We start from the raw sequence: 72,089 nt of genomic DNA, 5'->3' as shown, positions 1-72,089 counted from the left end.
ACAAGCAGCACACAGATGGAGTGGGGACACTGGGGACGATTTCAGCCATGTCACAGAGCCAAATTTACGATGCCCGAAAATATCACCGAGGGACTGTCACCCTGCAGCTTCTCATACCTTTTCCCCAGGACTTTTGCACCGGGCCATGGGATTTAGAGCAATGAGAAATTCAAGTTCTTTCTGAAATTGCTTTGTAATAATGAACATTGTCTCAGAAAGCTGGAATCCTGTCTTGCATATTCTTGAGAAAATGCCTTCATTGAGAAGAGATGCATTTCAGGGAAATACCATTATTGTTTCAGGTTGCCCCTTTGTGTGTTCTGTAAATCTTCAAAGTGGTTGTGACTATAATTCATCTGGGCCGTGGGCAGAAAGAGACATTTCTCCCAAGAGAGGGACAGACTACATGTGTGTGTGGTCCAAGAGAAAGCAGCTTTAATCATGCGCTGAGAGTAATAGGCATTGTACTGTGACTAAATTTACTGTGCTTTCTGGCAGACTCTTTCAGTGGGGAGAAGTGGGGCATTTCAAGCTCTAATCTTTGTTTTGTCTGTAGATTTTCACTCTTTCTATACTAACTTGATACTAGGGGCCTGATCTTCACAAAATAGGGCCCAAAGTCAGCATCCGCTTTTGCAGACTCGAGTACCTAGTGCATGTGTGTTTGAGTGCAAATCAGAAGTGACTCACAAAGAGCTTTGGAGATGTAGCTCTGCAAAGTACCTTCTTGCTTTCCTGTATGTTAAAGATTTTACACAGATACATTTATATTTCTGAGTACAATATGTTGGTTGCAACTGAAATATTCCAGTACAAGCATGGTGCCAACTGTGCAGTTATTTGAAGTTTCTAGCTCGGCTTTTCTGCAGATTTAATTGGCAAGGTTGCAGTCTTTTCAGATCTTTTAGGATTTGGTCATCCTCTTTACACAAAATTAAGAGGAATAAGGCCAAATTACATAAAGTAACACCATAAACCCCTCACTGTCCTCATATGTAATGGACAAATGGGATGTGTTTTCCTTCAGTTTGATTTACCACTTCAGCATTTGGAAGCACAGTCATTGTTTAGCTGAACCTGCCAAATGTTTTCTATTTAATTACACAATGCAACCACAAACTTTCCTAGGAAAAGATTTCTTATTTATTTATTTATCTTAGTTGATAAGTTGATGAGATACTATCAAATAACTAGACATAATTCTCAGAAAAAAAAAACAAACAACGAAACACAAAACAGCATTTATAAGCCATGTAAGAAAAAAGTAGTGTGGTTTGAGTGTTGGTTGTTTTTTTTTTAATTTCTCTGAGAACAAGAAAGAAGGCAGTGCAGAAAATAGGGCTGAGGGATTTTTATTTTAATCATAAAAATCTTCGGAAAAATAGGGACATAACACTGTCATGAAGACTTATGTCATTTTATGCTGGAGAGAGCAAGTAAGGGGTGTCTAACACACTTCTCAGTCTTCCTTCTCTCCATCTGTCCTTCTGCCCTGCTCGCTTGCTGTCACAGATAGCCCATCCTGTTAGTGTGGAGTTTGGCTTTATTTAGCTCTGAAGAGAAGGTGTCTCATTGTCAAAAGATATGACTAAAGTAAGTAGTTCAGATTCTTTCGAAGGTAGATTGTACTTTTATGAATAAAAATATCATCTGAAGTTGTATTATCTCATGTCATAAGTATAATCCTTTAGGGCAGAAACTGATCACCAACAGGCTTGACAAAGGAATGCCTTCAGGCAGTGTATTATTACTAGTGATGAGTGATAAGTTATGTTATTTTCCATACAGAAGAACTGACTTGCAGTCGAAATGGTCTTTTCATTTATTAGAAAAACACGACAAGGAAGGAAAAACTGCAGTGGCTTTCCAAGAAAGACAGACTTTTGTACACAAAGCATCCACTCAGCATGAGAAGGCAGCAGGCACAATGCTGGAGTCACTTTTCAGATGGCAGACAGTTTTCAGATTTAAAAGAATATTATAAAGTAACCTTAAATTTGTCACTAGAGAAAGCAAACCTACTGATTGGAAAAAATTAACTTCCTCCTCCAAAAATATTCCCTTCACACTCTCCAGCTTCTACCGTATGGGGGTTTGGGATCTATCTCCTTTTGTTTTCCATTGCTTTTGTGGTGAGAAAGGCAGTTTCACCATAGTAATTCCTTCTCTTACACTTTGCTTTACAGAAGTCTCTGGGGCTTTGAGGTCAGCAGTTCCATTCCTGACCATCGCATCACCTCTTGTCAAACAAAACATCTTCTCAGGGGACCGGAAAACATTTGTCTCCCCTTGCAGCTCCTGGCAAGAGGAAAATGGACTCACTGGCAGCCAGAGGCTGTCAAGTGCACGTAACTACTCTGTGGCAGTTGGGTATGGAAAGAAAACTTATTTTTGAAGCAAAAATAGTGGACTGCAACACACTGTAGTGTGGCTTCTATCCCAGAAAGATGGGCTGCTGGACATCACCAGGGAGAGGGTAGTTAACAGTGGTGGTGGCCAGCCTTCAGTGATTGGGTTGATGCATTGGTGGAGGTGGTGGTAGAAGAGACAGCCCTTGTGCCCTCAGGCCCTAGGACCTCTCCTAACTCTTAATGATGATGATGGACATAGGTGTGTCAGCCAGAAGCAAAAAAGGGGATGAAGTCCCCAGCTGGAGATGAAGGAATGCCAAAGCATTTTCTGAGGGCACCCCAAGACAGCATCAGGTGTGTGGTGAGCTCAAAACCTTCAGGGACGGAGCTGATCAGGCTCCCAGAAAACAGACTCCAGTGTTCAACCTTCTCCAATTCCTCTCCTCCACATGCAATTTCCTGAAAAAGGGTGTATCATTCAAAGTGTTTTAAAATAGGTTACACATCTGCCATCATTATTTTAATTTTGAAATATTCTGCAGAACTAATTATTTTTAATGTTGCTTAAAAAAATAAGGTGTGGTAAAATAATATTTTTCACTCTAGCAATTTAAATTTAGAACTCTCATAAAATTGCCAACAATCTTTTGAATTGCATCTCAGAAAGAGATATTTCCTTTTATGACATTCACTCCCTTCTTTATATAATATTTGACCCAAGGACCTGTAAAGGTTATATGAGCTGCGTACTTTGGAAGGCTTATTCTTCATCCCTCTGTTACGACACACAAATAAGTGACCAAGTAAGTAAGTGAAGCTAAATAAATGAAGCCAGAGAAGCACAAGTCAAAATGAAGTATTGCTTAGTCTTAATCCTGCCTCATTTGGGGCACTTCTTTGTGAGAATCTCGAAGTAGCTGAAGATCCCTTCAAAGAAAAGCTAGTTATAGAAAACTTATCCCTGGTGCTCATGTGATCAGGTAATGTACTCGATTCACACAAACAGGTAATCCACAAGGCTGCACTCTAGACGGTTAAGTGGCTTTAACGTAAACTCCTATTGCAGAGGGCTAGAAAGCAGATAAAAGCTTCATTTGTCTTCTGAGCCCTTGACGAAAATCTGCCCATTATACAGTGCAGACCTGCATGAAGGCTCCTGGTGCCTTTTTGATGTGGGGGACGGCGTGCTTTTGGCGAAGAGTCAGTGACCCGCACACTCTCAACTCAGCTCACCCACTCCCCACAGCAGGATCAGTCCATGGGCAGGGGCTCTGCTCTATTGCCCGGCATCAGTGAGCTGCAGTGGCCACTCAGCCACCCCAAAGGCACTGCCATGGAACGATGCGTCCCTCGGGTCATAGACACGGAGAACAACAAAGGTTTGCCTATGGCTCCTGTGAAAAATAGTTTTTTTGTGTAATTATATTTATCATCCACTCATGTCATCGTTCTGGGGTTTCTGGTGACAGTTGTGGCATGGACAGTGTACAGAGTCTTTTATCTGTGAATGTTAACATTTCTTTGAAGACTAAGCTTGAAATATATTACAACAAGTTTACTGATAGAAGAGCTGGAATGACTTCATAAGATGAGAGGATCACAGAAACAGACACATAACTGTTTGCAGCCTCTGTTTTGAAAATAGAGCTATGCTCAAAAGCACAAAACTAAACAAATTTTGCATTTGTTTCAGAGGTTTGAGGTTGGGACCCAATCCACCTCTCGGAGAAGCCAGCAGGAGTCTTCCCATTGACTTCAATGAGCTTTTCATCCAGTTCTTTGTGATTAAACTTCTTTCCTTCTTTCCTGATAATGTAGACAGGTTTCAGTGAAGTTGGCATGCAGTACATGTCCATCACACCCTGAGACATGAGCTTCTGAAAGGGATGCAGGTACCCAGAACCACTTATGGTTCAAGAGAAATTGTTTCTTAGAGCTTGATTTTTTGCAAGTCTTGTTGATATTTTCTGTTTTCTTGGAATGCCAGTTGTTCACAGGTTAAGTAAACTAGCCAGCTGACGAAATACACCAGCCTTGAACTCAGAGTTTTGGGTGTATCTTTTAAGTATTGTGCCACTACTTTGTGATTAATGTATGCCCATGCTGAGTAACAAAGCCGAATCTAGCAATGTGATCTTAATGTCTAAAAGCAGATATTGGTAGCTCATGGAGACTGGTAAATGCATGTTCGAAATCCGTGTTCTGGAAATCCTCTTATTTTAAAAATATTTTGTTTCCATTAGGGCTGTTTGTTAAGTTTGGGGCAATTTGTGCTCCTGCTGCTGCCATTGAAATACTGTAAATGCTTTTCTGAATTAACTTAATTAATTACTTTGCAATTCTGAGCTTCTGGAAGCAAAAGCCCACGTGGGCTACATGCCACTGAAATGTGCTGCACCAGTTCTGCAGCCTTCAAACCCTTCATAGCCTTTTGTCTTTGCTGGTAGGGGCAGCCCACCCAGCATAAAAAGGCATGCAAATGATTTTAACAGACAAGAATTGTGTTGACCAAAGTTTCCAATGTTAAACTACCCAGAAAGATTTAGACAAATTTTTCCCTATGGTAAAATGCATAGGTTAGTTTAGAGATGAAGAGAAATGAAATGTGTTATTTATAGCCTGAAATATCCTTAATATTACACACACGCGTGTTTTACTTAATCGTTGTTTTGATAAATGCCCACACTGCTAAACATCTAATGTACAACAGGATGTGGTTCCCACTTAAATTAGCAGATGCTATAGTTTCTGATTGTAAATGACGGACCTGTTTGCCAATCAAAACAACTGATGGATCAGCATGTGTGAGCTACTGAACCTCAGCAAAAGCCCAAACTAATGAGAGAGAGAGAAAAATGCTTCAGGTCACAGTCAGCAGATGGGAACTGGCCAGATGTCTGTCTGGGGCAGGGAAAGTGCAGCATGTATTTAAATATATATCTGTGTTTTCATATAGCAGCAATCACTGGCAAGTTCAAATACTTTGGACTAACCAAAGCAATGTTTTTGAAGTTTACTTGTGCAGTTGGGGGACAGAAATAAATGAAAAGGTTACATCTCTAAATCTGAAACTTCAGCTATCAAATGACACTGTAGTGGTCATTAAATGCAATTTAGAACTCAAGAAATAAACTCAAAATTTTGCAAGTCAGATGAAAACTGCATTAGGTGATTTGGCAACATCTGTGTGCAGCTGAAATTAAAATTAAATTTTAATTTTCTCTGATGTTTTTATTAAGCAAGACATGCTGTAAAATATAACATGTCTAAACAACATTTTTTTGCAAGATTGTGTGACACATGCAAATATTATGCAGAATATTAGCTAAAAAAGATGAAATCATGCCATTTCTAGTAAAGAACCAAGTTATACAGTTACATATTAAAGCTAAATTAGCTAATTTCCTAAACAGGCAGGCAGTAAATGGATGATTGAAAATGTCAGGATTTTTTTAATCACATGCTACTGCAAAATGACACGTCATATGTCTGTGAGTGAAATAAGTAAAACCTGCTTAGTTTTCCCTGAAAAAACTTGCACTTCTGCCCAGATTCAGCAACCTGGTCATACTGTCTCTGAAAGATTTATTCATCAGCTAAAAGATACGCAGGTGCTTAAGTGCCTGACTGGACGGAGGCCTATAAGACAAAATTCATTATAAGTAGAAATGCAATTTGTTCATGGATTGTAGCAATTTGAGCATTTAATTTGTCTCCTCTATAAATGGAATTTCCCCATATGCAGTTCACAGCAAGAATATTTTTCCACAGGGATCTGATCCAGACTTCACTAGAGTCAACAACCATCTTTCCACTCACTGTGGTGGGTTCTGAATTCATCCCCAGCTCTAAGCGGGATACATCTGCCTGTCAGCACCAGCCCTGTGCTTCGCCCTAAGTCAAGGTGTTCTTGGTTGATGGGTGCTTTGCTCTTACATTGAAAGAGCCATAGTACTCAAAAAGGAATTTGCCATGAGGAGAATGTTGTGTCATGCTTTTTGATGTCAACGGTAAGCAGGAAGTACAGGAACTTTCCTTTGGAGAAGCGCCCCTAGCCCCTTAGGACATTTGGGTGAGGAAAGGCCCCAGCAAGGGCAAGATAAAACATGAGACAAAGGTGGGCAATTTTGCCAAAACCTCTCCTCCTGCTGTTGCACCTGGAAAAGTGGCACAAATATATACTGATAGCAAGTAGGGACAGAGTTGGAGGGCAAGGGGAAAGAGGAAAATGGGAAATGCCCAGCTGCCAATGTCTTCCTTGATTGTTGCAAACAGTGTTGGATGCAGTGTGACACAGATACGCTCACACTGGGGGAAGATTGTTGTCAAACACCCATTTTGGTGGCTTTTCTTCTGCCTTCGCACCCTCTATGCCCAGGCAACATGGTTGTTATTCAAGAGCTACAGCTAAGACAGCTGTAGAGCAGGAGCCTGAATATTGTCTTTCAAAAAGTATCAGGAAAAAACCACCCATGAATCCTGTAGCGTCTGTCATGGAGTGTGTGCTTTGTATCACGCATGATACTGTGTCAAGAACATACACCATTTGCTCATTAAAACGTCGGAAAGAAAGGTAGAGGTTATTCAAGCACAAGAGAGCTCCTGTTCGATGGTTTGACTGAACAACAATAGAAATCTGCACCTGCACAAGTTTCTGCCAAAACTGATCTCACACAACTGTTGATCTTGATTAAATTCATTAGACTGGGAGAGATGGATTTCTATACATCTTATTGTGCGTGTTTTATGGGTTATGCTCCTGGGTGGAATATAATGTAGTTTTTGTTCAGGAGACAGTAGGAAAATCATGCTGAGACCCAAGCCTGCTTTAGAATTCAACAGATTCAGCAAAAACTTTGGCCAGGACTTATTTTGGACTTCAGTAAAACTCTATTATAGGAGTTTCCGTAAGTTTAAAGGAACTGTCTGAGAGTTTGTATATATTATAAATCCTGTTCTGTACAGATTTTGCCTGCAGTAGCAAAGCAGCAACATTTTTCAACGATTCTGGCTTAAGTTATAAAGCTCTATCCTGGAGCGATGAAATTAGAAAAATATTTTACAAAACCAGAACACAGGTCACATATTTGCAATATCTTTCTTTAACGTTAGCCCTCTTTGAAAAAAGTTTTATGTCACAGCTGCACAGCACACATTGACTGGTTGCATCCAAAATATGGAAAATAAATCACAGATTTGTCCACACATTTGATAATGTAAAGAAAACCAGCAGGCTTTCCTCACTGATACCTATTTTTCCCTTCTATCTGTGCTGTGGGGATGTGTCTTTGTATATATATGTACAGACATACAGAAACATACATATCTAATTTCTGCCTTCTCACTTTCCTTTGATTTACTGTTGTGCAAACAAAAGGCTTGAGACCTGATTATAATCTTACTAAGTTAATCAGGCTGTTTATGTCAGTAATTAATCAATGTTGCATGTAAAGGCTCACAACCTGCCTCAAGGTACATAATTTACCCTTGCCTTTCACTTTGCATTATCATTTGCATAAGTACAAGGGGAGTGCAGGCACGTGTGCTGCTGTATTCTCTGTTCACTCTTCACTCATTTTGTGCAGAGGTATATGAACACCAAAATCTGTGGTCACTAAAAGCACAAAACTGAAATAATACAGCAACATAAGGAATTTGACATTATCTGTGGACTGGGATGGTGATTTTCTCTGTGTTCTGGTGAAGAGAACCTGCATCCCACAAAGCTCCCTTGCCAGGAGAGCACCAGGCAGTGCTCCTGTTAGTAGATGTGTTAAAAAGAATTAGAATCGATGACTCCAAAGCATGAGTTCCCCTTGTATAGCTCATACAACTGTGTACTGCCAGAGCTAAGGGTTTACAGCAGCCTCTTTTGAGAGGCTCTGTCTTCTTGCAACTAGAGGTGCACCTCTGGTGAAATAAAGCAGCTCGCCAGGGCTGCTATTCTGACACCAAGATTAATGAGCATATTTTGTAAGTGTGTGTGCCTAAATATGCACGTTTGTGTCCAATTGGGTGTAAGCTTATAATGCTAGAACCAACAAGATGTCACAACAGCAGATGAACAGAGTGAACTGAATGTATAGCTTAGAGTTGCCCTGAGCTTACAGCAAACTGTTCATAAACGAATGGGTGTAGAGGAGGGCTACAAAGATGTCAGAGGGCTGGAGCACCTCCCGTATGAGGACAGGCTGAGAGAGTTGGGCTTGTTCAGCTTGGAGGAGAGAAGGGTCTGAAGAGACCTTATAGCAACCTTCCAGTACCTGAAGGAGCTACAAGAAAGCTGGAGAGGAACTGTTCACAAAGGATTGTAGTGATAGGATGAGGGGCAATGGGTATAAACTGGAGAGGGGAAGATTTAGGCTGGACGTAAGGAGGAATTTCTTCACCATGAGAGTGATGAGGCACTGGCACAGGTTGCCCAGGGAAACTGTGGCTGCCTCATCCCAGGAGGTGTTCAAGGCCAGGTTGGATGGAGCCTTGGGCAGCCTGATCTGGTGGGAGGTGTCCCTGTCTATGGCAGGGGTTTGGTACTGGATGATCTTTAAGGTTCCTTCCAACCTTAACTATTCTATGATTCTATGATTCTCCCTGTGTGAGATAAAACATGAGTATTGTTTGAGAAGCAATGACGTTATTGAACACTCCATACCAAGGCAATACCTCCCTGCTATTACACTTTCTTCTAAAGTGGGATTAATATATCAATTCAAACTGAAATTTGGGCAGAGTTGGTTATGTGAAAAGGAGTAAGATCTGTAGTACACATACATTTCTTTAGAATATATGGCATCAGCATTAGTCGAGAGAAAGTTACTAGGTTCTTGGGTTTTTCAAAATTTAAGAAATTTGTGAATATATCTTTTAAAAAGGATTGTTTCCTGCTAATGCTTTTGCGGCAGACTCAGGGAGAGAACACAAAATTAAAACACTGTTTGCAAGAGAAAGTATGAAAATGTATTAGTCCTGACACATTAAGAGTGTCAGCTGACTAGAGGACCCCAAATACCATCGGCTACCCGAAATACAAAATAGGGGAACCTTTAAAAAAAATGGGAAAAGCATTAATATTTTCACATATACTGGCACTGAGGACTTGTGCCTGATTTTAAGAACTTTAAAAAAAAACTTTAAAGGGAAAAACCTACCAGCTTAACCTTTTAATCCTCGTTACATTGTTCATATTTTTTTCCATGTCAGAGCTGTCCTTTCCTTCTATAGCTTCCAGCCACTGAATAGAAACATCTTTCAGGGTCTTAAATTGAGAATTATTATCCAGCTACCCAAACTCTGCTTTGCTATGGCTTTTTCTAAGGTAGGATCTGTGGTAATTTCTGAAACAAATAATTGTGCGTCCAGATGAAAATTTTGTTTGCTACATTCTGTTATTCTTAGCTAAAGATGGGATAAATAACCCTGAAGTGGTGCTTATTTCTCATCACTTAATACAGAGACACTTACACAATTGACATATTCAAGATACTTAACTTTCAGACAGTGAAAGAGAGGTGGGATAAATCCTATACTTTTATGCACCGAATTACGTGGGGGCTGCACCTGATCAGGCATTCCAGAAAATCTTCACCCCAAACCTTAATGTGCTCACTGGGAAACATGAGGAGATTGGGGCAAGAGAAATGACTTGGCATTATTTCGAGATCATTTCAGATAGACGGGAAGGCCTCTCCCTTGGGAACATCTGATCCCAGAAGAGACCACAGGACTGTGCACAACTCCCTTGATCAGAGAAATCAGAGGCAGCCAAGAGCCCTCCAACAGGCAATGGGCAAGAAAGCGTTCTCTCATTTTATTCAGAGACAAAACTTCCACTGACTCCAGTGATGCAGTTTTACCCATTTGCAAGAGACCATTCAGCAGTGACACCCACGCTGTGGTTACAATGGGGGTATGGAAAATCAACATATTCTCAAAGCAATTTCCATGTTCTTAGCATATGGCCCATGCACTGAGCCCTTATTTGGGTCAATGAGAGTTTCTCATGCAGAATGAGCACAGAAAACATGCACAGCCTGTGCCTGAGAGGGGGCATATGCCTGCAATAGCTAAATATTTTAATGGGAGAAACTCACTTTAATAAAGGAGCTAACTGCATAAGCTTAGGCAGGTTTTATTGAGGGCATTAATTTACACAAGCTGTATGATTGTGTTCTCATGAAATCTGCCATGCATAATTACTAAAGATGTTAATAAATACTCAGCAAATCAGAACAGCTGGTTATGATGATATCCAGCTTTTCTAAGAAAAGTCGGACTTTAACCTCACCACCATTAATACTGTGAAACATACTCTGGCCAGTGCATGTGATGTGATACCCTAAATAGATGAATATCCATTGCACTCCTCATCCTGGATAGTACAAAAAGGCCTAAGGTTGGCATTTTCTTTGATGTGGACCTTCCAGCATAATTGCCTTTAGTTGAAAAAAAAATAAAACCCAAAGCAAATCCCTATAAATGATGCAAAGGGAGGAAGGGTTTATGTTTTCCTTTGAAGTCATGTGAGATGTTCAGATACAGAGATTGATGCTGCTTGAGAATGTGGCTAGTATGTAGCTGCAGTCAGTTTTCACCACCTCTTTGATAAGAGTGATCTGTTGAGCTTATATTAAAACCACAGTTGTGGGCACAGAAATTATTCCTTTTTCATACTTTCATGTTTTCATACCATATGCAGCTAAAAGCCACCTCTCTTCCCTCCACCTTTGGCCAGTTCCAGCTCGCAGTTTTGGAAGTCAGTTCAGCAAACTGTCTGTTTTCTGTCCTTATTGCAAAGCCCAGCGGACCCACTCCCTGCGTTTCTTGTTTTATTAATTACTGATGTACTTATTATGAATTTCCTCCCATCCAGTCACATTTCTGCAGAACTCTCTGTGTCCATGCTTAGCCTGTTAATGAAGTGTGGCTACTCAGATGCTGTTCAGGAAGTTCTGCTTGTCAACATATATTATGTGTCAGAAACCTGCTAGTCTGAAGCAAGACCAAAGCTGTGGATAAAGTATTATTGCGAAGTTGGCAGCTTGGCACCTAGAGAGACTTAAATTTCCTCAGCAAATAAGGACTGACATTAACTTCATGGACTAACATTCACATAAGCATCATACAGAACTCTCCCTGGCTGGATATATCATCCAGGCTCTTGTGACAGATTGTCTTTCCCAATAGCTGTTTTCCACATTGGGACATAACACTGCTCTATATTAATTTCCTCTACACATAAAATAGGTCTGATGACTTGTCTGTTAAGTGTTTATTCCTCTCCACTAGCTAGTACAGAAACCTTATGATTGTATCTGGTACTTATGATTCTATCGTATGAGACAAATCCCATCACATTACATCAAGGAATATTTAATTACAGACACAAAGTAAAACACACCCAACAGGACCATTTATTTGGTCCATCAGATATCCAGGTGAGAGACTTTGATCTCATTCAGCCAGCTGGGGACTATCGTCCTGGGTGTCCCAGATGCTAGGAGAAAGCCCTACTGCCCACTCCGGCAAGCTTTCCCTGCTGTCCCGTGTAACCATCCAGTCCCAAAAATGTGTGATCAAGGATACCATAGGGAAGTCCCCAACAACTTCTACCCCCTTATTGACCCATGCCATAATCTTTTTGTGCACTTCTTTCTTGTAATTGTCAAAAGTGAGCTGCTTATTTTTTGGCAGCTGCCTCTCCAAGACTCAGAAAACCCCAATCTCACCAAATGTGCCCACAGTGGTCCTACTGCACCTCTGGCAGGGTCCAGCCTCTGCAAGGCATGACCCACAGGAGGTGGCTGCCAGGCCTATAGCCAGCCTTTCAGGAACACCAAGATCTCCTTGAAATAAACCCCAGTCCCTTAATCTCAGAGATGACAGATTGCAGCAATTAGCTGTGAGAGTATCCAGCCTCCTTTGTAACCGACAATAGCAGCATCAAGTTTGGAGGTAACAGCAGGCTCCTTTGATAAAGGCATCTTCCAAATGCCACCCTGTCATTTCCCTTCTGGAGAAGGACTAAAAGCATTTCAAGGGAAGAAAAGCAACAGTGGGCAAGTTACATATCTCGGGAAGCTTATTATAAAATGCTGCTTTTATAATGTAGCCTCTTATTGTTTGTGTTTTCATATAAATCCTGAATGGTAAACTTCTGCATTGTAGCATTTGATCTTAAAAATGCAATTCTCTCTTTCCCTATAGCAACTCAGCTTCTACCGAACGATTCACTGAAAAAGCCATAGGAATATTTTGTATTTGAAAGAGGACTTCACATTTTTCTCAGGATGACAATCAGAATTATGAGTCTCCTCCACTTAGAGTTAGATAGGTTAAATGACAAATACAAATGTGGACTTGTCTTTTCCTCAGGTTGGTAGGTGTTTTCCATTTTTGTCTCAGTTCCCTATTTTTCGGTACTCAGACTATGAATATTCTGAATCTGCTCTTCAGTGTATTACAGAATATCATGCTGTTCCAGCACTGCAGATGCAATCACGTCTGAACAGCTAATAATAAATGAAATCCCAATTTCACACAAACCTTATCTTTCAACATAAAATATATTTTGTATGTTCTGTTTTGCCTCACTTTTTGTTTTTATTCAAGGATTCAAAAATATTTTCAGACATTAGAATCTGCATTATATTTTTCATTTTAAAATCTGGAGAAAAATTATGATACATACATTTGAGACCATATTCCCACCTGCAATACTGCTTAAAACTTTCAAATGTTGAAAAACAAGACAGGCAGTGTCTTTTTTTCTTCTTAAATCTGTGCTGACTGCTGAGAATTTTATCAAGGATGGATGTGAAGAATGATTAGGCTGAAAATTTTCATGGTTTCCACCCATGGACTGAAAAGAAATAAAGCAGAGAGGCTCATTATTTCTCTTCCCATATCCATCATAGTGATTACTGTACTCTGAAAATTGGACAGCCATGCCAAAGTACAAAGTTTCTTTTTTTTCAACTGCTGTCCATATTATCTGAGATTTTATGTCATCCTAGAATAGGACTAAAAAACCCAATGCAAGTAAATTGCTCGTTATAAGGATTAGAAGAATAAATTTGTGAAATAAGTAATTATTTTTTTATTTTATGAAAAAGTCGGCAGACAGAACATTGAAGGACATAGGAAGTAATGTGGAGGTCCATGTGGAAGCTCGGAAGAAAATATTAAAGGGAAGTCATTTGATTTGAAACCAAAAATCTCAAAATGAAGCACAGGATGAAATAAAACTTCAGAAAAAAATAAAACCCATGATTTGATCTGGATCCACTAGTGAAAATTTTTAGTGGAATTAGAATCAAATTGTCCTTTTCTTTTAATCAGCAAGGCAGAATTAGTAATTTTTAAAATGTCACTGTTTTGTGGCCACTTCTATCACTGAGTCCTTATCTCCAGATATGGAAGCACACCCATGTTCACTGCTATGTGTGAGCTTTCCTACTTCACCTCCTGTGGGGCAAGCTGTCCTGCACTATCAAAACTAATATTATAGTTTATGAGGCTGTTTATTTCATGGTAACTTGTGAATGATTAGTCAGTGAAAAATCGTTGCCTAGAGAAAGCAGATGACTGTTGAATGAGTTGAAAAACTGTGATTCTGAATGACTAATATACCTAGAAGTCAAGAGACTAATGACTGAAACCTGGCGTTTTCCTTAGACTTGTAATTTGCCCCATCTTCTGCCTCCCAGACACCTTGCTCTGCTTTTATATAGGCACAACAGCATGCAGATTTTTCTTGCTAAGGTGTGAATTCAACTATTTTCTGCCTTACATTAGATAAATCTAGAAATCTTAATCTTCCCTGCCTCTTCTGGTAAGCCCATGTAACTTAAAAGACTATCTCCATCCACTGTCTGAATTCTCTCCTAAATCTGGTGCCAGAAAATAGGTGGAGATATGATAAGTTATTTAGAATATATTATATTAAATATGCAGAGTTATTTGTAAAGAATATGAAGCCACAAAATGTAACTGTGCTTCAATTTTCAAATACTTTTTTAATAGTAAAGACTTCCATGCTTGATAAGCTACAATAGTGCCAAGTGAATGTTAAAATCAAGGACAGTCCTGCAGAAACTTATGGAATTAGCAATTTCACAGCTACTGACTGATAATTTGGCAGTTACTGTTGCTGCCATGAGACATTTGCAAATTAAAACTTTAAAAAAGCTGATGAGTGATCTGCAGTTTTTACTTATGGTGGTTATACCACTCTCCATTTCGAGTCCATTTCATAACATGCTTTATGTGCTAATTAATGACTTGTCACAAAATGAATCAGATATAGCCATTCTGTAGGTATAAACACAAAAGAACACAGCAGCTAAGACTAAACTTTACAAATATCTGTGCTGTAGCTGTGTCATTGTGCAGGTTTTTTTGTTTTTTAACTGAGAGGAAAAAAAAAAAAGCCTAGTTCACTCATTTGTCCAGTAGTTTTACTTGAACCAATCAAGATAACTAATCAAGATTCTGAATAGACTCATAGAATAGTTTGGGTTGGAAGGGACCTTAAAGATCATCCGGTTCCAACCCCCCCTGCCATGGGCAGGGACACCTCCCACCAGACCAGGCTGCTCAGTGCCCCATCTAACCTGGCCTTGAACATCTCCAGGGATGGGGCAGCCACAACTTCCCTGGGCAACCTCTTTCAGTGCCTCACCACCCTAATTGTGAAGAAATTTCTCCTTATGTCCAGTCTAAATCTGCACCTCTCCAGTTTACAGCCATTGCCCCTTGTCCTATCACTACAAGCCTTTATAAAATGTTCTTCTCCAGCTTTCCTGTAGGAGGATTAATGCTTTAAAGCTCCTCTATGAACCTCTGCTCTCGTGGTGGCAATAGATATGGGGCTGCGTCTCCCTCTAAGGAGTGTAGAAGCACATTTCCTTCATGATGTGTCTCCTGACTGTCTTGTACTCTTCTTCTCATTCCCAGGTACAACAGGACATTAAAAGTCCAAGATCTGGAGGGCTTATGGAGTAGTGTGTGTGTGTTGGGGGGGGTATGTGGAGGGGTGGGGTGTAACCTTGTAGCATCATGGTTTCATCATCTTCTTCTCTTTCTGTTTCTAGAGGCAGTGAGTGTTCTGGCTTAGTTAAGCGTATTGTGGTGTTGTATGGGAGCTCTGAGCAGATATCAATCTCTACTGCCCTGCACACATGTACAAAATCATAGTTTCCAACCCTGCAAAGAGAGACAGTTTTTCATCTATATAGGATCGACTGCTCTGTGAGGCCATGAGTTATAGTCTTCCGAAGCCCATCTTGACTTTGCACAGGTCTTTGTCACAGTTCTGCTCTCTGGCACCCTTCCGCTGAAGAGGTGCCTGTGGAAAATACTGAGGCAGACTTGAGATTTTTGTTTTAAATTATCCTCCTCCTACTGAGTGAACTGTAAATTACTGCTTTGCCATGTGGTGGAGCTGGTAGACAGCAGTTCCCAAATTTAGGTTTTCTTTTTCCTCTGTGGAGGTTATTGCTATGTTTGGAATCTTTCTTTTTTAACAGTTTTCACAACTATGTTTAGTCTAGTAAACTACCTATAAAACTTAATCTTTGCTTTTGTATTTATATCATAAACCCTCAACACTGAGGAGAACTTCAAAGCTTGATTTCTAGAGTGAGAACTGCCAAGTCTGACGGTAACTTTCCACACCAACGCTTAATCACAACTCATCTATTATTCCATGAAGAGCAGTGCCACTGAAAGGATCTGTAGAAATCATTTTTCAATTTCTAGACAACAGAGGAACTTCTAGACCACCACTGTGGACAGTCATCCAGAGTAATGCACACAGCATAGGTAGAGCTGGAAACACATTCCAGAAATAAAATACTGTACAGTGCTTTGTGTCTTAGCAACATTCCTCATTTTCATCAAGCAAGAAAATTTTGTGGATATTGATTGGATCTAGAGTGCATCAATTGAACGTTGTGTTCTTAAAGTAGCCAGTACCTCTGTGATATGCTGGTGTGAAGGCACATTCTGGGGTTCTGCAGTTCTGCTCCACTTTGCAAAGCTCAGACCCAGGTGCTCACAGTTATTTAAAACCCAAACTTCTCCTGGATATGCACAGTGCTTTGGAAAGTCCTTATAGATTTCTGCCTGCAACTTTTTTTATTGTATAAATCTTTATAAATCTGGTCCTAAATATAAGAAGTTTCTCAGAGAGAAAAAGGTCTTCTGGTTAAAATAGCACAGTATAATTCAGATTTACTAATTATGTTCCCTGCATTCCCATTTACCATCTGTGTTGCCTAAAGCAAATGGTGTACATTTTCTATGCCTCAGTTTACTCTGTAACACCAGCATATTTGCCACAGTTATAGCACTACATGTGTAAAAATTCATTTGAAATTCTCAGATGAAAAGTACTTTGAAAGTATATGGTAGTATGGTCATTATTACTTTCAGTCTTCACCTCATGTTATTTTCTAGACTATTTATTATTTTACACTTCTCTCACCTCTCCATACAGTAGTCAACTGTTTCATTTGTGAGAAACTGCATTTCAGACCATTTCATAGAGGTGTTGGTGGCATATAATCAAATTCCAATATGACCAGTTTGCCAACTGAAATTCTCCCAATATTTAAAGTGGATTAAGTATTTTTCTCTTCCTCTAATGTGTTCGGCAAGGCTATCCACCGTAAAACACCCCTTGCATTTCATTCCTTTGTAGCTCTGCAGTAGTGAACCAAGTTTGCATTTCTGACTGTTTTGACTACGAAGAAGTCTGAATTATTTGGGAAAATGTGAGGCAAAATTAATAATGCTGACACTGTGTATAAAATAGCAGTGTTTGAAACCACATTTACGAATAACTGTTTTATTTCAGATTTCTTATGAGCTATTCCTCTCTAGTTAAAAGAAGACTTGTATCCCATCCAGTCTCATGTATGCAATTCAAATTATGGAATGAAACAGAAATTCACCTATTTCTTTTCTCTTCCTGCAGTCCCATATCTTGGAAATAGTCCCCTTTGTTAAAAAAGATGTGCAGTTTATAATGTCGATTGACTCAAACAATGAGAATCTGCTGGATGCTAGATTTGTTTGGGCTATTACAGAATGCTTTTTCAAAGCTTATTAAGATGAGCACACACAAATATGTTAACTTTTAATGGGTCACTTACATTTTTGTGTCTGGAGAAGAATAGGGTACTTACTTACGTTTAAAAATCTCCAGACAAAACCATACCACAAATCCCAGCAACACTCAGTGTCTAATTGTGGTCAGTTGTAAGATAAATGATGACAGCAAAATACAGATTTAAAACTGAAGTTTGAGTTTGAACTATCAAGGAGTTCATTTGGGTCTGGAAGTACTAGCTGATCTGCTGTTTACATAAACTGCAATGACAAAGTATATCTGTGGATTAAAGAATGAGGGCCAGATTTTCAGCTAGTGCAAATTGCGGTAGGTCCGGTGAACCCAACAGAAATAAACTGATTTATGCCTTTTATAACAAACAAATTATTTGCATTATTTGTTCAGAAAAAGAAAAAACTTTTTAAACTCTTCACACATGTATTTGTATGGATTCAATTGTAACACATTTAAAAACTGTGGATAGTAGCTTCAAGGTCACCTTTAAAAATGTGTTTGTCATATATGAATCAACCATGTGTAAAATGAGGACATATTCTTACTGTATAAGAACACATTGCAGTAAGCTGCACATTTTTCTACCTCTTTGATATATATTTAAATGGCTTCATCCCAACATGACCTTGAAAGGTTAATTTAAAACAAGTCTTATTTTTTTTTCTATTTGCTTTTAAAAAAGGGTTTATGTAGGACATGTTGTTCACTTGATGTTAAATCTCATCTTACAAGGGTGTTCTGGAATGTGTTGGAATAAATCTCAACAGTCATATTCCCTGAATAATAGCTAAATGTTTGTGAGTGCAATAGGAGGTATAGCTCAAAATCTTTCATGACTAGAAAAAGCAGTGTTATTTTAAGACTCAAATACTTAGTGCTTTCCTGTTTTCTCTCAGCATTGTATCAGTAGGTACATTCTTTAAAAGCAATCACATCTTGGTTTCTTTAGTCTGCAGAAACCCCATCTGTGCATACTACTGATAGAAACCAGATTCTGCACGGCAGAATCCACTGGAGCAACATATCTGCAGTTCATTTGTGCATATTATCCACCTCATTTACATATAAATTACATAACTTACAGCATAGGGACCGCTTTGTCCCCTCAGCAGGGAGGTCATTCTGGGAAAAGGGGGTGCAGAGCTGAAAGCTGCCCTTGGCCAATGCTGTCCCTGGGGAGGTACTCATGCCCATCACACGCCACGATGGGCAGGGTCTGCAGAGGCAGCCTTGGCACCAGCTCAGCAGGTAGCGGTGTTCATCTGGGGTTTTCCGTAGGACGTGTGCACTGGTGGGTGATGCAGGACATGGGCAGAGATGCAGCCTGGCTGGGAAGGCAGCAGCCACCACCCACTGTTGTTCAGTCATTAATTCCTTAGCTGGCACGGTTGCCCTAAAGCCCTTTATATCTGTTTGATCCCCATCTCTCTTCTTAGTTTTAAAAGTACTTCCTTGAGTGGTGTAATCATGGGGCAATTTTCCTCTCATGCCAAGTTTAAATATTGTATATACTACTTATATGTTGACTTGGGTGACATTGTTTCCCATTTTCCAGCGAGATAGTGATCAGACCACCTCTGTGCAGCTCAAAGACCAAAGCCTTACACCAGACAGCATGAAATTTCTTCAGAACATTTTGGAAGTGGAAATTGAAGGTGTTTGAGGATTAGCATTTTGTTAGATGGGGAGGTGAACCCCAAAACACAACATCCTGAAACTGCTCAGCTGTTGTTCGTTGGTGAAGGTTTGAAAGCAGAGATTGCAATCTATTCACGCTCTATCTGCTTCCCGTACGGTTTGCAGAGCAACAAGCAAGACAGGTCAGCACTGGCCCCCCTTTTCTCTGTCTGTGTAACCTGGTATTACTGAAAGAAAGCAAAAAGGTTTGAAATCCTACTTGAAGCGGATACTGGTTACTTCAGTCAGCATTACATTCAGTAACAAAAGACACAGCTGTCTTGACCACACACAGACCATTTTAGCAATTGCCAAAGTGCAACGCTCGTTATGCAGCCAAGTCTTAAATTATCGTAAGCAATGAAATAACCGAAGATGTTTTAAAAGAAAGCACATCAGTTCCATTAATATGAAATTTTCCTCTCAGATAATTCTTGACTTGTAACAAATGTACATTTGCCAGTTGTGTGAGCAACAGGACTACAGAAAGTAAAAATTACTTCATAAAAATAAGCCAGCCAGGATTTTATGTGAATGGAACTTAATGACTATGCAATTATGATTTCTAAGTGCATTAAAATCGAAACATACACAGTCTTCCATTTTCTATAGCTTTGCTTAGGTGTGTTTTTTCTTTTTAAATCACAGTTACAATAAAAATACATACTAATCACAAGGCTTGGAGGGTCAAGCCTTTTTATTTGCCCAAGCTGTTTTAGTTGCATGTTATTTTGCTCTGTAGGCTTTTAGGGGGGAAGGGGAAGAAGTTATTTTCCAAGTTCCTTCTACTCAGACTCCTGCTTCAAACTGCAATCACAATTTCTTGTTAGCCTTTAAAATTCAAAGAGTTCTGGGGATAAAATGGAGACTAAAACCTTGCACAAGGCCACATCACTACCAAGGAAACAAATGAAAGAGAGAATTATGATACAGTCATTTCACAGAAGCACGTGAAATCCATGTGCTGTTTAACCTTGTCCAAGCACCTGGAAGCACACAAGACCCTAACAACTTCTCTAAATCTGATTTTTCTTTCCCTGAAGCCCTTACAATTCTCTACTTCAAGGTAGCTCCAGAAGCTATATAGCATCAAAGGAACAGCATCAAATGTCTTTCTGCATATGAAGGATATTGTAACTTCTGCTTCACATCCATACCATCAACAGAAAGTCCATGCCCTGTTCCTACCTGCATGCCTGTACTAGTCTTATCTGTCAATGTTAAGCACAAAGCATGGTCTAACAGCTCACGCAGGAAGGCATTCTTTACCAAGGGGGGCCAAATTTGACTTCCGCCTGTGGACACTGAATGGAATGAAAATGCAGCAAAGGAACAGTTCATAATTTAAGGTCAGTAATTTTCTACCTCTCTTTCTGGATTTCCCATAGGTAACAGCACAGTGCCAGGATGGAGGTGGATGACAGCTGTAGACACACTTCAGCTGCCTCTCAATTGCTGCCTTGGCTTGGGGCTATCTAAGAGTGAAATAGGAGGTGCTTTTGCAGTGGCATGGACTGGGTCATGGATGAACTCCTCCTTTTTGCCCACAGACGTGAGCTGTGGATGCATCCTGCATGGTGGAGAGTACCTTGCCAGAATTGCTAGCAACAGACAAGATCAAAGAGTTTAATGAGCTTCTCTGTAGCCCTGCTCACCTTGAAGAACGATGGTTACTCCTCACAGCCATCTCCCTTTTTCAATGCTTTTAAAGCCTGCATAACTAGTGTCTATTATTCCCCCTGCCCCAAAAATATATTGACTTCTTTTCTAAATAAAACTCTCCTTGATAAAAAGGAGTACTATGAAAAAAACATCATCCCACCAACATTGAAAAAAAAAAAATTAGATCCATTGCATATTGCTTACAACTGTTGAAAAAGTACAAAAGAAAAAATATGTCATCATGATGTTCCTGTACCTGCAGAAAGTGTAGCTTATTTTAAAAAGTGCTCAATATTATGTATTGTGATGGTTGCTATGGTATTATCTTTTCTTCCCCTTATATAGCAAATTATTAGTTATGAAAACCTATGGAAATTGTTAGTAGGTGGAGCCTCGCTGACACTTTTGGGTTCAGGTTTTGTTTTTGCCATGTAACACATATTTGTTTCAGCAAGTGTGGTTAGCCCTGGGCATTCTGACCAGTTCTGCTGAGAGAAAGAAAGAGGAGATGTGGTGAACTCCAGGAAATAGCACATTCAAAAGACAAACAAAGCCTTCTGTTTTCCCATACTTTCCACTGAGCAATGAGCATGGAGCAGATCTAGCCTGACATAGGGCAATGAATCTCAGCAATGGGTTTCCAAATTGGAGATGTCTGGGGAAGGATGTCCAAGGTTCAGTGCACGTGGCCTTCCAGTAGAGTTGTCTCAAGTGCATTCCTACCCTCAGCATTGCAGGCTGTAAAACACAGAACAAAACAGACCCAGAAACAAATGATTTCAGAATATGATTTTACCAGTGCACCGCTGTGGCTTTTCTGTGATAACTGGACCTGAATGCATAAACAGACTTAGAAGCAAACTTTTTAAGGCAGATGGTCTGTACAGTTTCACCTTGGGAGACACCATCCAAGCATGTGTATTTGAGCCCCAGTGTGCTGTGCCTGGTGCTTTGAACTTTCCTTTGTCATGGAATGCTGTGGCGGAATCTGTCCAGAGGCTTCTGAGATGCCTCCTGAGCACAGGCTGTTTACTCTTCCCTGGTGGCACTGAGATCCCGTGATGCAGCTGTCCTGGGCCACTGTGCCAATGTGCCACTGTACCTGAGTCCAATGACTCCCTGGTATCTTCATTAGACTTTCTTCTCATTTCCAGTTATGTGGTGCTATGGTTTTGCATCTTGGTTTTTAAAAAATGTTTGTCAGTGGAAGTAAACCAAGAAAAAGATTGCGATTTGCTTAAGCAATAATTCATGGCTTTATTTACTACAGGAAATTTTCAAGTGTAGACAAAACTGTATGTTTAGGTACATTTCATTGCCTCATGTCTGGCAGTGTTTAGAGGCCCCTGCATTGCCCAAGATCCTTCATCTCTCCCCACCTTTTGTGTGCTGCCTGCCTCTTCAGAACATGGGAACCTAACTGTTTCTCTGTCTCTTTTCTTCAGTTCACTCCCTCAAAGAGCCAATTAAGGACCTCATCAAAAAAATAAACAAATATGTTCTATTCTCATTTGCCAGGCAACCTCCTGTTCTACTTCAACATGCAACGAAATCCAGATGATCTGTCACATAGTACCTTCACTGCTTTGGTTCGAACTTGAAAAATAAGTTTGCCCTGAACTCCAGCCAGCTGTAAGTCCGTTAGTGGCTTCCATGTGAAGTGGCCAGTATCAAACAGAATTCACGAATTACAGGTAGCTTTCCCCTTTATTAGATTTCTTTACTCTTCCTGTTAGGTCTCTGGAAAAACATGAGATTTTTTTTGGTAAAACATAGAGCATTCGTATTAAAAACTGGGAGAATACCTAACTTCCACTGGATTGAGAACTACTGTGAGCCCTGCAGTAACCCAAAAAAAGGGAGACGATGGTAGAGATGCCCACAAAGAACAGGAGAACCACTGTCATGGGCTGGAGGAAGTTGAAGACAACTGATTAGGATGCTAGGAGGGAGACATGGGGGTAAAAGCCCTGTTGCCTAAGGGAGAAAAGAGCCTCCATGATGGAAAAGGATGGAGCCGAGCGCATGGGAAGGTATTGCAGTGACAGAAGGGAGCTACTGGCCGGAGCAGATCAGAGGCAGCCCACAGGCATCAGAGCAGCAGTCTAGGATGAGAGTGAAGCAGTTGGTATGGCTGTGCCTCACCTGCCAGCCACTGAAAGTTAGGGTGTGACTAACTCACCCTTTGAATTGTCTCTTACTTCATGTATTTTCAGCCTGCATGTAGGAATCAACTCCTGTGATTTTAAATTAGAGGTAAATCTGTGAGCATCACAGGCATAATGCAAGGATTTCAGTGACAACACCTCAGCAAACCGAGGTGATTTGAGCCTTTGACATGTACTTCAAGATTACTCCAAGTGCTTGGTAATAAGGCAAGATTTAGTTACTGCATGAGTCAAATGCCCTACTGGAATACATAGACACAGTCCCACTCACTGCAGTAAGGTTTTGTGCATTTATATCAGTGGAAAATTTCCTTCCATTTAGCGAGCCTTTAAAGAAGAGAATAGACCAGAAGAAAATACAGATTTTTCTCTTCTTATCCATCTATTTCTAAACATAAACTGATTTCCTCCTGTGCTGTAGTATTTTAAAACCAGAACAAAGAGCCAGTGAGAGTAAGCACAGCTATGTGCTAATTTATAACTGCTCAGAGTAAAAGGCAGCTCCAGCTGACAGTAGCTTCAAAAAAATGGTGCCTCCTGTAAATTAGGGTAAGGGAACTGATCACTGAAGGTAAACAGGTGATGAAATACTTCATTAGTACCTCATTTGTAATTTATGTCTGCTGAAGTAGTTGACAAAGAATCAAAACGTAAGTGGTAGATTTCTCAGAAGTGCAGTCTTTGAGGTCACTGAAGTGGATTAATTATAACCCAGTGTAAAGCACAGCCTGTCTCTGTGTCAATTACCAGTATTTGATAACTGAAATTATGTCAAGCTCTGTTCTTCTTCAAGATGCAGCCGCACATTTTAAAATCATTATGACTGTAAGCATGAGCTTCACATAGCTAATGAGTTCAGCTCGTTTATTAAAGTTCATTTTGACTTAGCAGATAGTAGTTGGGATTCAGAGGGGAGTGGGTGGCAGGGGATCCAGTGCTGTAAAAATAAACGCCTTTCCTTATCCCCTCTCCCAATCCTGTGCAGGAGAAACAAATTTAGTTCACTTGCCGGAGAATCGTTTTAAATGTATCGTAGGAGAAAGAGTTGAGGGAGTCAACTGCTATTAAATATGACCTGCTTCAAATGGCTATCAGAGCTCCAATTGTTATATGAAAACACTGGGCTTAATGGGCTACCTGCTGTTCATATTCATAATAGCAAAATGACTGATAATGTACCTCCACCACATCTGGGGATTTTCTTTCCCCTCTTTCTCCCTTTTCTCACACTTTTCCCTGGAACTGCATAAGCAGTAAGTAGGGTTTGATATCATCTGTTCATATGTTATCAAAACTTACCACATGCTCTTTGGTAAGTAACTCTATCTTGCCGTGGCTACACAATCTGCTGCGAGCAGGCAGGCAGGCAGCACGTGCTCCCTTCTCCTGAATCTGCGGCAGCACTGCCTGAACGCAGTAAGCAAACTTTGAAAGCAATGGTTTTTGGTTTGGTTTGGTTTTCTGATGCAAAAAACCGCCAATGCACTGGGTTGGCATCAGTAAACTGATCACCAGGACACCAGTTTTGCTGCGTGTTTCATGAGGATTTTATGCTCGGCATAGCTGCTGCACCAGGGCCCACCAGCAGCCGTAGCTGGTGCTGCACGTTCCCACCTCTGGGAGAAATGAGGGCAGATCTCAGCTATGCTGTCAAACAGGATGACTTCAGCTTCTGCTAAGGTCAGGCTTTGACCAGAGGCTAAGGAACACTGTTTGGTCTAGTGAGATATTCTTCCACCATTCCCTGCTTTCACCTGAAATATCTCACTTGTAAATGTTTCTTACTGAAGTAACTAGTAACATATGATCCTGTTGCGTAGGTAGTTCCTTATACTTTTTGCTCTAAGTAAATGATATACAGTCTGGGGTCAGACAGTTCTCGATGGAATCTCACATTTATCATGGCTATAACTTTATACAGAGCCATATTCCCATATTCATCAAGAATCTTTTAAGAAAGCAACAATTCTTTCAGGTGGACATAGTATAGACAGAAGATATGCTTCTAAAGGATAAATTTATTTTTAAGATTAATAACATGTGGTGCTAATGTTTAAAGTACAAATTTTAGTCTGTCAGTGCAACTCATCATTCCTTATTACACATTGTGAAATCATTTTAAGATTCTTTGTGAATCTTTAAGCCAAAATAATATCTGACAACCACCCAAGACATCTACTATGGAGTCCAGAGTAAGTAAACAGATGTGACCTAAACCATAGATGTCTAATATGAAAATAATTGAGGAAAAGATTCATTTGTGTCTCTGGTTTAATAATACTCTCTTCTTCAAAGGAATCAATCAGTCCCATTTGCATCAGATTGCCATTCACATCTCTGGTACCAGGATAGGATGGTTGTTAATTTTAGAAGCTCCTAAATGGATTATGTACGTGGAGAGATAGATTGAGGAGAATATTCACCACAGGGTGGCTTTCTGGCCCTACTGAAATCAGGAGAAGTTATAGCATCTACGTCAATGCATATGGGATTTAAAATCTCATATTTTAACCTCTACTGTTTCAGGGAAAATATTTTATTGGATAAATGGGCAGAATGTTGAAACACTCCCTCCCCAAATATTGTGCAGCAATAATGACACTGATTTCTCCATGGCATCAATCAAACTAGAACACTTAAAAGTACTTATTTCAATATAAGTAAGTAAAAATGTGCTACAGATTGGAAATGAGGGAAGAGAACTGGTATGAACGTTATTATAAGCTATGTCTAGACTTACCTGCTAGGAAAAATGATGGCTCCGTTCCAGCCCACACCTCCAGTTTTCTTTTCTGTGAAAACCAGATTGTGGGAAGGTGGGAGGGAAGAAAGAGGGACAGCTGGTGCATGCCTGTGTTTTGTCCCAGTAGGGAGCTGGGATGTGAGAATATGCAACTGGAAAGTGGAAAATTTTCCCCATATCCCTTATCTAGATACAACTAACTGCCCGCAGTGACCAAGCAAATGGTTTTTTCATAGGAATTCAAAAGTGTTTCCATTTTTTCCACTCATTTGGTTAAACTTTGTAAACTCAGACTTTTCAAAAAGCTGGGCAAGAGGTGGATTTATATCCTCGTGTGCCACCACTTTAATGGTACTCCATTTGAGATTATCTTAATAACTCTGATGATTCAAAGCCAGGCTTTTGCTAACATGCAGGAACAGATTTGTGAACTCCTTGTGTTCTTAAATGAGCTCCTACATGGCACCAGAGTAATGAACACATTGAAAAAAAAAAATCCTACTCTCTCCCAGTTCCAATTCTGCCACCCGAGCTTAGGATTTCAATAAAATGTGACCACAAAACTTTTGAGGACTTGCAAAAAAAAAAAAAAGCAAGCTTCATGCTGAAACCTGAACTAGACACTAATTAAGAAATGCAGACAGAACAAATTGATTTTTCTAGGCTGCTGCTCATGCTTTCTGCCCCTTTTAGCAGATATTTATCCATGGCTGGTAGGAATTTGTGTACCTCTTGAAAAGGTGTGTTGTTGCACCAGCCTGGTGAGGGGCGAGACAGCTGGCCCCGTGGGATGGGTCAGGCTGAAGCAGATGGTCCTGAGCGGCCAGGCTGGCGTGGGGACAGATGGCAACACGGGACAGCTCAGGAAAGGGACATATGGCAACATGGGATTGGCAGGAGCACAAGTCCTTACGCTGGGCCCAATTACAGGCCTGGTGGGTTCAGATTTGCCTGGGAGAAGGTAAAAGAGCTTTTATGTCTTCCTGTCCCTCCTTAGACATGAGCAGGGGTGCCGTGGACTGTGGGATGTGATCGTGGCTGCATCCTGTACTGTCTGGACAGGGATGTCAACCACTGCAGACTGCTGAGTCTTTCTAAAGATTTTTTTTTTTCTGCTGTCATTTCAGTATCTACCAAGTTTCCACCATTCTTAAACACATGTCCATGTTTTGATTTTCATCAGCACACGGTTCGTCAGAGGTAGAAAAGGATAAAAGGCAACATGTGCACCACTGAGTTGTAATGGGCTGATTCAGTGTGCTCTTATGCCCTTTGAGACATGGAAGAAAAATGAATTTGCCTGTTTATCGTCCTAAAGAGCTGACACATAATTAGTGTAAAAAACACTTAACACACAGAAAAACTTAAAAACATATAACATTGTAATACACCCATGGTTTATTGCCTCTCCCATTTTCCTTATTTTTTGGCATGGTAAAGACACTACTGGAGAAATTTGCTTCAGTTCTTTAGAAGATGCTTTTTAGGCATACATACTTTTTCACCGCTAACCACTAACTACCACATTGCACATGTAGAGTGTAATTAAGAAGAATAATAAATTATGAGTTGGATGTCTTCCCATGTCATTTTGAATATGGGAGGCAAAATTAAACAGCTTTACATGCTGAACATTTCGGAATGTGCTTATATACACACATGCCTAATATTTTTTGGTATGTCTCCTGTATTTCTTTGCCTCGATACAATCTGTCCACCCAGAAGTGACATCTTTGGGGCATATTTTAAATAGATGCAGGGGAAGCAATTTAGTTTGGTCACATTAAACTGCTGAAGGACTCCATAGATAGTGCATAGCGCACAGCCTGCTTCCCTGGTGAGAACAGGATGAGATTTTTTATAGACAACATTAAGTGTATCGAGCAAATTGCATTCACTGTCTTACACTGTACCTTTTATAATTATTGTCATTGCATTTTTCACTCTTTCAGCACACTTCATCATCTCTTTCATCACCTCTTTTATTGAATACACTATTAACAGAGCAACATCCATTACAGAGGTACAGGAATTAATTAACTTGCAGCAATTGTGATCTCTGGACACTGAATGTAACAGATTTGGTGGTCATATAACTGAGACCAATTTCCTGCCCATGGACAAGAGTATGCAGTCACAGGATACTGCAGAATTAAGCTCTTGTTAATAGGATTAATTTCCTTTTTGGGGGAGGAGGGGAAAGACGTGGTGATAAAAATCATACTTCAGATTCAGGAAGAGATTTCATTTATCCTAAAACTCACTACCCTAAACTGTGCAATCAAGGTATGGGTGTGAACCTAGGCTGCTCCAAAAATGCAGTAGTGTTCAGAAACAAATTTTTGTGATCCTTTCTTAGCTAGGTAGAAAATCAATGCTGAGACAGAGATTTCCACTCTGAAATCCCTCTGAGCCAGGCTTGCTGATGCCTGCTACTTCCTTCTACTTTTTGTGAAACAGGATTTTCATGGTTACTATAAAGGTACCATTTTAGCCATTCAATAAATACAAAGGGGTTTATAATGCAATTTTGTAAGGACTATACATTTACATGGCGACATCCTTGAAAGGCTAAAAGTTACTCTTGCTGCATGTGCTTTGCATACTGGTATGTTGAATATGGCTGGGTTTCCTGGCAATAAAAATACATGGAGAAACTCCTGTATCTATCCATCAATACCATGATTTTATCTGATACTAAATATTATCTCTGAGACTCTACATGAGTACTTACTGTATTGATTTTTCAGGCTAGTATCCACATACTGAAAAATCAGTCACAACTAGTGTGTTGGGATAGTGGCACTCAAACAGATGGAGCTATGATAACTGATAGTAACTGATGACTGGAATGAAGATTTAAGTTTAACAATTTTTTTGTCTAATACAATTTTGTTAAAAAGTCAGAGTTCTTTAAAAGGTTCCATCCTCATTGGCTACATTCCCCATAAGTTTTAATTAAGGTCTCTCCAAACTTGGAATTGGGTTGTTTTTTTTTCTTTCATTCTTTCATTCAGGTATGTTTTCCTACAGTTTGGGAAGATTGTCCTTGTATTTCATAGCCATGAAACGTCTCTTAGTATCAACATCTTACTTTTTACGAAAGTGTGTATTCTGCTCTTTTTGAGTGACCTTTGGATGATACCAAGAAGTCATAGAGCTTATAATGTAGAAATCCCTCTGCAGAAATATCCTGAATAATTTTCCTGTGGGAAGAGGTCTTCCCCACCTGCAGTTTTGATAGGAAGTTTGTTGCCTCAGGAGAATGGCAGAGGAGATCCACAATTTATTTTGGTAGTTTGAGGCAACATTCTGTCCACTGCATTCAAAAGGCCCCAAATCCACAAAATATAGGAATGAAAATAAGTGTTTTCATAAGCAAAGCACCATGGATAGTCATGATGCTTCCAATTTGCAACATCCCAGAAAGATGAATGCCCTTGCTTAGATTTGTTATTTTAGTTTTTCTGAGGGATGTATGATGAATGAAATTTTCCAAATGTATTCATGAATAATAATGTCATTTTAATGATATTGCATCTTTGCATACAGCAGATGATTATAAAGAATGCCAATGGGGACTGATAACCAGATCCTGTAATTGAAATCATGTCTAGAAGAAATACTGTAGCACAGCTTTGCACATTTTGGGACTACCCAGAAGCCAATATCTCTCCTGGAAATAGTAGACTGCCTACAGCTATCATTCCAGCTATTTCTGAGTAATGATAATAGTTCTGGAATGACATCTGACTTGAAGCAGTCAGGTATTAAAATACCAGACAAGAACGGCTGCCTGTACCTGACTGTACTACAGGAGCAGTCAAGTGTGGCAAACTGCCATAGTAATATGTCCCTTTAAGATGTAACCTCTCCGAAAGGCAAAAGTTCAAGTAGGTTTGGTATTGGTAAGACCTATTGTCTCATATCCAGCTTTAACAGGGGGTTCTATGTTTTGGTTTTTCTTTTAGCAGTTGCACAAGTAATGATGAAATTCTGGCAACAGGAATGAAAAAGAAATACAAATTCTATCTAGAGCATCTGCAAAGTAAATATGAATTCCTTCAAACCTAATGTAATGTATTTCTTACATGAGAAACTGTGTAGATTAAGCTTAAAGCTTGGCTTCTTTGAAGGTAATGTTGAAAATCCCACTGACAGTGTTTCATTCAATTTAGTCTGTCTTCTCAGCCTTGTGTAACTACTGTGCTTCTTTCTGGGTCTACTTTTTGTTCCAAATAATGTAAATAACTTAGTTGAAATTAAAGCCTTATTTTCTTGGGCATAATCCACAAGCCTCGGGAATAGCTGATGAAATATCCTTGCATTTTTAACCAATTGTACTAATTCAGTCAACAGCATAATTGCAGTCAGAATCCCTTAGGCCTAATTTGAGTCTAAGAAAAAGTTACTGTGCTATTGTTAAACTCCTTGGGTTTAATTTTTTACCAGCCAATAATTACAAAACACAGGAAATGACATGGTGAATGATGGAACTATTTTGAAGTGCAAATTTATGAAGCAGCTGCAGCAAATAAAGTGGTAATTTAATTAGGCTTATGTCCTAAAGCTGAGGTGTAGTGAAGAACATTTCTGAGATACGAGCTAATTCAAATCTGGAATAGTAATCCCACATCTAGTAATTTCAGTGCAATAGCTCAGTTAATTACAGCATATTAGCAAAATAATGAGATAATTAATCTTCAAATGCAGTTCTTGTCTACATGCATATTACAGAAGAATTTTACTTATCCTTTCTTTGTATGTTTTTCCAAGAACAAGTTATGACTAATTTAACCTAGAGAAACCCTTCCTCACCAAAATACCTAGATTCTTTTCTTTTCCAAACCTATCAGGTTTCGGACAACTCATTCTTTGTTTAAACAAGAAAATACTTTCATAGTAGAATCTGTGAGAAGAATCTCCAAAGGTATTACATTCATTTTACCTGTCAATTAAAGACCATTGCATCTATTGCTTTTGCTTTTGTAACTAGAATATATGGACTATTGCTGAGTCAGTTAATCTGTCCTACTTCAGTTTCATTTGTAGTACAGTGGTTTCTATCTGCACTTTGAAAATGTGTGCTTTTACGTGAAAATAGCTGATGGCACACTGTGCACAATTTATTCTGTACATCAAGCACAATACCAGAAAATAATACCCTTTCAGAAACATTAATAATCATAACTTTAGCAGATATCTCAGTGAAATAATTATTTTACATTTTAAAAGTATTAATGTAAGTATTACTTTGATAGTTTGAGCTTTCCATTTTGTCCATGGAATGTTCAGCATCACCTTAAATATATTCATATTTTTTGCCCCTGCTTGTATGTATACTCAGCTATAAAAGACAACTGTTATATGACAAGTGTGCTTCAATCTTTTTCATAACACATCCAAAATTCTCTGCATTTTTTGAGGTCCTATCTATTGCAATAGGTGTTTTTCTCATGTGCTTCGTCATCATATTGACTTTCCTTGCAAGTGTGTTACCAGTTTGTTTCAACTGATTTTGTGACTGCCACAGACTATTTTGAGTTTTCAACACTTAATACTTCTTGTTACTTCTTTTCATTGGATATAAATGAATCAGTTTTTCACATCCTGCCCTTACCTCCACAGGCTGTTTCCCTGGGTCCGTAAGCCATGAGACCCCAGGAATAGCTGATAAGATATCCTTGCATTTTTATCCAATTGCATTAATCCAGTCAACACCATAATTGCACTCAGAATCCCTTAGGCCTAATTTGGGTGTAAGGAGATGATGAGTAGGGTTTTGCATGCTGGGCATATAGTCACAAATACCACATTTAAATGCATTACTTTTAGTGTCACAAAGGCAGTATTGAGTAACTGCATAAAACCAGATTTTATCCTCCATGGCAGGTGAGAAAATATGTAATGCTGGCAAAACAAAAGAGGAAGGAAAACATCATCTGGGAAAGAGCAAAACTTTATATCTTTGCTTCTTCCGCATTTGATTGACTCCTCTTTGAGGAACTGATGAGATCTACAGGTCCTGAAAATGGTGGCCCAAATTCAACAGACTTGAAACCATATTCTCCCTCTCTTCTAGTAGGCAGTGGTGTAGGGACCACATGGGTTTAAATCATTTTACCTAAGTGAGAGTTGCCTAGTGTTTGTCTCACATAATTTTTGGCTTTGTAATGTCAACTGGACAACTCCTAACTGTAGAAAAAGACTAATCCTAACAATCTAGATGTTTGTATTTAAATTTTACTTCACCAGAAATCTTGGAGGACAGTAAAAATCCTATATCCCTCTTAAATATTCCTTTCTAACAACTTAGAGAGACTTAAATAAATATATACATACATTTTAAGATGACGAAGTAAATGGTAAAATAAGAATGTTGACTGTTGTTTTTTCACCGAGCCAGCTACACAGATCTAGGCTCTGGACATAGAATCATAGAATCATAGAATAGTTTGGGTTGGAAGGGACCTTAAAGATCATCTAGTTCCAACCCCCGTGCGATGAATATACAGATGCTCTAGCTCTCCAGCGCAATGAAGAGATCAGGAGACTTCATTCCACCACATGCTGTGCTCTCCACTACAGGAAGAAAGATCAAAACAAAACAAAAAACAAAGGTCAGATAAACACATCACTTTCCAGTTATTGACAGTGGGGAGTTTTGTTTGTTTTTAAGTTTTGAGATGCAATAGCATTATTTTACCAAGCTGCACCTTTAAGTTGGAGGGAATTAAATTATGAAGTTCATAATTGACTGTGACTGTGTCTCATAACGGTCAGAAGAATGTACACTATTTTTTTTCTGACAGTAGATGGTGATTTTTGCACTGAAGCAATAATGTCAGTAATGAAAAGATCTTAACCACAGTAACAGCCAGAAGACCAGAGCAAGACAAGAACTTGACATTACCCTCAGGTATGAACAAGCTGTCATATCTCAGGAACAACAGAAGTTGTTAACTTCTCCCTCCAGTCTGTTAACTTAACAAAAAATCAGATCCTCATTTTCTGCCCCATACCAGCTGCTGGGGATGGGCAGAGGGAGCACAATGCTGCCTAACTAAACCTGCTAATCTTGCAGGAGGCTGAATTAGGGACAGCTATAAGGCATGGTTGCCTTCATGTGGTAAGAAGCTTTCTCCATGAAGCCTTTTCATTGAAGCAGGAAATGGGAAACAGTAGCAGGAATTTCAACTTTTCCCCATTCCTGCTGTAAAAAAAAATCTTCTTACTTCCTTCCTATGCTTGCCTTGCCCACACAGAGGTATAGATTGATGGAGAAAGGCAGCAGACTCCTTGCATTAGTTTATAGTTTAGAAATTGCAGTGGGGGTTGTGGGAAGAGCCAGTCAAGATTTCGTGTCGCTGTGGTGGACTGAGGCAGCGTACGAGCACATCTTATTTATCACTTATCAGCTTAGTGGTTGGCCTTCGTAAAGTGAAAGCAGTTAAGTTCCATAGTGTATTACTTAAGCTCAAAGCCTAAAATTAGTTCTCAGGGAAACACAATTATTTGGTTTTCTTTTACTTAAATGTTACGGGGTTTTAAATCATCTTTTTTTTTTTAAGTATTTTGTTTCACCCAGAAACTGGCAACACATACAACTGAGGATTGCCCGTGGGATGGCACTGACACAGGGCATTAGCTGAATGGTTTATAACAACTCTTCCCTCCTCACAGCATCTTTCCTCACAAAGTCAACAGACATCTGATTTTCCTTCACTCTCCCAATAAAACATTCACCACATAGTGGAAACATTTGTTGTATTTGTTCTTCAGAGCTGTGCTAGTTAGATGGGTAACGTTTGATGACTCCCTTAGGCAGAAAGAACTCATAATTTGATTCAGTAACCTCGTAGTCCTCAGGCAGATGTCAGACTGTTATAACAATCACAACTTACACTTATGTAAAATTACTTGATTTCATAATACTACATATCCTGCTAATTCTGGAGCTGCATTTTCTGTATAATCCCACTGTTTTGCAAAGCAGTTTTAGTAACAGGAAATACTTAATGTCATTTTTCTTCAATGCAGTGCACCATCTTCATTATTAACTTTCCCCTAGAGATATTTAATGTAATATTTTAAATATTTGGGGAGAAAGCCAGTCCGTGACTGAGATTTTCAAACCTGCCATCTGGTCTCCATTTCAAAAATGAGGAGGCTCTCTAATCTGGTTTAGACCAACTGTCCAGGACTCTCGCTCTTGGTCACTGCAGCAGCCAACTAGCAACATTAGCAGAGAAAAATGTCTTATTAGAAAAGTGTTTACAAGAACTGTAAGGTTGCATCCCTTAAATACATCCTTTCTCTCCAGAAGGTACTTCTCAAAATGCCATAATCCTTTTTTTTTTTTTTCTGTTTTTCAAGTCTTTATACTCTGAGATTGTTTTCAGTTCTTCAGTTCTTCCATTGCACCACACATCCAGTCTTTTGTCCATTTCTCTTTTTTTTCTTTCTTTATACTTCATAGTTTTTTAGTTGAATTTAGACTACCTTTGTCTTGAAGCTGCCGTTCTACAGGCAAAAGCCATGACTTGAAGAAAAGAAACACGCTTCGGTTTTATCAATAAAAAGTTGTGAAGTTGTGCCATACGCTTGCTTCAACTTTTATGATCACAGTGGAGATTTATTGTGGAGGGACACTTGGAACAGCTTTGCAATTGTTAACATAAAGTGGAAGAGTACTCTCTGTGGGTTTTTGTGTTTTCCCACAGATACATGAACTGAGCACAGCTGCTGAAATCATTTGGCCCCTCATGGTGTCCCCAGCCACTGTGTGCTCTCCAGAATGACTGGCCTTGGATCAGAAGAAGGAATAGACTTAGCACACAAAATCAAGGTGTCGGTGTGATGGCAGAGGTGTTGAGTGTTTATCTCGAGGCAGTGCATTTCTTTGGCAAAATGTATAACCAACTGAAGTTAATGGCATCGTGTAGTGATTTCCAGGAGTTCTAATGAAAGACGGTGTACTTCAAAACTAGACGTGGTCTCGGGAGACCTGCTTTTGTCTCCCTCTTTCATCTGCCAGCCGTGGCTCTTAGTACCTCCATTTCTCCTCTTGAAAACTGTGGGAAATGATTCATCCCCCCCTTTAAGAACAACCTAAAACCTGATGTCGTTGTTACTCTTATTAATTGTAGTAAATGCACACAATAGTACATATTAGAAGAAAAAAAGTTAAAGAATTCCTCCAGTAAACCCTTCAAAAATCACCCAGGAACAGAAACTAAAACACATATCACAAACCAAGGTAAACAGACAGACATAGAGATGTATCGTGGGATTATACTTTGGCTGCCTCATGGCATAGTTGGATTTTATATTCTTAGAAGCATCCTTTCTTCAAAAATTAAAACATTTTTAGTCACGTTTTGATTAGGGATTGACTTTCATGCCATACATTGATTTTTCAGGGAGGCTGGGAACAGTAATCTGATACCAATGAGATTACAGTGAGTTGTTTCTCTCCAGGGTGAGGCAGCAGTGCAGCAAAGTATTTAAGTATGTAGCTAATTTTAAGCATTTAAAAAGTCCCAAATCAATTTCCTGCAGAACTCCTGCTGAACACAAAGCTATGGAGGCCAAACTGTGCCTTCCAACTCCATTTTCCTTTGTTTTTCATTAACATTTAGCAACAGATTTTTACTTCTATCATGGAGAGTTAATTTTAAGCTGTCATACTAGCAGAAAGGTTCAGCAAGAGACTATGATCAGTCTTAAAGGTATTATATTTCATGTAGAACTGGGCATTGCTTAACAGAGACAAAAAGATTCCCCAAAATTTACTTCAAGTGTACTGGCACAAAGAATATGAAATTATACAGGAAACAACATTATGCAGCAGAACTCTATTTTTCCCAGCAGATGACTTTATGTGAGTGTGACCAGGAAAAATCCTGTGCCTGTATTTCCAAACATGTGGTTTGGCAAGAATTTTGTATCCAGGAAATAAAAAGCTTCATCTTTTAACATTTCCCAAAAGAGCCGAGGCCCCAATATGTTCCTCAAGTCCCTCCTTTTTTCCCCTTATGTTACATCAGTTGTTCTTTTCCCCTCCTCAGTGGTATAAATATGGGACACTTACTGTAACTGAGGAAGGGAACATCATGATATGTCTTGCGTTAACTCCTCATGGGCCTATGTGCTCTGGGGGGGATTTTCCAGCGTAGCCGTTACTCTGCTAGCACAAGAGTCTGTGTACCAAACTCTATTGCATGACTTAGAGACAGCTTAAGACAGTTTACACATGAAATAACAAGCACTATAAGCACCAACGAGTCTTGGACAGCAGCTGCCTAATGGGCCTGAAATCCTGATCCAGTCAATAACCACAATATTCTCATTAAAGCTTTGTTTACTCTGCTCATAAAGAAGTTTATTCACTTAAGCAGAGAAGAAAATTCCCATCTAAAAGGGAATTAGAGTGTGAAAACCTACTATGCATGAGATGGAAGAATGTGGTCTCTCTGATCTTTCCCTGAAATAGGGAAGTCAAAGACATTCAATACATGGACTGTTTCTAATCACATTTTCACATGCACCCACTATTGTGTGATGCTGGTACCCTGAGCTGCTTCTCCAAGAGACATTACAATCTGAGAGAGTCCTACAGAGGATAAACAATGACAAAATGTCCCACAAGGGCAAAAAAATCCAAACATATCTCTCAAAACAAGAGTCCAGCCCTGGGACAGGCTCTGTAGCAGAGTTCAAACCTCTATTCCTCAACAATGCAGCAAAAAATGGAGGTAACTCAGTCACAGAAATACCCCATGGCATGCGTAGGAGGCTACTCTCCTCAGTCTGTACCTAACTATAGAGAAGATCTGTCACAGACTGAGGCCATGGCAAGAATGTACACTGAAACAGAAAATTCTGAAGGGCTTGGTTTATTCATCTTCAAATGGGATCTTCTTCACTATACAAAGATTTTCTTTGTTTTGATGTTTAAAGTCTCCAGATGTGGAGCGCTGCAGTCTGGGAGTCACTAGAAAGGTGAACAATAATTCGTCAGCTAAATGAACAGGTCAGTGTATAAAGAAAGCTGATTGGAGTTGAAAAGGTGCCTTTGGATTTCGTTTTGCTTTCAAGGATACAACGAGGTTTGGGCTAGTGCTGAAGTTGGCTGCCTTGCCAAAAGCTATTTTTACAGGGAGTTGCAGTGGAAAGAAGCCAATTAGACATGAAAGAATATTTAAAAGTGACAGAAACGCTTTCAATGAATACAAGGAAAGGGTTCTCTTGAGAAAACAAAGCATATGCCTAATCATTTGAGCCATATTCTTCCCTCAGGTACACAAGTGTAAAAACAGATTCTTTCCAGTGACTTCAAATGAATTACTCTGCTTTTAACTGTGGGCAGAATTGGGGCTATTTTGTTCATTGGATCTATTTAAAAAATATGAAGAACATGAGCTTTACTGCCAAACATGAGTCTGCGCTGGACCACCTTCTGTGTTGGCCTCATGTATGTAGGCAGCAAAAACTATAACCCCTTTTTCTCTGTCCTGGTTTGTTTCTCTTTAATAAAAACATGAAAACCATAGGTATACAAAATCTAGTTGTGAGTCTGTGGTGGCTGCTTTCTGTACGTGAATGTAATTGAAATTTTCTTGTCTTTATATACAGTATGATTGCTGCTGTGACCTGTTAATCATGTTAATTTTTGCTTAATTTCAAGCTGGATTTATTTAATGAAAAGTTTACAGTTAGAAAAGATTTTTATTTTCAGTGCATGGTGGTACACATTTGATGTGGATTACTTGCATGTTTGTATGAGTGTGCATATGTGCATACACACACAACACACATTAACAAGTAATAAAAGATATCTCTCTGGTTCATTTATGCAGCGGAGATCAGATTATGAAAGGTTAAACCATTAAACAAATGCTAATGCACTGTGATGCCTGGACCTTGTCCAATAGTACCTGCAGCAGCTGTCAACCTAATTAAGCCAGATGTGTGTTAAGTGTAAACGGACCTCCCACGAGGAACAATAACAGATTTTAGGTCCTTAGGGAACTCAGGGCACCAATGCATATAGTATTTCTGAAGGAAACATCACCCCTACCGTGTGAGTTTTGTGCTCATTAGGACCATCCTGATTGTACTCCTCTGGGACCGGGCCTGGGGGAGGAGAAGTCTCTCTTTTTTTTTTTTTCCAGCTAAGACCAGCAAGAACACTCATTTACAATTGATTCTGGCAGTCGTGACATTTACTCAACATGCTAATGTCTATTTTTAACCTCAACTTTACTTTGTCTGTAACATATTTTAAAAGTGACATCCTATGCCAGGTTTGCCAACCCTATACGTATATTAGCAGACCATAAGCTGATAGAGAAGATCTTAATAAGCCTTATAATATTAATAATCAAGAGAAATCTATAGAACAGGGAAATATTATGTAATTATGAGCCTGCAGTGTGCAATAATATGTTGCAATAAAAAATAAAATCCTTTACAGTGTGAAAATATTATGGGAAATTAACAAAAGGTGCTTAGCAATATTCTAAACCTGCTGAAACTTGCAGCTGAGCTGTTTCTTGGATATTATTAATTGCAGTATGCCCAGGAGAAAGAGGCAGAAATAGACCTGCAGACCTTCACACCTGGTCAAGGAAAGACAAGCCTCTGACAGTTTCCGTACATTTTGAGCTTAACACCTACTTTCTCACTCACTTCACTGCCAAGCTATGGCTCCTCTTTCTGAAGAAGCAGGACAAACTCATAAAGCAGCATCACAGAATAAAGTGGAATGTGAGTTCACTGGGCAAGATCATCTTTGGGGAACAAGAAGATGTCCACTTTTTTCCTTGGAGGTTTGTCCACCTACACCATCTTTGGAGCTAGCTGTGAGTCTTCTCAAGTCACCTGTGGTGATCTAATAAATATAATACATTACAGAATGCATACGTACCTGAGGTATTACCAGGACGGGCATTAGTATGACTGCATCTGTGTGGCTAAATACACGAGGTAATTCAGCTCAGCTGACATGTCCATACTGCAGAGCCCTGCACCACTTCAACATGACAGCTTGTTCTTATCTTCCTACAATACACCACTGTCATGTAAAATAGGGGGAACAACTATTTGCGGATTTGTCTGAATATTACAGGGCAGATATCGAAATCTGAAAGTTCTTCCTGTACCATAACTGGAGTAATTGCAACACCTCCCATCCTAACGCAGACAATGAAAATAGATCAGAGGGACGGCTCTCTGTAAGTACCTGCTTATCCACATTAGTTGCAGAGGTTACCTAGTTTAAATGTTCAGCCCTTCTCCTGCACGATAGGTTTCTAAAGTTACATGAGAAGAGTTTCACTCGCAGTTTCTGGAATGAAATCATTTAGGTAGGTAGGTGTGAGCTAGATGCAAAGCCATTCAGCCCTGTCAGAAATAGGTCAGTTCCTGTAATGCCCAGAACAACATCTCTAAGCAATTAAAGAGCTACCAGGTCAAATCCTTTGTTGACTTCAGAGTCTGATGAGTACAAGGATCGGTAGTAGCTGAGCATGATAGGTTGGATTGCAGATTTGAACCTGGTTTCCCAAATCCCACAAAAGGAGATAGATCTCTCTTTAGGCACTTAAATTTTTTATTTAATGAGGCTCTGGGTCCTTTAGATACTGCTGGTGAAATGCCTAATAAAGTTGCACATAATTGCAGTGTGCGTATAACAGAGATTGGTCTCTGAGCAGTGTATTTCCAGTTCTAATATGTCAAATAAGTTTTTGGACAATGACATGGAAAAATGTTACACAACACAATGATATAATGAAGATAATAAGCTTTCTCACTTTGAAATGATAAATTGTAGACGGGGAAAAGGAATTGCATTTATTTCAAGCACATTTATTCCAGAAGAAGTAGGCTGGTGTAATATGCTTTCCAGTAACCTCATTTCTCTCCTGTGAAAAGAAGACTAATATCAGTGGAAATGCTGAGTGTATTCGGAAGGCTTTGAAACCAATTAATCACCTGCAGAACTTTTCATAAAATCTGATTTCATTTGGGACAAAGTAGGAGCTGAAGTAATTTAAGGATGTCAGATTAAAAAAGTTTTCACAGGTAAACATGCAATTCCACGCACACCAGAATTAATGACTCCTGCTTTCCAATGGATTTATTTCTTGTGTGTATGAAGTGGCACACTGATTTAATGTTTCCCTGTTTTCAGGACTTGGGCTTTTCACCACAGGGATTTAGGAAGGAATCTGGGCTTGTAGGCTGCATGAGAGGTACAGTAAACTGCAATATTTTAATTACTCTGGACAACTGGAGCTAGGTGGTGAACCATGGAAATGCAGCTTAAATAGTGTGAGTGAACTCTGTGAGCTTATAATAGTTTTAATTCTTTGCAAATATGCAATGTGGTTTAACTGATCCATTTTAATTTATACCAATATAATTTTTCCTAGTTTACTACTGAAAATGGGAAAAAAATGGAAAAAAAAGGGGAAAAAATGGAGTAACAGTGTAACAGTGTAACAGTGTAAAAACTAGCAAAGGACCTTCTGCAACCTTCTGGCTAAGTGGCCTTAATATCAGGTAAGAAATATTTAGTGTCCTTGAAGTTGCAGATTCAGAACTGGTTTAATCTTTCAACCAGCAAAAAGATAAACTGAGATTCGTTCAATTTACTGTCTGGATTTTTTCAGATAAGGCCACAATAACTTAAATACATTCCATAATATAGGGATGTAATTTAGCACATGTGTTCTCTAAGAATGAACTCCAGAGATTTATAACGTAGATGTGTTGTCACTGGACACATATTCTCCTTCTGCTTCTGTCCTGCACCCTACGAAACGGCTGTGGGCAGCAGCACGTTGCTCCAAAATCCATAGCAGCTGTCTGCTGAAAAGTACTACCATAAATACATACGATGTCATTAAAAGTCCTGCATTAGCTGTTCTGAAAAAGAATAGAGCAGCTCATTTCCCTACATGTCTTCCTCAGCAAGGACTTTCTCTTTAGGATTATACATAAGAAATAGTGCCTTTTCAGTGAGACAATATTAGGTTTAGTACACTGAGCAACTGACAGAAGTGGGGAGTGACCATATCTAAAGAACTTCACTGGCTGCTTTGATAACATATTTTCAGATTTCGCATTCCTGTATACAAGTTCTTAAGTTCTAAGCTCCTGAAAAAGCAGTTTAACCATTTAACTTTAGATTAACATTTATCTTCACCTACCACTTCTTTTCATTCCTTAGCTCATCTTTTTTTGTAAAGGTTTTATTTTTCAGTGATACACACATTTGGGGGGAGGGGACGACAAGAAAACCAGGTTAAATCAACTCAGAAAGACAATGCCCAGCCTTTTAAAACCTGTTCTTTCTCTCTGTGACCAAAATATACAAGGGAAAAGTGTGAAGACAAAAGAAGCCATAAACAACTTAGTTTACAAGTTCACTGATTTCATTGGTGTGGTACTACTCATATAACTGGATCGCATGTGCAGGGAATATATTTTTTTCTAAGTGTCAAATGCAAGGATTAGGTTACAACTGTAGCCCAGTTGTTGCTTTACAAAATGCAGCTGTTTTCTGTCATTCGATAGCTAAAGCCAATCATGGAATTAAATACTGAAGAATACTTTTTGTTACTATTTGCTTTTAATCTCACATTGGCTTTGCTGCTGTGCTTATTTGAGGCCTTTTCACCATGACCATACATGTTATTTCTGAAGGTCATTTGATTCCCTCCTTCTAGCCACCATCTTCTTCCTACCTCCCTTTTCTCGTGCTTTCCCATCCTCTCGCCTTCCCTCTCTGTTCCCACAGTCTCTTTGATCATCTGTGTTCCCTGCTCATCATCTCTTCCTCTCCTCTTTTTCCTGTGTCACTTTTTCTTCTCACTCCCATTCTGCCTTTTCTTTATTTTTGCACCAATAATCAATCAGTCAGCCTTGACCAAGATTGCAAACTATCCTCTTGCCTCTCCTACCCTCTCCTGCCCCAGGCACCCCTTTGGCCACCACACCAAATTCATGCTGATCCCAGAATTGGTCATTTTTCTCCACATTCATCCATGAATTCTCTCTCCCATTCTCTCCATGACCAGTTTGACCTCTCTGGTGTTTCCTGGCATGGCACATGTGGGGGCATCAAGATTAACACCATAAGAACAGCAGGCATACAAGGACAGTAGGTATAGCCCATCCTTGCAGCAGTCCCCATGGGGATTTCAGTGGCGCTACAAAGCTCAGAGAATAAGGTATGAGGCAATCAATGGTCTGACCATGAGGAAGCGACATTTTGGAGAAAGTTGTAATGATCTGTACAAGATAATGGGCATTTTTTTATGATTTTGAGCATAAAAATAGGTAATATTATTGTTTGTATTATGTTGATAATGAGTAACTGTTACTATTCTTGTGGTTTACATGGTACTGTTTTGTTAAGCATCCATGGGTTTATATGCATATGCACATATATCTAATACAAAATCTTCTCTTAAGACTCTCGTTGGCTAAAAATCATTAGAGCTGCCACTGCTTGCATGAGAGCTTATTAAAGTTTCAGTCACCTGCATTATGATTGATGTTCCCATTATAAAAACTGCTGATCCTATTTGAAAGGACTTTAAAAAAAAAATCTGAACATTAAAATAAACACACAGATACCTCAGAAAATGCTAATGGATTCACTTCTGTCCTTGATCACTTGAGTCATATTTCCCACTGAGCTGCCTTCATGGGACCGAGGGCAGAGTTGATCTCAGTAAGTTTATATTCGAATAATGCTTAAATAAATAAGCCAAACTTGGGGGCTGTAGGTAATCAAAACTGAACACAATGCTGCAGGAAAATGGAGACTCAGATGTACTTTAACGCTGAAGAAAGGCATGGCCTGCTCCCCTGGTATGTAATCTAATATCCTCTTCTAAAGCTGAACAATAACAATATGTTTATTTAACCGTTTCACCAAGGCCTCCACTTCCTCATTGAAAACGATGTCGTGATGCTGGCAAACGGAAGGAATTTCGAGGAAACGGAGTGATCATCCTTAAAGTCACTATAAAAAATGGTATGCATTTTCATCATTGTTCACATAAGGCATTGAAATTATTTTTGGTCACATAGCTCTGAAATATGCCTTATTTTGTAGGTTATTGGCCACTTTTAGACAACAACTTTCGGCATTTGAGGCACGTTTACTGCCTCTTCACTTCTACTGAAGCAAATGTGTTGGTCCTAAGGAAAGAATTACAAATTATTTATTTTCATTTTACTGAGAAACACATAATTTAAGGCAACCATCACACCTGTGAAACTTCCCTCTGTCTCAGTAACTCTGTAATCAATGCACTCTGCAATAGGCACAGTTTTCCATCTGTTTAACTGGCTTAAACATGAAATGTCTACATCTGAGAGGAAAATACAGATGGGACATTTGCTCAAGTTACTCGGTGGACAATCTCTTTATAATTACGCTGTACACTTGTACTTCCTGATATGGACAAGGGAATGAAAAAATAATCACAGTAATTTGCTAAATAGGTTTACTGGACTTTTGGAAATAGATTCTAAGAAAATAAGGATTGTGTTTGAAGATAAATTCCTTAGCTTTCATTCTGTCAAGATGTAATAACAAGCTGGTATTGTATGAAAAAACTAAGAGGGTAAGAACACCACATCCCACTCCAGCAATTTTCCCTTACAAAATAACATATTGTTCCTTCACATTGTAAGTCAGAGCACTCATTTCATACAGTCTTTCTAAGAGGCTAATCTGAGAGTTTAATCAACTACAATTTTTGATAGACTCTGTAAAAATAAAATTGGTCAGAATATTTTTGAGGGGAAGCTCAGAAAGCAAAATACTTTTGTACTAATAGCTGCTTGCAATACATAAGATGGCACTTGATGTAGTTTTGGTTTTCCTCTTCCTGAGCAAAGTGTCCTAACTCAAAAACCTCTTGGCTCTGCGTAGAGCAGTGCAAACACATCCCATTCTGCTCTTAGATGTCTGTACCTGTTCTGTGAAGCAAGTTGTCACTGGGAATTCCAGGTCAATGCTTTGCTCGAGAACGGGCACTGCAGCCATCACACAGAAAACATACTAGAGCATGAGGCCATTTTTGGATCTTTCTGTTTCTTCTTGTTGACTTTCCAATGCCTAACAAACTTTAAAGTATTGCTACTGGAAAAGATTTATCATAAATTTGTCCTTGAGATGGTATGACTCCCAGAGCGGTTACTTAACCCTTCAGTCATGTAAAACTACCAAATTGTGAAAGTAATTCACAAATTTGTAGTTATCCGTTGACATGACTTTACACAAACTTGTCACAGTATGAAAATGCCCCTGGACATATACACACCATGATGTCATGGTCATTCTTATGGATGCGACACAGACTTTAATGAAATAAGAAATCAGTCACCATTTTCATTCCAATATTTTGAATGAAAATAATGAAGTAGTTTTCATATTATTATTATTAATAATAATAATGATAATATTCATAAAAGTATTCATTGAACATTTGGAAAGCAAAGGGTTTATGCTGGCTCCATACTTCTTGTTCCAAGCTGACATTTGACCTGAAAGAACAAGAATGTTATTGAAGAACCTGATAAAATAATTTGCATTTTTTTAAAAAATGGATTTGACTGAAAACTGAATCTCCATTCATTTATTATTCCACTGGCATGAAACCTGGCTTCCGCACAGTCTGTAGGGAAGAATACAGCATGCCAATGTATTATAAATTAAGGCAATTCTCCCAGCAGAAAGATGAGGAGTCAAGTCCCTCAAACGGTGCTAGACCAAGGGGGACACATGAAGATCAAGGCACATCATACCTGGTGGAAATGCCAAATCTAAGGCACAAAGTGAGAGAAGGGAGCAAGGCAAGTCTCCAAAGTCTCACTTCCTAGGAGGCTGAGATGAAGCCAGGGCATCATCCATACAAAAGCCATTGCTGCAAGGAGAAAGTCTCACCCATACCACACAGAAATCCTGCTCAAGCAGGGCTTGACCAGGGGTCAACCAATGGCCAAGAACCTGCAGCCATCTGTCCTATGCCCTTTTCTATTTCATGGTTTAATGATGGTGAGTCTACATACCTCCTGCCCCTCCTGATATCGATCAGTATCATGGGATCACTCGAGGGTGACACACTCTTCTGTCTCATGAGGTCTAGGAAACTCTAATTGCAATATGCATATAATTTAATGAGCAAAACATTTCTGGAGAGGATAGCTGCTGTTTTAAACACCATCCAGGTGATTGTGTAAAAAGCATATGTCTAAAAGCAAAGAACTAGTCTCTCTGTTGCACCCATGAAGAGCTGATGTTGTTGACTTAAGTATGTCATCACTTCTCCTGTGTCAGCTGTGACTGATAATTTCATTCCTTGTGACTCACCTCTTGGGTCGATCCGGCCTGCAATGGCTCTGGTCTCACTTACCTAATCAGTCAGGTTGATGGTGAGCATCCATATGTGTCATACTTCTTACGTATAATTTTTCACTTGGGGCTCTTAGAGTTCCAGTTGTGAGACAAAACTTTCATCTCCTCTCTGTACCTTAAGCACTTCTTTGCATCAGTGTGGTGTTATTCCTGAAAGTTCTTTTGAATTGAATGTAAAATATTTCCACTGACAACAGTAAGATCCATATTAGTCATATCTCCTGCTACATTAAAAGAAAATGAAGCATCAGAAGCAAACCTTCCAAGAATGTTGATAATTGCTACCACAGTTGTACAGAGGGCAAAATAATAAATTTAAGTTAGTTTCGCATCAGCAGCTGAGCCTTCTGTAAGCTTCTGAATTTGATAAGAGGCAAGTTACTTGCTGGATTCTCTGGATGTAAAATGCATGAAATGCCTCGCTGTACATCAAAGGCCTCTGATGGAGAGTGTGGACCCTGTGGATGACAGTGCCACAGCTCACTGCAGAGCTGCCAAAAGAACCACTGTGCTGCTGAAGCTGCCAAAGTTGGTGTCTGGAAGAAAAAAGGAATGTGAAAATATCTCCTTAAATCTCATGCTAACTGAAACATTCTTCTTTAAGGATTACATTTCTGTGCTGTCTCATATATATCACCGAACATGGGTAAGGGCATTTACTGTTACATTTGCCTCCCACAAACAGCCTTCTTCCCTTCCTTCTCCATCTCATTTTTTAACTTAGGGACTCAAGAAACCCACAACAAGGACACATAAACAGTGCCTGCTTAATAATGGGTTCTGCGTCAATAGTGGGATTCACAGCCTTGAATCCAGCTTCACTTAATGGATTATTTCCATACTTAGAGATGTCCTGTTTGGGAACACATTTAAAAAAAGATGCAAGAGAGGAGACATTCCTGTCTGGTCAGTTGTACCCTGTGCTGGCTCTGCTCATTCCCAGTTCCACCTACATGGACAACAGCACTTGCACGGGCGAGTGCAGGTGGGTCAGCAAGCTGCAGAAAATGGCAGAGTAATCAGATAGGCAGTGGAAATACAGTTTCTCAATATGCATCTGAGACACATTAAATATTCGCACATTTTAGGAACACAGCTGCGAAGCTGAGATTGAACCTGGCCCTGAAATATTTTATCTGAACCAAACCCAGTGGCTAATAGGCTGAATAACAGCGATAGGAAAGAGGTGATTGATTTAACTGGAATGAATTATGCCACTGTATTTCCAAATTCTCCACTGAAGTAAAACAGAATCCTGCTTTTCTTTTATTCACTCATGTCCATGATTAATAACAACAACAATAACAATAATGTAATTCGTCAAGATTCCTTCACATCTGGTGAACAATTTGAAATATCATAAGTTAAAATGACATTTGAAAATATTAAAAAGAGTATGCAAAATTGTAAAGGCATCAATGATTGCTTACAAAAGCCATTCACTATAAACGTTTTAATTTTTTTAGACAAGTCAATATAGTAATCACTAATTATGATATTATTAATCTAATCAATATCAGAAAAGAAGATTTTGTGTATGTCACACTGAAAAGTGCTAAATGCACAAGTGGGACTTTCACCATCCACAGCCCACCCTTTCCAGGCAGAGAAGGAGAAATGTGATGTCGTGGGTCTTGGATCTTTTAATAACAAAAAAAGCCTGTAGGGTCTGATATACATGCAGCCAGCTTGGCTACTCAGGATTGGGGTAGAAATCCCAGTTTACTTCTGTCTTCACAGCTCTTCTGTCAGATATGCATGTAAGCTACACAGTAATAAATTTATCATTATTCTTTTTTATTATTATATAATACAGTTCAATACAGTGTTTGTGGAGTCCTGTGCGCTAGCTGCCGACAAGCTGGCGAAGTGGGCAAACAAGGCAATGGAGTGTCTTGCCAGCTGCATGCAAGGTGGCAGAACCAAGCTACCTCTTCCTTGCCTCAGAGCCATGACCTGCGCTGGAGGTCCTGCAGTAATACCACCAACAGAAAAGTTGCTTGTGTGTTTTGGGTCTGTTTATTTGCAATAGCAACTGAAAAAAAAAAAAAATAACAGTGTTTGCTCCTTTGAAAGAAGATCTCTGGAATAAAATGTTCCAGCTGTTTCAGGTCTTCAGCTCTGCTTCTGTTCCTTTTGAAAGCACTCAGCGATTTCTGCTCTTGCTTTTAGATCCCCTTCCAGCCATCCTATACCTTTAGCTTCCATACTTTTCCCAGTCACTGAGAAAGCACAAATTATTACCTTTAGAGTTACTTTCTCTTGTTGTGAAATTTGGTCCCAAACAAAGGCTGTTGGACTTTGTTTCTGTGAGCTGTATTCTCAATTCCCCATCATTTGCTCCTATGCTTTATTTTAAATATGTGGACAGTCCTAGTGCATTAGGGGAAAACAAACATATCTTTAAACTTGGACTTACAGATAGTCCTGCTAGTTTCAGATGACACTAACTAAATATGTAAGATTTTGGAGGAACTGGGTCTTCAAAATACATGGATAACTTTTGGAAAAAAAATAAGCTGGTCACTGGTGTGAGTATATTTTTGGGTGGGCTGAGACCCCAGCAACTCCCATCTGAAGAAAAGAGACGCTGAAGGTGTCTTGGTTTGTAAGTGATGAACAGTGGTCAAACCCCAGAATTAGGCCATAAACTGAAACTTGGGACTTGGAGATGACATTCCCAGAGATACCATTCTAAGCGACATCATTCAGCTATGTGCCATGATGTCCAGATGGAGGTCCGTGACAAATAGTGTCCCTCAAGGGTCCATATTGGGATCAGTACTGTTTAGTATCATCAGTGATATATACAGTGAGATTGAGTGCATCCTCATCAAGTTTGCAGATGACACCAAGCTGAGTGGTGCAGTTGTCACACCGGAAGGATGAGATGTCATCCAGAGGGACCTGAGCAAGCTGGAGAAGTGGGGCTGTGAGAACATCTCATAAGGTTCAACAAAGCCAAGTGCAAGGTCCTACATATGGGTCTGGGCAATCCTCGGTTTCAATACAGGATGGGGAATGATGTGATTGAGAGCAGCCCTGCAGAGAAGGACTTGGGAGTGCTCATTGATGAGAAGATTGACACAACCCAGCAACGCACACTTGCAGCCCAGAAGGCCAGCTGTATCCTGGGCTACATGGGAAATGTGGCCAGCAGGTTGAGGGAGGTGATTGTGCCCCTCTTCTCTGCTCTTGTGAGGTCCACCTGGAGTATTGTGTCCACTTCTGAAATCCCCAGCATAGGAAGAATATGGAACTGTTGGAACGGGTCCAAAGGAGGGCTACAAATATGATCAGAGACGTGGAGCACCTCTGCTATGAGGACAGGCTGAGAGAGTTGGGTTTGTTCAGCCTGGAGAAGAGAAGGCTCCAAGGAGTCCTTATAGAGACCTTCCAGTACTTGAAGGGGGCTACAGTAAAGCTGGGGAGGGACTTTTTACAAGGGCATGTAGTGATAGGATGAGGGGGAGTGGCTTTAAATTGGAGGAGGAATGATTTAGACTAGACATTAGGAAGAAATTCTTCATGAGGAGGGTGGTGAAACACTGGAACACCTCCCCAAGTGTTCAAGGTGTTCAAGGCCAGGTTGGATGGGACCTGGGGCAGCCTGATCTAATGGGAGATGTCTCTGCCCATGGCAGGGTCCAGTGGAACTGGATGATGTTAAGGATCCTTCCAACCCAAACCATTCTATGATTCTATGATTCTTTGATTCTACACAACCCCAGTTCCCTCAGCCATTCCTCATAAGCCTTGTTCTCCAGTCCATTCATCGGCTTTATTGCCCTTCTCTTGACACGCTCCAGGACTTCAATGTCTTTCTTGTAGTGGGAGGCCCCACAGCGAACACAGTATTCGAGGTGCTACAGAGCACAATCACTTCCCTGGTCCTGCTGGTCACACTGTTTCTGATACAGGCCAAGATGCCATTGGCCTTCTTGGCCGCCTAGGCACACTGCTGACTCCTGATCAGCCAGAATGAAAAACAACAGCCTTGTTGATCTTCTCTGCTGCTTTCAAGGAGCTTTGTGAGAAGATACTTGGGGTGGGCTCCTCACTCTGGGGTCCTTTCCAAATGACTGCGGCCTAAGTGACAGCATGCCATCTCCGCCTGGAGTTCAAGACCAGCAGTTTTCCATCGCCTAAGCAAAAAGGAGTCTGACAAAACTGTTCAGCTGGGGACTAGACTCAGAGCTTTCTTGGATGCACTGATTCTCATCTTTTTAATTATGGGAGGAAAACTCCTGAACTCTTCTTTAATATTATTTTATTTTGCTGGAGCCACCTACTTAGTCCTTACTCTTGCATCCTGGTTTCTGCTTCTTGGCCTTTCATCTATCCCTTGTACCTGAGTGAGATCATAGATGTCTTGTTTCCTTTGCTTTGGCCATGCCCCTTAGATGCATCTCTCAATTTAATCAGTAAGTAATCTTGCCTTGCCCCATCATTTCTTCTAATAAATTGCAAAGATGCCCTGTAGTTGCCCCATACCAGTTCCTTCTTCCCTAGCATAGTCAAATGTAACAGTCCCAGGAAAAGACACCATCTCCAAGTACCCCTGTCCGTGAGCAAAAATTGTGGACTTTCTTCTTGGGAACTAGGCATGCATTTTCTGGGCATTCCTAAGAATCACAGTAAATTTCAGTGCACTCAGACTCTACAGACTGCAAATAGTGTTATTGCTAAGATCTTTGTCTCTGCTGGGTAGATGCAAACCTTCCAGTGGCTAAGGAAAACGAGGGTGTGGTACACTACAGCTCTGACATCATCTTGCCAAAAGTATTTTCTTCTAAGCACAGGCCTGGAAAATAAACCCAAACAACTCAACAAAAAGCCAACAATACCAATAAGAAAATACCCCAGAATCACTTAGTGCTGAAAAAGCATCTCCTCTTTTCGCCCAATTTTCAGAAAGGACTTAGCAGAACTCAAACCCTGTCCCCATTTTCAGCCTGAAGTGGATACCCAGCAAAAAAAAAGATAATAATGGCAAAGTTTTAAGTAACTGAAGCTTGTACTGCAAAATGACACTTTAGACTCAGAAAAGTCTGTTGTCTTGCATCTGTTGTTTGGTTCAATGTGTCTAACATCTGGAACATTAAACTGCCATTCTGATTTTTTTTTTGTTAAATTTTTGTAAAATTAGATTTCTTGTGTGCTTTTGTTTAAGATCTCCGAGGGAACATTCACAGTCTTGGCAGCTTCTGCTATCTCAGCTTTAATAATGCCCATATTTTGAGAGACAAAATGTATGTTGATCATGCCATAGATTCCTGTTTCACCAGATGCATTGTTTCAGGCCTTTAGGATTTCATACTGGATTTCATCTCTTCTCAGAAGAAAAGGGAGCCATGCAAGAGAGGTTCAGTAACATTTTTCCCATGAACATGTTTGTCTAAAATATGATTAAAAGGGCCTGCTAGGGAGGAAATACAGTATTTTGCATTCAAAAATTAACATGTGTTACAGCTATGTCAAAATTGATTTTTGGCTTGCCCAATTTATTACATGTTTCTAAGGATTTTATTTTTGTGTTTATTACAGTAGCAGAGAGAAGTGATTCTGGCTTAATTGCTCTCTTTCTTGGGAAGAGATTTGGAATAAGAGCCTTGAAAAGTTTCCTAATGATCCTGAACTATTATTTTTATTTTTTTTTCTCTCTCTAGACTAAAGGCTGTGGAGATCAAAGATAAATGAAGATTTTGGGGTGAGCAGAAGTGATGGTATTGTTTCCTCTTTTGCATTCAGAAAAGTCAGATATTTGAAGTGCTATTGCAGAAATGAGGGAGGAAAATTATAATCTTTCTCTATTCACCCAGAACCAATGGAAATCGGTCTTGCAGTTCTTCTCATATAGAAAATAACCAGTCTGTCAACAAAGCCCTACTTAATGAAATCCTTATTTTGTGCTCCACATTGGCTTTTATATGAAAGCGTTGACTGACAATCTTATTTGGTGTTAGTTTAGGGGTTTCCTGGAAGGAAATAAGTTGCCTGAATCACTTCTAAATAATAACACATACAAACCAACAGCTTCCACTGGCAAGATTGAGTTAACATCATTGCTTTGGATCACACAGCTACAGGAATCAGGCTGAACCTCCCTGAACTCTAAGCATCAGGACATTGAGCAAAGGAAGGGAGACAGTAGGAGCAATAAAAAAACAAATATTGCGTGCAAAAAATTGCTCTCTCCCTGCCTTCTTTTCCCTTCCTTTCCTTTCCCCGCACGTACTTTCGCATTTATCTACCATGGCAAGCCTCATTTCTCCTTTTAAAAGAATGCATAAATGAGTTATGAATATTTGATCCTTTTTTAAACAAATATTTTGGCCTGACAAGTCACAGCAGATAAGACTACCCAAGATGGTAGCCAGCTGCTCCAGAGGAGGGAGTGTAGGTAGAGCGGGGGCCAGTGTTTGAGGCATCACCTTTCCCAGACGCTGCATGCAGATTGCTATGTAAGACACGACATCAGCCATAGAAATGTTTGGGTTTTGCTGCAGACCTTCTGGTTTTGCCTAGACTGCTCCAAACTGTTGGTGATTCTGCAGATTGGTGCTGGAGAACAAATTCTGCCAAGCCTGTGTTCCACTTCAGCGCATGCATGAGTGGCCTCACTGACTTCAGTGGAAAGAGGCAAACACCTCCATGTGTCCTTCCAGGGCGACAGCTTAAACAGAAACAATTCTCTCTGTTAGGGTTTTTAGGAGTTTTTTCTCTGTGTTACGGGGCAAATTAGCTGACTCTGTAGTGAAGTCAGATTAGCCATCTCACACCACAGTGAAATTTAATAAATTAAATAGATAAAGGGCTTTTTGGATAACCATTTATGGCTTTTTTTTTTTTTTTGCATTGCATTGCATTACAGGCTTGACTGACAAGGGTGCTGAAACCTGCTTAAATGCTTCTCAGGTATTGTACTGTGCTGATACTTTGAGCCAGTGACAAATAAACACATTTTCAAAAATACACACTTATATGTGTTTTGCACCAAAGTTGGGAGCACATGAATGTGATATTTGAAATTAAGTAACTCTGGATGCTTGTATATTAAATTATCTACAGTGTCGGGGGTTTTTACTCTTTCAAACCTATCATAGAATCATAGAATGACAGTATCATAGAATCATAGATTAGTTTGAGTTGGAAGGGACCTTAAAGATCATGCAGTTCCAAGCCCTTGCTCTGGGCAGAGGCATCTCCCAGTAAATCAGGTTGCTCAAAGTCTCATTCACCCTCACCTTGAACAGCTCAAGGGATGGGGCACCCACAGCTTCTCTGGGCAACCTGTGCCAGTGCCTCACCATACTCACAGGAAAAAAATTTCTTCCTAGTATCTCATCTAAATCTCCCCTCTTTCAGCTTTTCCTTCAGGATCTCCGTATGCATCTCATCAGGTCCCATGGACTTGTGAACCATCAGATTCCTTGCACGGTGTTGAACTTGATCCTGTTCCATAGTAGACAGTTCTTCAATCTCCCAGTCCCTGCCTTTGCTTTCAGCAACTTGGGTGATGTGGCTTGCGTCCTTGCTGGTGAAGAATTAGGCAAAAAAGTTTTTGAGTAACTCAACCTTCTCGATATCCTGGGTAGCCAAATCTCCCATTTCCTTCTGAAGACCCCACATTCTTAGTCTTCCTTTTATCACTCACATACCTACGGGAGCTTTGCTTGTTGCCCTTGACATCCTTGGCCAGATTTAACTCCATGAGGTCCTTTGCTTTCATATCCTGATCCCTGGCTGCTTGGACAATTTACCTGTATTCCTCCGAGGCTACATGTCCTTGCTTCCACCCTCTGTAGGTGTTCGTTTTGTGCTTAAGTTTGTCCAGGACTTCCTTGTTCATCCATGCAGGCCTCCTGGCAGTTTTGCCTGACTTCTTCTTTGCTGAGATATATTGTTCCTGAGCTTGGAAGAGGTCATCCTTGAATATTAGCCATCTTTCTTGGTCCCCTCATCCAAGGCTTTATCCCATGGTACGCTACCAAGCAGATTCCTGAAGAGGCCCAAGTCTGCTTACCTGAAATCCGGGATACAGTGAGTTTACTGTGTGTCCACCTTTCTGCCCTAAAGATCTTGAGCACCATTTCATGGTCACTGTAGCCAAGGCTTCCCTTGAGTTTCACATTTCCCACCAGCCCTTCCTTGTTAGTGAGAACAAGGTCCAGCATAGCACCTCTCCTTGTTGACTCTTCTACCACTTGGAGAAGCTATCATCAATGCATTACAGGAATCTCCTGGATTGTTTGTGCCCTGCAGCCTTGTCACTCCAACAGATATTGGGGTGATTGATGTCCTCCATGAGGACCAGGGCTTGTGTACATGTGTACACGAAGCTCCAACCATCTGTCTGTAGAGGGCCTGATCTGCTTGCTTTACCTAGGCCTATAGCAGATCCCCACTATAACATCACCTTTCCCTTCCCTCCCGTTCATCCAATGATGCCAATGAGATTGTAGCCCCATAGGTATATGCACGTGTTTAAATCCTTTTGTGCTACATTCATAGAGACACTTCAGCTGGGTCCCCAGTGAAGCTGACTTATTGGCTGAAGATCCTTTGTGTTTCTCTTGAGGTGCTCTCCTGCTCATCTGTGGTCCTTCTCCAGGCTCTGGTCATCTATTGCTAGCACTGTCAGCAAATTGGTAGGATGGACTGAGGTTCCCCACCCTCTGACAGATACTTTAAAGCCCTCTTCACCAGCCTGGCAAGCCTTTGACCAAGGGTGTTCTTTCCCTTCTCTGACAGATGGAATCCATCAGACCCCAGTAGTTCAAGTTCGAGGTTCTGAGGGGCATGTTTTAGGGATTGTTAGGAATGGTTGGCCTGAATTATCCAGTGGGTCCTTTCCAACCTAGTGATTCTATGATTCTAAGATTCTCAAAGTGAGTCCTATTATCTAAGTAGCGAAACCTCTGGCACCAGCACCAGTTGTTGATGTGCACAATTCAACTGGCCTTTTCAAACAACATTGCTTTGACTGGGAGGATTGATGACAAATCTACGTGAGCTCCAGAAGCCCTTACCACTGTTCCCAGGACTCTGTAATCCCTCCTGATACCCCTCAGACTGCCCCTGACTGTATCACTAGTGTCCATGTGCCACATGGATAGTAGTCAGCAGGCTGTACAAGACTTAGTACCCTCTTGGTGACATCCCTGATATGAGGCACACCTCTCTGGAGAATGGGTTGGATTGGCAAGTGGGTGCCTTCATACCTCTTAGAAGAGAGTTGTCTACTACCATCACCCACTGCATTTTTCTTAGTTGTGTTCGTTGTTATCCAGGGGGCAGACAGGATTGCCTTGCTATTTTAAGTATCTTTCTATAGCTATCTTTGGGGGATTTTTTTGTTTCTCTTTGGATTTCATTTGAAAAATATATATTTTGCAGAAAATCTCTGGATGAAAAAGAATTAAGAATATAGAACTTTTTTCAATCCCTATATTACCTTTTTTGCAGTTGTCACTATGGAAAATCTTAAAAGACCAGTACCCAGATCCTTCTAGTTTCTCTCTAGTTCACCTTTTTTAACAAGGATAAAGGGTCGACTTTAGTTTTCTTGGTGATAAAAAAAATTAAAATGTTACATTAGTTGAAGTTACATTTTCCAAAGCTCAGAGTAGACTTTTCTGCTTTGTTGTAAATTTACATCACCGAGACATAATGCAAGATCCATTGGAGTAAATGCAGGGTGTCTTCGACTTCAGAAAACTTTCTATTTGGCCCAGGAAGAAAAAAGCTATTGACTGTAGAAATCTTTTTACAGAGATAACTAATTTCCTGCATTATTATTATTATTATTATTATTATTATTATAGCTTTAAACAGAGCAACATATTGAACACCAGGCAAAGCTCAAAGATGCTAATAAGCATGGGAATAGGAACAATTTAATCACTGCATTAAAAATCTTGTCTGTGACAGTTCTTCATTTCCACCTAAGTCACCAGCAAGATTCACATCAATCCCATTTCCACATATTGTGACCCATTTGTACTTTTATAGCCTCTAAGATATGCTTCAGCAGGACAGACCTGAGTGCTGCAAGTGATGAGCAGTGCCCTTCCTTGATGACACCTCACTGCTGCACTGACACAGACACATTCCTGTGTTCGCTGAGGGACAGCATGGGCGGTGAGGTCAAAAGCCTGTGTTCCCCACTGTTGATAATACATCATAGCTATGTTATACGTGTCTTACATAGTGCTTTTACTTCAGATATGTATCCTCAGCCATTAGATCCTGGATAAAGCATGCTAAAGGAGCAAAGTCCTCCAAAATATCGCAGAATTTTATTGCACTTCAGGTATAGATTTGAGAATATGAGGACTAGGACTCAATTATTTTGCTGAACAAAAAAATTTCAGCCCATAAACTGTACAAATGTCACAGAAACATGCTTTCACTCTTTGCATTGTTTGGGGGAGGGGGGGCATTTGTGGAAGGTTGGTGGGAGAATGTGGGTTTTTTTTTAATATATAGTGTACCTTCTTTTGTTTAAAGCTTCCACAGATGAAAGTGCTCATGGTAACGTGCCCTTGTGACATTCTGTTCGAAAACATTACTCTTTCTTCAAAGAAGAGAAAGCGAGAAGCTGTAGCTTTAAATTGTATGAGCATGGGAAAATCAGACATGGTAATAAAAGTGGATGTTTGAGTGTGTCAGATAAAATTTATTTGATAGTGGTCTCCAGCTCAGTATGTTCCTATGCAAAATTCTTGGTACTCTGCCAGAAAGTGAACTCCGAGCATTTGCACAGTAGAAAATATTTATACTGGTGTAAGGCTGCTGGCTGTGATATGTTTCTGCTCTTTTAAAATAGCTTGCCACAAATTCAGAGACGTCAATAGAGGTCAAACTGTAGGGAACTGCAAAATTTAATGAATCAATTATATGCTTACCAGACAATAAGTAATACTATTGTGGAAAAAATGAATTATTAACATGTGAAAATAATTTGTGAGCTGCAACAACACATACAGTAGCAATCAGGGTTAGGTTTCTGAAAATGTTCATTCAATCTAATTTCTTTCCCAGCAAAGTGGGCACAATAGATTTCTTTTGTTTTGCGGGAGTTTTTTTGAGCGTTATCTGCAATACAAATGACTGTGTGAAGATATTCTTCACACCTCAGCGCTGGCTTCACGTACTGCTTCCGACTCACATTTCATTAAAACTGAGCCCATAAGAAGAACTATTAAGTAGTTTTCAATATGTCCTATTATGTTTACATTATTAAGATACAGAATTGATATCAGTGCTAAGTTCTATTTGCAAAGAGTAGGGCTGCCTTGAGATTAATTCTTCATTTCAACTAATTTTTGGGCCAAATTATTATAGTTAGGACTTTTTCAAGACATTTTTAAAGCTGTCCTATTTGAAGGAGACATCTTTTTCTTGCCACTCAACTTCAATGCAAAGAGCTGTCTCGAGAAATATTTCCCTGCTCTTCTCTTTCTAATAATCCTTTTTTTTTTTTTTTTTTCCCATAGCACTTGAAATTTAAGAGAAAAAGAAGATCAACCTGGTCGCCAAAGCTGCTTTGCTTTGCTTTGCCAGTGGGGACCATAAGCCCTCGTTATGAGCATAGTCCCACATGTCAGTATGGACTGTAGGTACAGCAGCACAAATAGTCAACAACTGAATTACAATTTCTCCAAGGTTACAGGAATTCTAATATGAAGTAGAAGGTTGGCCTCAGATCTACTGAATCTTAAACAATTTTCCTCTCAAAAATGAAAATATTGATGATTACATATCAACTACATATCAAATATGATTTCGTATCAACTACTTCATAAACAGCCCAGGGTTTAACTACTATTTCCCAATATGATGTTTTTGGACTATGATCCCACAGCAAAAGAAGCAAAAAAAATCCTTGCTTATTTGGGCTTTTCACAGCATTTGATTCTTGACAGTTTATCTTTTAATGACATAAAAATAATGAGACCAATGTAAGGACTCGATTATCCCATCATTTTCAGAGTGGAATGCTAATTTTTTTTCAGTCCTGGTTTCCTGTGAATTCATGCTTCTTTTGGGTTACAGAGATGCTCATCTCAAATCTTCTTCTTTTATTTAATATTAAACAGGACACAAAAACATTTCCCAGCATCAATCCCAGCTTCCATGGAGTATTTGTATCAGTCAGACTAACACCTGTTTGGTGAACTTAGACTAATCACAATTTCCCATTTATTCAGGTCCTGGAATTTAAGAAAATGTCCAGAAAACTATCAATTAAGAATAACATACTTATTTCATAGCAACTTTAGAAATACACAAGCCAAACACAAACCAAAGACCATGTTCCACATCTGGTACTCAAATCTTAGAAGAAAGATGTATGTTTTTACTGAAGGTTGAAAGGACCATGCAAAAATAGAAGCTGGAGGTATGTATAAATAGAGAAACTGGGCTGAATGATAAATCAGCTGCTCTTCTCATGTCTATATTAATACACTCCTAAGTCAATATTAATGCTTCAAATTTAAAAGGAAGCTATAATACATCAAGTTCTTGAAAAATAATGTCACTAATGGGAATGGAACTCACATCCAACACTGCCAGACTTTGCTGGACTATGAAGTGCTGCAAAGGTATTTTCTTTCTGCATTTTAGCAGTAGCACGTCTTAGTTAATTGAATATATATGGCTCTTTAAGCTGGTTCAGGGAATCTACCAGGAATAAACATATATATAGGTTACCATGTGTGTGTTGGTTGCTCTGCTGTAGCTGGTGCATAGAATTCCTGGCAAACGGAGAATAAAATTTGTTCACCTAAACTTCTGACATTGAAGTTTAAGCTAACCTGTCTTATCTTATAGTTTTATTGAGAAAACCATTAAAACTAATTCTCCTCTCTGTGGTAACTCATTAAATGTATGCAAGCTATGACTTAAACACAACAAGCAAAAAAATCAAGAAGAAAACAGACTTATCCTGAGGACTACCATATGTCTGTCTGCTTTTTCCTCTCCTGATTTGAAAGCCACAGGTAACCTGTGTTACTCTCTCCTTAAATGGAACATTGTTTTTATTAGGCAGCCACTTTACAGGTGGAAAATTCACAATAATGTTCTTAGGATAGTCACAGATGTGCATTGTGATTTGTAAAGATTAACTGCCTCTTGCAGAATGGATAAATCGATGAAGTGGTAAAATTCACATTTCTTTGCCTCCCAAAGTGTATGCAAAAAGTATTGTGTGAATGAATCTGTAGTATGCCATGATCTCATGGAAAATGATTTTATTTTTAAAGGCATAGTGAACATATATGTGAGGGAGGAGATTTTTATTCTACTTGCAATAAACAAGATTTCTGTATATTGCTTCAAAATGTGCTCATTTTACCTATGTGGCAAAATGTCTAAATGGGACCAGCAGCCTGTTTCAGTTCAGGTTTTGGTGTCCTGATTTCATTTTTTCTAGGTCTCCCAAGACATAGTGATGCATGGAGACCTAATAGAAGTTGCAGCCACACAGGACTTTGTATCATAAAGGGATCAGCTTGAATTATGATAAATATCTACTATGTAGTCAGAGGTTCATTTCTGCTAGTCTGAAGAAGAGAATTTACTGGCACATCTCCATAAACGTGAGACTCTGTACTAGGAAATAGTTAATCTTTTATTATATTGGATAGCCTTGTGGGATTGCTATAGTGATTCATTATAGAAATCAAAGTAAATTCTATAGTATTGTACAGTTTGGCTATCCAATTGGAAAAAATTCTAATGATCAAAAAGGCATGTGTTCTTGCTCAGATATGTTTTATAGCATGGCTGTAAAATGTACCTACCACAGTTTTTCATTGCTTCACAGACAATGAGCATAGTCATTTTCAGGTTTCTATTGTTCTACAGCTGAAGCTGTGAATGTCCCTTTGGTTATTGACATGAATAAGCTACATTTAAGCTACATAAGCTACATTTACATCTACCAAAGAGATGTAATTAATTACTGTTTTAATCAATAAAGTTTATTATTTAAACCTATAGAAATTATAGCATTGCATTTGAGACATGACTCCAAAGAGTATGTCAGCTTTTTATCCATAAACAGCAAAGTCTGAGAATTTATAACTTGGCAGCGAGGGCTTTTTGAGCTAAATCTTAACATGTATGCTAGTACTCCAGAAATAATTTATTTTCTATGTTCTGCCAGCCTTATTGAGAAAAGGCAGTGCTTGAACTCTGCAAGGAGTTTCATTCTTTTCCGTGGGCATAACAAGGTAGAAAAGATATTCTAGATGACTTCAGAAGTTGCTTTCAACAATTTAAATATATTTTTATCAGAACACAAACCTGGAACTAAAAAGTGTGTTTTCCTTTTAGCAAACATTTTTTAAGAAAACTCACTGCAGAAATAGCAAAGTATGAAATTTCAGTCCTACTGAAATCCAGAGGATTTTTCACATTGAATCTTATTTCTTCAGATCTGTACTTCATAGAATCATAGAACCATAGAATAATATGAGTTGGAAGGGACTTTAAAGATCGTCTAGTTCCAGCTCCCCTGCAATGGGCAGGGACATCTCCCACTAGAAAGTATGTAGTTGATTTGAAAGTATGTAGTTACCTTTTGGTAGTCATTTTGTATTACTGAGCTGTATTTTGTATAATTTATTATAAATTCATTTAAGCTGCTCCCCAGTAATAAGGAAAAAGATTCATTCCTGTTAGACTTGAGAGAACGAGGGGTTTTATAGAACCCAGTGAAATTACAGGTATGGTACTTTTTGCAGGAATGATTGTTTGCAGGAAGGGAGAAAATCTAAGGTTTGGATGGCTTGTCTTAAATTCCCAGTGCTCTGAGTGTTAGTAATTCAGTCACAAAAATACTGAATTTTCATAGTCAGTGGCTGTCATGTGGTCAAGAGAACTGTGCATCTTTTACTGTAGCAGAAAAATCCAAACCTCTCAGGAGACCATCTGCTTCTCGGGTTTTGGAACTTCCTTATATCAGTCGTGTCTGTGGACACTTCTAAATCATGTTTTCCTAGCCAATCTCCAGAATATGCACTGAGCTCATGGTGAATTTTGAGCTGCTACTTGGCATAGTAATTGAACAACAAGCATTAACTTATACTTTGAATGTTGTACAGCTCCTCAGTTGTCACATAGCTGCCATGACACTGCAGTCTATTTAGAAGAGATTTTTCACTGTATATAAATGTTTTTAATGAGAGGAGCTGTTCAAAAACACTCACTGGCATTGTAACACTAAGTGATAAATATCTGAAAATACTTGAGTTGATAGTTTCTGGGTGCCAGTGATGCTCTGTTATCTACAGCATGCCTGAATTACATGCCAGAGAAGGGAAGAACAAATATTCTAAACTACAGAAAATAGAGATGTGGATTGCTGGCAGGTAGGCTTCCATTTAGAAGCATGCCATTTTGTACTAGAACTCAAAGTGATCTGGAGTATAAAATGCTACAGAATAAAAATGAAAGGGAACAGCCTTATCTGGAAATGAGGAGGTTTTGCAATCTGTTAAGAGTGAAGGTCAACTAAAATGCTGCAAAAGCTTAAGCTGTAGAAACTCAGATTGTACACAGGTTCACATTTGACTCTGCAACAGGGACCAGATTGTGACACTCTGAGACATTTGTGTTCATCTGCTCACATCTCTTCCACCCAGAGCCAGCATCCTCACGAGCAGCCACCCCAGCCAGACTGCACAGACACAGATTCATGCACTGCACGTGGCTATACTGCTGTCTGCACACGTGTTCCCATGTCTGCATGGTGTCTCCAATGTTTTCCCCATCATCTGTTGTCGAAGTAAAGTGCATTTTTCTAGAGTTCTTCTATTGTAAAGCAACAAAGACTTGGCATATATATTTCAGAACTGTTCTATTGTGCCACGAGAAAAAGGAAACAGTCTAGTAGACTTGGCCAAAACAGAAGTGCCCCATTCTTTTCTTTCACTCCTTGTTTCCTAGTGGTTTGGGATGTGATTGGATCACCTCTGTGCTTATTTAAAAAAAAAAATATATTCTCTGTATCCTTGTCTTAGTTTTTATGATTCAAACATTGTTTTCCTCATGTACATCTACTAGCACAAAAGGTAACAGTTAGTGCTGCCAGAATAATTATCTTTCTTAGTTCAGGTGTTGATCCTTTAGTTTGGTCTGTATCAAGGGTAACACTTGCCTGTGCCAAGCTATTTGCAGAAAGGTTAACAGTTTGATGCAAAATTACTGCCCTGAACTTTTTAGTCTGCTTGTGTTACAACAGGTGATGAATAGTTAGTAAATGCACAAACTAAAATGTACACACTGATATGTGATCATGTGGCTTTCCATACTGGGAGACTGCAAAATCGAGCTTTCCATGATGGAACTAATGCAGAAGTCTGCAGCACCCGTGTCTCTCGGGCTTAATGATGAATTAACTCCAGAACCTCAGGGTGGTTTGGAACACATTTTCTTTTCCACTATAATGTTTCATGAAGTGTGAGTTGCAATTTTTTTTTTCTGCAAATGTTACTGGCAATGCTACACCACTTTTTCTTATTGATATGGTAGAGGTGATGGAAAAGGGAACATGGAACTGAAGTGGATCACTGCTCTCACTGACATTGTTGCAAAAAGTTTACAAGGCAAATATTGCAGACCCACTTCGAACACTTACAGAACCAGTACTTTAACACACCTCTTGGGACCTCTGCTCCAATAATTCTTTTAAAGCCTGTGCCTCTGAAAAGGACACACATGAATAACAAGTCATGAAGTGTAGTGTACGTTATTGTTACTCCAGCCAGCACTGCAATTTTATTTTTTTTGTCATATCTTTATTACACACATATGGCATATGGTCTTTCCTTTGATTCGGTATGTTACATCTCAGTAACGCCTCTCCCTTGCTTTGCCTCAGAGTGAGGGGCACCAAGCATCTCCACCAGCTTCCTAACACTGTTATGTTGGCTATGACTCTGACCATGGTGAGGAAAATAGAAAACCCCAAGAAAGCAAGGCAAGAGTGACCAGCTGATTGCTAGCAGCTAACCCTGAATTCTGAGAAGGCATTGTTGTGATGGGATTCAGCTCTAGTTTAAAACACTTATATTTTGGTGTCTACACATGAGCTAAATGCCTGAACTCTCATTACAGGCAGTGGACATCCACTTAGAGTAGTCTGGAGACCCACCAGCAGCTAGAAGCAGGATTCAGTTGCGTTATCATCAGCATCTATTGCCACCCCAGGTGCCCTCACGGGTCTTCCCCGTGACTTCCAGCTTCCGTGCTGGAAAGGGTGAGTCTCCCATAGGTCCTGGATCTGTATATGCCAGCTCTGAGGAGGCCTAATAGGTCTACAGCAGGGACAAGGAAGCATGCCCTTGGGTGCTGAAAATGGCCTTAGGAGCTGACATTGAGGTGGACACTGATGACATTCACACACTTGAGCTACATGTTCAAGCTTCTGTGAGAGAAAATAGGATGAAATTAGCACATCTCAGGGACAGTACTCCCAAACTATTCTAAGTTCTGTCTTGAAATGATGCTATAAAAGAGTTTGAAGGGTTTTATTTGCATTTTAGTTCCACACTAAATGCCCAGTGGTATCCAGGACAACTCTACTAGACTGGCAGATATAATAGAGGGTCTACAGGGGGCATGGAGTCTTTTCACAGTTGATAGAGGCCAAGGAGGTTGTCCTTGAGCATTTCAGTTACCTCTAGATACCTCTGTCTTGGCATCGAGTGTCCATTTCTCCTCTGGTCAGCTGAGGTGTAGCTCCTCCACTGAATAAGTCTCCACTACAGATGGGTGAGATGAATCCTGCCCAAATGACTGTTTACAACACTGTTTCATATAGACTGTGTCTATAAGCAGCAAATGAATCATCCTTCCCTCTTCCTGGTGCTCTAATTGTTCATGGAGGCTCCCAAGGCCATTCAGCTGGCATGACATGCAGGGATTGTGGAAGCTCGGTTTTGCTGAGAGGCACAACACCTGTGGTGAAACTCTGCCTTCTTTCACACTGCTCCTTTCAGTCTATGCCATTGCACAAGAAACAGTCTTCCAGAGAGCAAACCCCAGTTGGCAGCTTCCTCTGGCTTTCCAGACAGCAAGGCAAAACCCACGAGAAACTGAGAGAAGAAATCCAGACCTACTCCAACAATTTCTGTGTGGCAAGGTGTATTTCAAGGAGCCTGGTAGGATGTTAAGGGATGGACTGAAAAGTAGGCATAAATGGGATTGTTATTTTGTCTTCCCTGAAGGAAAGGAAATGAATTTTGATGCATTATGCCATGCAGAAGACTATAGTAAACTAGTTGTTGTAGGAGAATTAAAATAACAAGGAAGCAATGAAATAAATTAAAAGGAAGAAGGCTGCAAGTCTAGTGATAATAGAAAATCAAACAACATTTATTTGAAAGAAAAATGGAGAGAGAATAATTCAAAGTAGAGGAAACTAAAATATTGAAAGTAGAAACATATAGGGAAAGGTAGCAGAAAAATACATATGAAACTTCTGGGAACAAATATTGCAGATATTCCAAAGCCACCTGGACATAGTCCTGGGCAAATGCCTGCTTGAGCAAGGGCATTGGACTAGATGATCTCACAAACTCCTTTCCAAACTCTCCCAATCCATAATTCTGTGATCTCTCATATGTCACCAATCTTACTAGTCCCATCGGATATGGAACACATGGATGGAAACCCCAATACCCACTGCTGAAATGATAGACCAGTAGTTAAGGCATTGCCCCAACCCTGGACTTACCCCTCCGACATCCCTAAGCACGTGTCCCTAGCATACGAACCCAAGCTTGCAGCTTGAAACTGGACCAGCTTGCAAACAAGAAGAATGCTCAGAGCATTCAGATGGATAAAGCAGAACATAGATTCTTCTGTTTCTTTGTTTTTGTTCTTGATGACTTGGGGTAAATACATGCACATTCAAGGCACCAGGTCCTGGACCTCCTGGTTGTGTCTGTTCTTGAGTATGTACTCTACCATCAGCATGAGGTTTTCTTTCCCTGCTTCTTGCATGGCTGGCTATCTACCAGAGAGATCAGAAGTGCTTTCTTCAGTCCATGGTCTGGTTGGTGATTTGGGCGCCTGGCAGCAGTGCGAGTCCCAGCACTGCTGGGGACAGCAGGTCCTGCTGCCGCACGCTGTCTGGGCAGGGGAGATAGAGGCTGGTCTTGCCAGGGCAGGGCACTGCTACTGGGTAAGAAAATCCTTTTCAGCTGAAAAGCTGTAAGCTCCCTGGGGCAAAGACATGTTTATTCTGGGTTTGAAACATGCCTTCCTACTGCATGCCCCGCCTGGACCAGGGAAACGCTCCCTTGTCCTAGTGTAGGTACAAATGCAAATAACAAACTCTACCCAAAGGCCAAACAGTAACAGGAAAGCAAAGAGAGAGAACAAAGCCTATATGACCCTTAATTTACCACTGATTTTTTAAGGTTCAAGCTTACAGTTGTGTCAATCAGTAACGAGAAAGGTACAAATACGGTATTAGTGATGATATAGACATATTTTTAATGGTTGAAAGGCTCTGACTCAATGGGGAAACATTTTTTGGGACACTATACACCACTGTAAATCAAGGTAAGTTTCGGGGACATCCCATAAACAACTCAGTTCTTTTCTGACTCAGTCTTTCCTACCTTTTCTAAAAGCTCCAGACTGAGCCAGACAGTCTAAATCCTATTAAAGTTGGTAAGTTCATGTAAAAAAGGAATGTTCCTTGGACTACAATAAGGTTTCCTACCAATTTTCCTTTGATTATATTACAGATGACAGTTTATAATAGAACTGCAGACTATGGTAACACGGAAAAAATACATAAAATTTAACATTTATAGATTTCCAACTCCTTGTCAGACATCAGAGGGATTTAAAAAATTTAGCAAGGAATTTACAGCTTGACACAATCACATGTGCAGTAATAATAATAATAAAAATATCAAATGTAATCTTCTCCATCCCATCCTTCCCCCACCCTTGAAAAGAAGCACATTAGAGAAGTATTAAAAAATAACTTGAACGCGCAAGCTGAAGCTGATAATAAATACAAAAAGCCACAGGGAAACAATTTTGCCTTACTGTGTAAGGAGACTCAGTCAGTAAATCCTGTGTATGTCAGTGGAATAACTCTTTCTGAAAAATCCGTGCGTTACGTATGTACCACCTTTTCTTTTTCCTATGGGTAATTGCTACATAGGCCAAAAAGCTTTTAGAAGAACTTGGGTGCTCTCAAAAAGCAGCAAAATGTCTAAACCCCATATTTCAACTGGGAATATTTCTATGAATCACTCATTAAAAGCTGTGGGCCTAATCAATTGAGCATTTCTGCATAGGAACAATTTTATACAAGTGACTTATATGAAGAGCTTCCCTGGGAAGACTCACATGAGTATAATTACTCTTTTACAAAGCAGTGTGAACAACTGCGTGCAGTAACTGAATCACCTTATTTTCCATGGCACTCTCAGTGGTACAGGCAGTATCACTGCATGGAGAATATGAATATTTCTTTAGTGCTGATTCCTTCCCAGCTCTGCTTTACACATTCAACACACAGTCCCTTTGTATCTTTCCTTTTTAGTAAAGGGTGTAGCACTTTATATATATTTTTTCCACAGTTCAAAACTCAACCAAAGTCATTAAAAATTTGCTCTAAGATTTTTTTAAAAATCTATTTTTTTATATATATATACAGAATAATTTTGTATATACATGTATATATATGCTGATTGATGAGAAGTTTGACGTGAAACAGCAATGTGCGCTCACAGCCCAGAAGGCCAACCGTATCCTGGGCTGCATCAAAAGAAGCGTGGCCAGCAGGGCGAGGGAGGTGATTCTGCCCCTCTTTTCCTCTCTTGTGACACCTCATCGGGAGTGCTGTGTCCAGTTCTGGAATCCTCAGCATAGAAGGATATGGAGCTGTTGGAACGGGTCCAGAGGAGGGCTATAAAGATGATCAGAGGGCTGAAGCGCCTTCCATATGAGGGCAGCCTGAGAGAGTTGGGCTTGTTCAGCCTGGAGAAGAGAAGGGTCTGAAGAGACCTTATAGCAACCTTCCAGTACCTGAAGGGGCTACAAAAAAGCTGGAAAAGGACTGTTCACAAAGGCTTGTGGTGATAGGACAAGGGGCAATGGGTATAAACTGGAGAGGGGCAGATTTAGGCTAGACGTAAGGAGGATTTTCCTCATGATGAGAGTGGTGAGACACTGGCACAGGTTGCCCAGGGAAGCTGTGGATGCCCCATCCCTGGAGGTGTTCAAGGCCAGGCTGGATGGAGCCTTGTGCAGCCTGATCTGGTGGGAGGTGTCCCTGTCCATGGCAGCGGGGTTGGAACTGGATGATCTTTAAGGTCCCTTCCAACACTAACTATTCCATGATTCTATGATTACATATACATATACATATACTGTAGCTGAAGGGAAAAAAACCAGCTTAGTTCACATGTGATGATAAGATACTTTGTGTAAAAGACAGAGAATATCAGCATAGGATATAAGCAACAGCTAAAAGTTTGAGCAAATTCTCAAGATTAGGGCTACAATGTACGAGTAAGCATTAAGCTCAGGTGAAGATGGAGATAAAATTTCTTATCAGACTCCCTGTAAAAATAATTTCTGAGAGTAACAGAATTACCAGAGAAATACAGTCTGTGTGTGGTAAAAAAAAAGTGCCTTTTCTTTTGATGAATCCTTCTTGAAGTTCTAACTGTAATAGAACTGTAAAAATAATGGGATTGCAATTTTTTTAGCTTATAAGCACTTTTTTTTTTTACTGTAGCTAATACTGGGTGTCTAAACATTAGGTTAGGTAAAGTTTGCCCCATCCAAGACTAGTCTTCTCATTAAAGTCTTGTAGACAATTTCTGCCCCTGGAGAATTTTTGGATATGAGTTAGAAGCTGGGATATGAAAAAAAAAAAAAAAAATGAGAGAAAAGAAAGGCAGCCTCATCCAACTTGCAATCCAGACAACGAGGAGCCTGATGATGATGTAGTGAATGCTGCAGACAGGGAACTCGGTTTGAACTCTGTTTTGCTTCATGCAAAAAATCTCCGCAGGTATGAGAGCAGCTTTAGACTCCAAGATATGAGCTATCTGAAAACTATCGGAAATATTAAGCAACAGAGTAATGTGAATTCAGCTGAACTCCTGTCTCCTGCTGGGGAAGAAAATTTCTGTTTCTCGTACCTAGAGGGGATGACTGAGGTTCCCCAAATTCCTCAGTAGTAAAAGCAAATCAAGAAAAACTCAGGGGAGTTTTAATTTTCCATTGAACCTCTGGCTTATCTGTCAACGGTGTGAAATCCTACAGGGGTTGAGCTGATGGAAGGGCTATGGAAAAGACTCCTGGCACTGGATTTGAAAGATTAGGGGGCAAGTGTCTGTGCACGAAGAGTGAGACGAAATGGAAGTGTTATAGAAAAAGTAGCATGACAGCTTGAATCTTTAAGGCACTTCCCCAAGATTTGACTGGATTATAGCTCCCACATCCACTAATGTAATAAAGCCAAAGATAAAGACGTTATTTTGTTGTTTGTCAGCGGTGTGAGGATGCTCTGCCTTTCAGTGTCATAATACTTAACACCTGCTAAACTTGGCTGGTGTCTCTTTAATGGGGCAAGAACAAGGTCCCTCTGTCGTACACAACTGTGGGGGTGCCAGGGCTGCTGTGGCACAACCTGGTGACAGGAGCCCTGCAGGGTCCTTTTTCCTTTGGGTTGGGTGAGGACACCAACAGGAGTATGTAAGACTGGGGAGACACTTGATGGTGGATAAGCAGCATCTTCTTAGCCTGACGCCACTGCTGAGCCTGTGGACCAGGCAGAGGTTCAACAAGAACAGAAGATAGAGAATCTGTGTTCTTCATTTGAAGGTAGACAAGGATGGGAGCGTTTCAGGAAAGGCTGGTTGTCTTCTCTGTGAAACTGGATGCAAAGAGAACACCATGAACAGATAATATTCAGATTACTGCTTGGTCAGAAGAGCTCTCTCTCTGTCCACTGCCAATGCAAATGTTGTCAGAACAGCCTGTTCAGTCCTAAGAGGATTGCACAACCCAAGTAAGCAAAAGAAAATTCCTCTTTTTTGAAATGCCCTTAGCTTTTTCTGCCAAAGGGCAGTGGAAATAAGAACAGGAAAAATGGTGAGTTAACTTCTTGCCATTATTGGAATCAAGAACCTAACAGGCCGTACCATCTTACTCTGCTCTGAAGTGTGTGCATGACACTGTGGAAAAGGTATCCATTTATGAATCTGTGTACTGACGTTTAGGAAAAGGTTTGTATATTTGTATTCATTGGTGGTTAATCTGGAATGTTTTGGTGATTTTTCTTGCTTACTTTTAAAACACTTTTAAACATACAAAAACTTGATATTTCCTTAGGCTGGCAAAGCAATGCCTACCAGATTCAGAAATGAGCTCAGTTTTTGAAACCGTAACTCTGAAAGTCTTGTACGATTACTTCTCTCTTGATTTGTTTCCAGAAGGACTGCCAGATCACTACACTGTGCAATTACAATTTTCTTGCCTCTGTAGAAACCAACCTTTTAGTTGCTATTCAGAAATATTATAGAAGAACATTTATGATGCTGATGAAGATGTCTTAGTAACACTTTTTCTTTTAATTAATTTTCAATGATTATGAATAACTAACTGTATTGGTATAACTAATCTAATATTTTGTCATGTTCAGTGAATTATGTTACACAGTAGAATTACACTAGTTTGATATCAACCCTACTTCTGCAAAGTATCGTAAATGATATTCTTGAATTAAAATTGCAAGACTTACAAAATCAAAATCTCTTTACTGATAATATTAATGCATCAATAAAAATAAATTCCTCTAGAAATGATGGATAAGGAAATACACAAACAATAAATGCTGGTTAACTACTATTAAGTGTAAACAATATAAATTAATACACCTAGAGTTTGTCTAATGTCGTTTACTTTAAAAAACAACATTGTTATATGTTTTATTAACCTGACTTTGCTAGAAAGAAAGAATTTGTGAATTACACTCTGTGCTGACTTCATACTGAGTCACACATCTCAGAGCTACCACAATCTTTTTTGCCTCAGGTTTGTCATTATAATAAATAAAATGTTAAACTAATGTTGAAATAAAATTACAAAAGTAATCTATCTTTATCCTTTTTTCAAACTTTCAAACTCTCTAAAATTTAATTTTCTAAGGAAAAATCTGCTGCAAGATAAAGAATAGAAGAACCACAAGTAGATGTCAAAAAAACCCACAAGGATGGTGAACTAGTCACCTGCTCAATTATTCTGCCATTATGAACTGAGTGTGAACTGATGGTAATTGAAGCAAGAAAGGCACTAAAACACTTTCCAAAGCAACATCTGCAACGAATCAGAGGAATGAAGATAAAATGACAAGGACATTTAATGACAGGATTGTTCCCCTGCCCACTTTTCTGCTTAAAAAGGTTTGGCTAAATTCCAGTTAGAAATGATCCCAGCACAATGAGTATACCATTTCTGTGTGATGTCTAACTGAGTTTCACAGAGATATTTGAAGAATGCAGTTAAGTATCTCTTTGAAATCTGGACTTAACCCAAACTTTCCAGGGCTTATGACACTCTGGGTTGAGCTCTTTTTCTTCCTTCTCATATTTTTTCCACCCACAGAAATTTTCTGTATTATTTAGGAGGGAGCATCGCTGGTAATGAGTGCACATTGGTATTAGACCTTACGAGGAAATTGTGCGTATGCAGGATCTTCTCGGGTGTCATGACATTCCTTTCCTTCATTACAGTCCTCCCTACTCAGTCCTCACCTAGTCATACCGTTCCGTAATCCAGCACAGACCCTCACCTGCACTAGGCTCACACTTTTGTTGCAGGTAAAGACTTCCAAGAAAGACAAAACTCCTTTTGAGGGCATCCAATATTCAGTTACTTTCACTGCTAAAAATGCACATCTTATTACAATCCTTTGATTCGTCTGTTCTCCAAAATTTCTTTCTCATGGAAGTCAGGTCATGATCAATTCATCTCTAAGTACTGAATTTTATTTTTCGTGGTTTTCAGACTTTGAGGCTTGCTTGTAATTCCTCTCTAGTGTGGGAAAAGAACTGGACAAGGTATCATACATTAGTAAGATGCTAAAACAACACTAAAAGTCAAACTAATAGCTAGAAGAAATGGCATAACATTGCTAAAATCGTGATCCAAAACTAGACAGTCCAAAAAATGTTTTTATCTTGAATAGATTTTGGATTATATTTAACAGAATTTTCACATTTAACTAATAAAATGAATAATTCTGTGATGGTAAGTTTAATACAATTTCATGGGTAAAATATTGATTTGTGTCTGTCATCTGATTACCTAAAATTAGGATTGGAAAACATTCATAATCCTTTGCTGACAGGGAAGAAGCAAACAAAATTATTTCAAATCATGGGAGGATGGAGTCTAGCTGGTGAAACCAGTCTGTACAAGTACATTAAAAAGATAAAAAGTGTTTGATTTGCTGTTCCTACATTGCATGGAAGTTTTTGCATAAACAGGTTTTGACTTCCTATCAAAGCTGAAAATATTTATGTGTTAAAAGCTCAGTTTTTCAAACAGCAGTCTAAATTCCTTCTGCCTCCATAGGTGTATTTTATGAGAAATTTGTTTTGTTTGAACTACCCTGCTCCCTCCCCAGTGTCCATTCTCTACAGTTACAACATAAATTTTTGATCTCCTGTTTTCTGAGTTAGTTCAGAATCAACATATCGGATTGTTGCTGTATGGAATGGAGGGCAAAAATTAAATTATTACAGTTGTACATGTTTGCTGATGGAATTCATGTCTCTTTTAACCATTCTTGATTATTTTTTTTAAGTAGGAAGGATATAAAAAATAAAGAAAAATCACTTGTCTAAAGAATAATTTCATTAGACATACTGAAATATGTGGTACATGCAAGACATATAATCTGTATCATATAGGAATAAATTTGACTTTTGTTACTGCTTTCGGTGGAAAGAAAGCTCACAGAAAAAGAAAAGAAATATGCAAGGTTTTAGTTTAGAGCCCTCTGGAGACATTGAGGGATTTACCAGTCTAAAGTGAGAGGAGATTAGATTTTTAAACTATTCCATTTCTACCACTACTTCAGGAAAGTGAAGTGTATTTCCATTTTAAATAGCCACCTGTCATGTCATGCATAATCAGTGTTGAGCTTAAGCTTAGTGGAGTTTTTTCCACAGTAAATACAGTAAATACTGGCTTTGGGGGAAGATGAAAAGTGTTTCCGAGTTTCGAGCAAATTCACCAACAAGTTCTTAATTAAAAAAAAAATGCAGAAAGTTTTGGATTATGTTAAAACTAAGGTAAGGAGTGGTGATACAGAACAGAGACAGGCACATATTTATCTCTGCTCTGTGCTGGCAGATCTCTGAGGCAGTGCAGCTCCACAGCAGTTCTTACTATAGGATGACAGGCTGAGAGATTTGGGGTTGTTCAGCCTGGAGAAAAGAAGGCTCCGAGGAGATTTTATAGTGACCTTCCAGTACATGAAGGGGCTACAAGAGAGCTGGGGAGGGACTGTCCACAAAGGCTTGTGGTGACAGGATGAGGGGGAACGGGTGTAAACTGGAGAGGGGCAGATTTAGACTAGATACAAGGAAGAGTTTCTTCACAATGGGGGTGGTGAGGCATTGGAACAGGTTGCCCAGAGTAGCTGTGGATGTCCCAACCTTGGATGTGTTCATGGTCAGGTTGTACAGGGCCTTGGACAGCCTGATCCAGTGGGAGTTGTCCCTGCCCATGGCAGGGGCGTGAAACTGGATGATCTTTACAATCCCATCCAACTCAAACTATTCTATGATTCTATGATTCTACATGCATAAAGGGACAGCTGAGCCATAAGCGAATAGAAGAGAGTAAGGTA

The sequence above is a fragment of the Cuculus canorus genome, chromosome 1, assembly GCF_017976375.1.
Source record: "Cuculus canorus isolate bCucCan1 chromosome 1, bCucCan1.pri, whole genome shotgun sequence".
Taxonomy (NCBI): domain Eukaryota; kingdom Metazoa; phylum Chordata; class Aves; order Cuculiformes; family Cuculidae; genus Cuculus; species Cuculus canorus.
The sequence above is the reverse complement of the archived record's forward strand: the minus strand, read 5'-3'. Positions refer to the sequence as shown.